The sequence below is a fragment of the Tympanuchus pallidicinctus genome, unplaced genomic scaffold, assembly GCF_026119805.1.
Source record: "Tympanuchus pallidicinctus isolate F22 unplaced genomic scaffold, pur_lepc_1.0 scaffold11, whole genome shotgun sequence".
In the NCBI taxonomy this organism is placed as follows: domain Eukaryota; kingdom Metazoa; phylum Chordata; class Aves; order Galliformes; family Phasianidae; genus Tympanuchus; species Tympanuchus pallidicinctus.
The window spans coordinates 8,195,968-8,268,056 of NW_026294627.1; the positions used below are offsets into that span (position 1 = coordinate 8,195,968).

Sequence of the window (72,089 nt, forward strand, 5' to 3'; positions counted from 1 at the left end):
ATGTGAGTGCTGGGCATCATAACATCCCTGTACAATTAATGACAGAAATAGGGACTTCAAAGGCAAAATTCAACCCCATTTTGGTTATGCACTTTGGGAGGAGAAATAGGTCTAGAAATGGTTGTCTCATCTTATGGACTTTTAAAGGAGAAAAAATTGTAAAATCTTTCGAAAGACAACTCTAACGTAGGCCTGTACTGTCTTGAGACCTTGATCAACTTCATCTGATCCAGAATAATGAAAGCAGTATTATTTTAATCAGACTTGAGGAACGTGATTACTGTTGGGTACGGAGATGACATGTAGGTATTCATGTTAACTGTAGTTTTAAGAGTATAGGAGGTACCCTAAGCACACATACATATCACACACATTTATCTTCATGTGCTATGTGCAAAACATATTTTATGAAGTTGACAAAAATTAAGAGTTGAATATGATTTGATTTTATTCTTCTTCTTTAACTCCAGATTCAAAAAGATAATAGAAAAACAAATCAAGGAATTAACAGCATTTATCTGTTAATAATATCTGTTACATTTATTGTTATCTCTTCTTTTTCCTCCTTTGTCTGTTCTAAATGTTTGATTTTTTATTTGAGATGAGAAATCTCTTATCAAAAGCTTCCTTTAAATGTGGGCTCAATCAGCTTACATGGCTTCAGATTTGCTACATACCTAGAACGCAAAAATTTGAAGTTACTACAGAACAACTGGGATACAATGAACTGGCTGCTAGATGGTAACTTGTTGAAATGTCTCGAATTCAACTTGGCACGCAGAATATAGAAAAGATAGTTAATTAAGTAAAAATAATGCCATGGAACCTGACTTGGCTGAAATTAGAAACATGTTTGGCTCTGAAGAAATGTAAAACAGTTGAAAAGCCTGTGCTTGGCCTTGTGCAAACTAAACAGCTCCTTATGGAATTATTTTTCCCCGGGTTCCTTTGCAAGGGATTATTGGAGTATATTTGGTGATAAGGCCTGGTAAGAATCCTTAGAGCAACAGGTGATCTTTACCGAAGGTCACAGTTCAGGGCTGTATGGCAAAAATGAAAGATAACAAAAATGAAGTTGTAGCAGCAGCCTCCTTAATAAGGATTCATTATCAATTGATTAGTGACTCTTCTACACTTATTTTTTCATTACATTTGATTGAACTCCTGCATTACACTAACTATGCATGCTATACCTTGCAGAAACCATGCACATACCAAATATGCCAACAACTGTAACTGGCTTCTCACACTGTGAGGTGGGTGCAGAATTTAAAGCCTGAGTATACTCTAAAAGTGATAGGATATATCTCCATTTGCACAGGAACACGTGGCAAGATTTACAAACGTGAAGAACAACCCAGGAGACCTTGAGAAGAGGCAGGAGGCAGAAACAGAAATGCTCTCAGATTTGGCTCCATGTGGCAGTAGCAGATGAATAGCCAGGTGGCTTGGGAGTGCTCTTAAAAAATAATGAAATAACAAGTAAAATTCACTTCACAATGCTTAAGGAAAGGAGAGCAAAGTCGTGAATATTTTGGGTAGCATTCTGTACATTTGCAAATATGGTTGTTCTCTGTGCACTGAGATAGAATTCAGCGCCTCAAAAGAACACAGACATATTTTCCAAGGTTTGAAAAAATGCAAAGGAAACACAAAAACATCTTTATCAGCATGTCGGTAGCCTCTTTCAATTTTTCCAGCAGAAATCTCTGTGGGAAAAACCCTTTACACTCTATAACAAGGACCATCAAAACAACTTAATACTAAATAGTCAAAACCGGCTGCTAAACAGCAGTTAAGACCTACCTTAAATGAGCTGCTACTTAAATAAAGAAATGGAAAAGCACGTTCCAATCCTAAAGTCCAAATGTGACGATGCTTAAAGGTCATACAAAAATTTCCAGTATTCCACTGATTCTGATAATGTGAATGCAATCTGTCAGATTCCAATATGCCTCTATCAGTCATTTTGTAAAATGAACAATGAAACACGTTGCAATTCCCTGGAAAATAGGATGATAACGTGAAGTGCCTTTTTATTGCAGCATATTAACAGAAATGTTAGTTTAGCTTAGAACATTTATCTTTTTCTATCAGGCAAGACAAAATTTCATTAAACTACTTTTGCTGAAGTAAGTAAGAAGAACAACTTGTGAATGAAGAATGCATATGAATAAGTAATGCCATGGCCACTGTGTTATTAAATTCTGGACAAAAGCATTCTTGAATATAATAGGAGGGTTTTGTAACTGAGCCAGGATTATGTTTCCTAAATATTTCATGTACAATAAGTAGGAAATGGTCACTGCTGCAGTAGACAAAGATAAAGGCCATATTAAGAAAGAGGAATAAAATTATTATAACCAATTTTCCATATCTGAAAATTAATCCAAAAGATTTGCTGAAAGGCTTATGAAGCCACAACAAAGTTCAGAATTGAATTCAGAACCCATGAGTTCACAGAACCACCTTCCTTTTCTATAGGCTAATGGTTACAGCTGGGTAGAGTCGACCTTTGTAGCTTCTTTCTTTTTTGGCAGTAACCACATGTAAGAAGACCCAGTGTCTGAAAGAATGATGCTTTCACGCTTTCTCTGATACTTTAGGTGATAGGTTACCCTACTGAACTGTTCTGCTCATGTAAGTGAATGGTACTGGTGTACCTTCACTGTAAAAATGCTTCAGAAAAAAATTTCTGCAGTGTATGTTGGCTGTGCTTACCAGTTCCTACCATTGTGTAGGAAGAGGAACTTATGCTTCAGTAGGCTGATGATCTCCAGAGGTCTCTTCCAACCCCTACAATTCTATGACTTTGCGATTCTTTGAATTTGTTGAGAGGGAAAAGTGACACCATGAAAACTTTGGACAAAGAACCAAAAAATAAGTGCAGCAGTGAGTTGTGCTTTGAAGAAAATCTCCAGAAGAGTGCCACTGTTTCAGTCAATAAAGTCTAGTCTGGATCTAAAAATCTTTAGAAATTGCCTCTCAAGATCATCATGGTCTTGAGAGACGTTAAGGAGCACAACAGGTTCTTTATAATACAATGAATTGAAGTAGGAGAGCTATTTTTAGACAGCAATTTTGTATTTGTTTTTTCAATTTAAACTACTGGGAATGTGGAAAGCTGAAAATATTGGTTTAATATCTCCCCAGCTGTGGACTTTCTCTGATAAGATGGAAAATACTAATATCACCTTAATATATATGCAGCTGCTTCTGTCCTAGAGGATCCCTAGGACATCTACAAGCTATTCATAAGAAGTATATTCACTCAATCATAGATTACAGCAATCAGATGTTAGTTAGGAGTATAAAAACAGTGCAAGAGAGTAAACAAGGACATTTTGGGCACTGTTACCCTATGCAAAACCCTGTGCTTACGGTGTGTGATTATACAACATTTAAAGGCAATAGCCTGGTGCTGCGCACCACTGACAAGACCTCGTTCCATTCTCTCTGCACTCTCCCTTCAGGTATTTATAGACATTAATGAGATCCCGTTAAGCCTCTTCTCCAAACCCAACAGTCCCATCTCTATTGGCCTTTCTCATGGAAGAGGTGCTCCAGTCCCTTAATCATCTTGATGGACTCTCTCCAATATGTCCGTGATTAATGTTCCTAAACAACACGTAAAATATCTGTGAAGTATTGATCATCTAGCTACTTAGAAAACAAATGAGTTCTTAATGAAGCAGAATCTTCCCTCCAGACCTATCTTCACAGCAGTGTCTAGTTTTAGTGCAATGCTGTGAGAGTAGCTAAGGAAGTTCAGAAAACAAAAAGAGCATTCAACGTTTAGATCTCCTCCCTACCTGTTGCAAATGTTTGAAAGGAAGACTGACTCACGTTTTTTGTTTATTCAGTCCCATTTCAGCTGATCTGTAACCCCTCCTTGCTCAGCAGCCAATGGCCATGAAAGGCAGTGTACCAGTATGCACTGAGCACTCAACAGTTACCTAACAATTACATTACAAAATTGGACGAAAAGCATAAATATCATATTATGGAAATATTTTGTCTTTTGAATGTTCCTTTTCTTTGTTTGTATAGGTAGCAATTTGCAGCACAAAGAGCCCCAAATAAATAAAGATAATTTTGGCTGTTATTGGCAGAATCTCAACCCTATTTTCTGCACAGTAAGCTACTGTTCTTCTGGTTTGCCAGCTCCCTTCCCACAGACACAGTTATCTACCCTGTCTATACCAGATCTTCTTCATGCAATTGAAAAACTGGCTAGGATTTGAATGACAAGGAAAACATAAAATACGCCAATGTCAAGTTAAAGTCAGCCTTTGATACCAGTGGCATCAGAAATCCGTTCCCTATATACACTGCCTGTGCTGCTTGTGTCTTTGTTTTTTTGTTCTGAGACCTGGCCAAGGTTGAGTTGGAATGCATGAAGGGCAGATCAAGTTAGGTTTGAATGTACCCATCAGGAAAAACACAGCTTCCAGCCCCAAAAGGCTCATCCAAGTTCAGGCAGGGAGGTCAGTGAGAGCAATTGCCTCAAGGAGGGCTCCTACTGACATCCCAGCAGTAAATTGGCTGAGCAGTCTTAAGGCTATCCAAGTGCAGAGGCCAGAGTGAGTGACAGGATTTGTTTTGCTGCACTTGCTTAGTTGGGAGATCGGATCCTTCAGGAGTCATGCCTCTCCAGCAACCTTATGTCACCCAGGTGTAAGATTCAGTCTGCACGTATCTCTGCACACATGCATATGTCTATCTCCATGGATCCTGTACGTGATTCTCCTGGACTTTGATCATCTACTCTAAGTAAAAGCATAAATAGAGCATGGCTTACATCTTACCAGTAACTCTTTTGGATAACAGCATGATGCTTATAGCATAATATTCAGTGACATGTCAGATAAAGTGATAACATGACTTCAATGAGGTGGTGGTGTCAAAGATGGGAGGGAAGCTCAGGGATTAAGGCTCCACCCTTAGAAGACATTTGCTTCTTCTGCTAAGAAGTGTTAGAGTACTCAGGGCCTTATTTTCAGCCTCTAGAAAATGCAGCTTATTTCTGTTTGCTCACATTCTATGGGAAAGTGTTAGTCTTTTTCCAGCCAGCTGAAGCAAAGTTTCCACTGCAGCTGTTGCTCTTATATCTGAATGCAGTCAGCCCTGCATAAGGGCTCTCTTCTTAACTGAAGCTTCATCAGTGTTAACAGTTAACAGTTAAGCATTAAGAATTAACGAAGAATTTGATATATGAGTAGATAGCATCTTGGCTCAGCCCAGACGAACCACTGAGTATGTATACAATCAGCAGCCTGCAGAAGACAAAGAAGGGAAGCAAAAGCTGTTTTTTTTTTAATTTGTGCTCTAAATATAATAATGACTCTCAAGATCAGAAGGCTGAGCTTATATGCTGAATTGTTAAAAAGCAGCTTTCTGTTTCTAGAGACAAGCAAGAGTGTGACACAGCTGTTATCTGTCTGCCTCTGACTCCCTCATCTGCTCGCTGATCAAAGACTCTTTTGCAGTCAAGCCAACTGAGGCCTTAACTTTGACAGACAATTTAAATCACTCAGACCTCATCATGAAATTCTATAGAAAGTAACACAGCGATGTATTTTAATTGCTATACAGCTGTACCTCAGTACTGACTCCAAAAATAGATGAACTGGTATCATTAGAAAACAACAGGCTGAAGCCAAAGGTAAAAGAAATAAAACTGATTAGAGTACATGATCATCCAAGCATAACATGAAAATACCATTTTAATGCAACTAATCTAGTACTGCACTTTATTGGTACATTCTTAGGCAAAGTGAGTAGTGTGAGCTCCTATGTCATCTCCTCAGTTCCTAACCATTAGACTCTGGGATGACATCTTAAATGTCAGCATCGTTAATTATTTCTCTGCAAGTTATTTCAACAGAATATTTGCTTCATGTGCTTGAGAAAAATTCTACACTTGCTCCAAAATCAGTGCAAAATTACAACAGCTCCAATTATCCTCCCTTCAGTTGTCAAACGCAAATGCTACCAAAAGTTACTTCTACAATCTTTATCACATTTTGTGCCACTGAAAATTAAAATCGTAGGGATTTAAAATAATTTGAATTTAAGATGAAACCAAATGTTCAATTTGTTTCCCGTAATCCCTTCAGACAGCACAAAGCCTGTATTTGTGCCTAAGAGAGGTGACATTTTTCTGTAACTTACCTATTTTAACTAAAAAGTTCCTCATAAATTCTCACGTCAGCATAGCACTGAAGCAAGAGTGGCACAATATTATTCAGCAACAGATGAAATGTCCACATGAAGTTTAAGAGACTTCGCTCTTTTTCTGATTGTCAGCGATCACAAAGGACAATTTCATTTCATTTGTATAAGAAAGTTTACCAATACATATTCATGCCTATGGAGTAATGTTCTCATTATAAAATATTCTCATGCTGCTAAAACATCAACATTATTTTGATGCTGCAGTACAATAACTGTAAGATGATGGCATGCTAAAACTTATTACAGTAATGCTAAGCATTACCATGAGTTTCTAGAACACACATGCAGAAAGCTTTAAAAAGATTCTTCTTCTGTACATATATTTGTCTAGCATTATTTTTTATCATTAAAGAATGAGACATAAAAGATTAAATTATAACTGTCACAACAAGAGGCCAAATACCACTATTAACCCCATTTTTCATTTTCTCAGAGCACAACCCCAGCTTTCACTTGTCTTGCCTTTACCGGCTATTGGATAAATGCTGACAGTTCTCCACTTTAAGAAGTCCCAGACTGCAGCCTGAGTTATCAGTCAGTTTACCTGGCAAGCCCAACTAAATCCAAATTCTTTCCCTTCTTCCCTTATGTGATCTTATAAGCTGATCAAGAACAACACTTTTCAGCTTAAACTTGAAGCAAATCATTTAGAAACAGGACTCTGCTCCTATCAATGCATTATGTCAGGTTTTATCACCTCCTGCCAGTAAATTAGGTAGGAACCTTCAGAATCCTTACGTTGATTTTATGCTTCTCTGATTTTTACAAAAAAAAAAAAAAAAAGAAAAAACGCACACAAAAAAAAAACCCTCTCTCTTCCAAAAGTTGTCTCTAAAATATTGTTCTTATCTCAGTGCTTATAACACAGAATCACAGAATGGCAGGGGTCGAAAGGGACCCCAAGAGTCTAACCCCTGCTAAAACAGGTTCCCTACAATCAGTTGCACAAGCAGGCATCCAGATGGGTTTTGAATATCTCTACAGGAGACTCCACAACCTCTCTGGGCAACCTGTTCCAGTGTTTCATCATGCACACCGTAAAAAAGTTCTTCCACTTGTTTGTACAGAACTTCCTGTGTTCAAGTTTTAGGCCTTTACTCCTTGTCTATCACTGCACACCACTGAGAAGAGCCTGGCCTCATCCATTTGCCTCCCACCTCCCTTCAGATATTTATAAACATTTATCAGCTCCCTTCTCAATCTTATTTTCCCCAGGCTGAACAGACCCAGGTTACTCAGCTTTTCTTCATATGGGAGATGCTCTGGGCCCTTTACCACCTTTGTATCTTAGGAATTTTGCCATAGGTCTTATTGTCTGCTGTCCTTTTTTGTTGACAAATGGCTTATGCTGAGCTACTCCTTTTTCTTTCCATCTGTACCTTCTAAAAGAGCTCCCCTAAATTTAGTTGATATGTTCATAAACATTCAAACTAACATACAGAATATAATTATTAAACTGTTTTAGAGCTGCTGTGAATCCATCCCGCAAGTGTTAATAAAACAACGTGATTTCTACACCAAAGAAAGCAATTTCACATGTGTGTTTCTTACAAGAGCTAGACTGTCTTTTGCAGCAAAAGGGTTTTTTTCTAACACAAGTTTGTCATCTGAGATTGCAAGAATCAGTATCAATATACAGAAATAAATAAAACAAAAACTACATCTGGAGTTCAACACACAAAGCATTTGCCTTTTACTAATTGTTACACATTATACTACAAAAGTGTCACGTCTTAAAGAATTCAAGTGCCAGATATCAAGGAAAGGGGACCATCTGGCATTTTATCACTTAAATTCCACTTCTTTTTTTTTATTCTGCCCTGGAAATAGGCTACATCAAGTTGTATGCTATTGATTTAATTTATTGTGAAAAATGTCCCAGTCGGCACTTGTTGGGCTGCACCTGGAGTATTACATCCAGTTCTGGTCCCCACATTTTAGAAACATCATTGACGAACTGAAGGAGTCAAGGTTTTTTTGCCCTGCTGGAGGGTCGGGGAGGACCTCATTCCAGTGTGTACAAGGTGGCTACAAAAGGATGGAGGCTCTCTTTTCACAAGGAGCCACATGGGTAGAGCAAGGGGCAAAAAGTCTTAATTAAGGAAAGAAATTTCTTATAGTGAGAACAATCAACTGCTGAAAAAAAACTCTCCAGGGATGTGACAGAAGTCTTCAAGACATGACTGGACTGGTGCCGTATAATCTTATCCAGAGGCCCTTATCCAGCAATGGTTGGACCAGATGATCTTTTGAGGTCCCTTTCAGCCTCCGTTGCTCTGTGATTCTATGACTGTGTTCTAAATTCTCAGCATAATTATTAGACTAAAAGGCATTTCACTTTACTTAGGACTTCTTCAGAAGCTCTTAATACAATTGGTGGAGAGGAACTGCAACTCTGCAACTGCAACGGAATTTAGTTTGCCTGCCTTTCAGCGCCGTATCTTAGAATAACTACATGCTTCTTAAACATTATGGACAAAAGCTCTACAATTCCATGTAAAACCCACACCAGTGGCAAAGCACATCCCATATGAAGAGACCCACTTTCAATGGTTCCCTCCAAAACAGGAACAGCTGTGGCATATGCTCTGTTAGGTGGACAGACAGGATACCTACCCATCAATAATGTGACGCAATGCCACAAAAAAAGAGAAGAATCTGGCAATTTGGAGTTGCAGGTATTGAAAAATGAACAACTCTCTTCATACAGCTTCTTCCAGTTCTTCTACTAGAGCTGTTAATCTCATTTTGCTTCATGAATCCCAGGACCAGCCTGAGCAAGGTGTATCCTGCTGAAGCTATACATCATTGTACCCATCCATTCTTTGGATTTCCCTGCACTCTCAGAATCACAGAATCACAGAATCATAGAATCACCAAGGTTGGAAAAGACCTACAGGATCATCCAGTCCAACCATCCACCTGTCACCAATAGTTTTCACTAAACCGTGTTCCTCAACACAAAATCCAAATGTCTCTTGTTGCCTGGTTATTCTGACTGTGAGTGTCCGCCTTGCTGATTTTCCCTTTTTGTTTTAATATCAGTGCTGTGCCTTATCTTGTTTGACATTTGGTCATTCACAGTTTTGTCCCTGACCTGAAATGACTCCTCTTTTTTCCTGCAGAATTGTGCTTGTATCTTTCCACTAATTTGTAGGTTTTTAAGTACTTTATTTTTCTTTATTATTTTACTGGCTACCGTAATTTAATGTATGTATAAATACCCTTTACAAAATCTTTAATTATTTTGCACTTATTATGCTTCCTCTCCATCTGCTTTGAATACCACTAATTACCTTTTTAAAGTCAACAAGTGAAAATTTTTGTTCTCATTAACAAGATCTAGTCAAAAGATAATGTTCATGAGCAAAAGCAAATTGAAAATGTCAGAAATATTGTAGGAGATTTTTTTTTAATATAGCAAATGAGATATTCAAAGGAGCATCCAGGAATTAGAAACACAACTCTGATAGTTGTGGGAACTGTCCTTCAGAAAAGCTTTTAAAGCACTGATATGTCATTTTAAAATTATTTTTCTGTGTGCATGTTGGGGCTTTTTTTCACATTTTATTTGGGCATGATAGATGGAAGTTAAATCTCTGAATAACTGATTACCACGGAGAAGGTATGAGACAGGTAGAAAATTAAAATGAGCCCAGTGGGAATAGGGCTGAAAAGTTGACTTCAGTTGCTCAAATTTGCTGGCAGTTACACTGCAAATTTGCTGGCAGTTACACTGCAAATTATTTCTACAACATATTTAAAACCCTACGTTTATATATTTTAAATAAATAATTATAAAATTTGGGGGTGGGGGAGGAAGGGTTTCATTAAAAAAAAACAAAACAAAACAAAACAAAAAAAAACCTTACAATAACATTTCCATGCAAGAAATTACACATAAGATATTTCAGGCAGCAATAACCAAATGTTTCAAGATCATTTCTTCACATTCTTTCTACTGCAGTAATTAGGACAAATGGGTGTCATGTTTTCAGGGCTAGGAGCGCAGCAGATTCTTCAGCCTCCTCCTCCCTTCCCTGTGGCTCTGGCTGCCTGTCCCCAAGGACAGCTCCGGCACAATGCAGCCATAACCTGGGTCACAGCTGCTGCAAGGCAGAGTCATGAGACACTGCAGGAGCACCTGGCAGTATTAGAAATTATACAATCATGGAGGTTGGAAAAGACCAAAGATCACCATGTCCAACCATCAACCCACCCCACCATGCCCACACACATCACATCCCTCATGTGTCACTCCCTCCATGGAGTGACACATCTCCATGGCTCCTGAACACCTGCAGGGATGGTGACTGCCTGGGCAGCCTATGCCAGTGCATCACCACTCTTTCTGAGAAGAAATGTTTCCTAATATCCAACCTCAACCTTCCCTGCTGCGACTTGAACCCATCACCTCTTGTCCTATCACTGTTATGCAGAAGAGGCGGGCCTCCATCTCACCACAACCTCCTTTCAGGTGGTTGTAGAGAGTGATAAGGTCTCCCCTGAGCCTCCTCTTCTTCAGGCTGAACAATCCCAGTTCCCTCAGCCACTCCCCACAAGACTTGTGCTCCAGCCCCTCCACTGCTTCATTGCCCTTCAGTACTCACTCCAGAGCCTCGGTGTCTTTCTTATAGTGTGGGGTCCAAAACTGAGCACAGCACTCCAAATGCAGTCTCACCAGTGCTGAGTGCAGAGGGATAATCACCTCCCTGTTCTTGCTGGCAGCACTGTTTCTGATACAAGCCAGGATGTCAATGGCTTTCTTGGCCAGCTGGGCACACTGCTGGCTCATGCTCAGCTGAGCATCAACCAACACTGCCATATCCATTTCCTCCACACAGGTGCAACTTCTAGCTGCTCTGCCCAAAGCCTGTAGCATTGCCTGTGGTTGTTATGATCGAAGTGCAGGACCTGGCACTCGATCTTGTTGAACCTCATCCTGTTGGCCCAGCTCTCCAGTCTGTCCAGATCCCTCTGCAGGGCCTCGCTCCCCCAGGCAGGTCAACACTTCCAGCCAACTCAGTGTCATCTGCAAACTGACTGAGGGTGCACTCAATGCCCTCATCCATGTCCTCAGTAAAGATACTGAACAGGAGAGGCCCCAGTACGGACCCTTGGGGAACACCACTCGTTATCGATGGCCAGCTGGATTTAACTCTGTTCCTCACCACTCCCTGGGCCCGGCCATCCAGCCAGCCCTTTACCCAGGTAAGAGCACACGGATCCCAGCCACGGGCTGCAGCTTCTCCCAGAGAATTGTGTGGAACACAGAGTGAAAGGCTGCGCTAAAGTCCGAGCAAGCAAACTTCATCACGAACTTCCTTGAAATTCTGCACATACTTTTATTTTAATCTTACATTTTAAACACACTGCTCATAATCCATAGCTCTGCCCCAGCTCCGTCCCGGCGCTCTCCTCACGGGCACCGCTCCATCCCCGCCTCGCTCCCCGCGGCAAGGGCTGCGGCGCAAAGCGGGCGGGGAGGGCGGCAGGCGGGAGCGAGCGGGCCGAGGGGCTGTGCTGCGGCCACGGAGCCTGAGGAGCCCGCGGAGGGGGCGGCGGGAGGAGCGGCAGGTAACGGGCGGGGAGGGCTCCGCTGAGGGTCCGGGGAGCTCCGCCGTGTTCGTTCATGCAGGGGTGTCCCGGATCGGCGCGTCCGCGGTGCTTGGGTCGCCTCAAGTGCCGCTCCCTCTCGGAGCCACAGATCTGCTGTGTCACCCCAGGTGCTGGTGAGGGGTCTGGAGCAAAATTCTTATGGGGAGCGGCTGAGAGAACTGGGATTGTTCGGTCCGGAGAAGAGGAGGCTCAGGGGAGACCTTATCGCTCTCTACAACCACCTGAAAGGAGGTTGTGGTGAGCTGGGGTCAGCTTCTTCTCCCACATAACAGTGATAGGACAAGAGGTGATGGGCTCGAGTCGCACCGGGGGAGGTTGAGGTTGGATATTAGGAAACACTCCTCACAAAGAGTTACGAGGCATTGGCACAGGGAGGTGGTGCAGCCGCCATCCCTGCAGGTGTTCAGGAACCGTGGAGATGTGGCACTGAGGGATGCGGTGTGTGGGCATGGTGGGGTGGGCTGATGGTTGGACATGGTGATCTTAGTGCTCTTTTGCAACCTCTATGATTCTGTGGTACCAAGGTGGATCCAAGGATGGTGATCCTGTACCTGTGTCACCTCAGGTGCCCGTCCTCTGTGGAATCAGAGGTCCTGTGGCTCTGGTGCCATGCAGTGGTGTCCACACACCTGTACACGCTGATATCCATCCTCTTGAGAGTCTGTGACAGGTTCCTGTCCTTGCACGCACCCAGGCTTTCTCCAGGTCTCTGTTCCTTCGGACACACAGACCCAGGTTGTTCCCAGAATCACACTCTGTCCTTGCCACCAAGACACTTGAGTGCTGTGTGTCCCCATGCTGCATTTGCAGCACATGGCAACAAATAGTCAATGTGAGTCCAAAAATGCGTTTGAGAGCAATTATGGCCCAGTATAACTTAATTATGAAGAGATGGAATTTGACCTCTGCACTATGACACTGGAGAAATGGCTGCTGACTGCACCCATGAAACTGTGGCAAATTTACTTTCGTGTGTTTTGGAGCAGATCACTGATATCACTAGCAGAGAATGATCCAAACCAAATTCTTCCTCATGGAAATCCAGCGGTATCTTCAAGCCAGCAGCACCTCAACTATCTCACTGCTGCATCAAGTGTAGCAGCTGCTGAGAGACCTGAACTTACTCCTGAAGCTTTCATGTTGCCCATTGCAGTCTGTAATCATTTCTCTTCTGCTGTTGTTTGCATGGAAGAATCACAGAAATTTAAGGGAAAGCACTGAACTATCCCATATGTACTGCTTTGCTATGTACAAGCACACTTGAGAGAATCTGAATTATATGATTTTTGCTGTTCCAACAGGTTAACAAGGCTATAATATGGAGCAGGGCTCAAAAGTATTTCAAGAACAGACTCTCACTAAGTAAGTAAAGACTGTCTGGAGGTTAAATGCATAATGCAATTGAATTGTATGGGTTTATTAAGGATGTAAAACAAAACACTGATGATCTCAGAAGCAAATATTCTTTTATCCTTTTTGGGCAAGATGTAAGGAGGCTACTGATGCCTAAGACAACACAGTTCAGAGCTTTAATTTTCTACTTTTATTTATTTAAATCCTTAAAATCTGCATACCTAAACAAAAGAAAACAATGAAAACTGGGTTTTATTAAGATGTTAAGAATTTTGAATGGTCTTCAAAAATTCTTGAAGTTGCTAGGCTACAGCAGTATAAACTTAAATATCACAGCACTTAAAACATTCAAAACTATTAGAAACAGGGTTGTTGGTTGTTCAAGTTGTAGTTTTATTTTTCACATACAATAACCAAAATTGTTCTGCCAAACATTAAGCACATTTCCCTTCCCAACACACTCATCTTTTTTTTCCACATCATCCAAATCGAGTTGCTTTAATCTGAAAAAAAATACAGCACAGCACAAACCATGGGTGAGATTTGATGTAGGGTCTCATATCATCCTGCCTGCTCAAGGAACAGAGCAAGGTAAAGAACACTTCTCCATATGTCATATCACATGGTTCTTCATATCGTTCTTATCAAGAAGCGGTCTAGCTAATGAGGCACATGTTGAGTGTAAAAGTACTTCTTAAAGTAGTAGAAACACATATATTCACCCACACCTTCTTCTGGCTGAAGAAAGCTTTAATAAAAGCTGGTTGTACAGGATTTGGTTTTTTCTAAATTTGGAAATACACACGTTTGACATGCAGATAAATAGTCATTAATGACAGCAGAATATGAATCATCTCTGTTTTCACTATTATGGAAATAGAGTAAAAGGACTAAGAGTTTGCCTACATCTCTTTAAAAATGCATTACTTTACAGTGTTTTGAGCCATTTCATAGTAAATGCAACAGAGTAGTTCCCACTTGCTTAAATACAAGTCATTGGTTCCATGTGGGAGGAATGCATTTGTTGTACGCAGTCAGCAGTGTAGGAGTGCTGAATGCTTATGAGTAAAATCCCCATCCTTCTTCCCTTCATGGGAAAACTTTTTCCCTGTGTTTTCACCTGATCCTATATTAAACAAAACATGCCAGAGTTTCCCACCTTCCACCTCCAGTGATGAAATTAAAATTTGCATAATTCTCGCACCATATGATTGGTCATATCCTGAGGGAGTGTAAAAACCACTGCCTTCAAAACACCAAAGGGATTAAAACAATAGGCACAGCAGCTCTTAGTCCTTCTGCGCTAGTAGGTGGGGATAACTGCTAAGTGCATCTTTATGCAGTGATGTGCATAATGCTACAGTGATGATACAGAGCAGCTCTGGAAGTAAGAACAGAAGCAGTAATCTACAGCTTCCGGTACAGCTTTCCTTTTTTAGTTGTGAATGTACCTAAAGGATCTAAGTAAGGAAGCAGACAAAGATGAAAAGGAGAAAATTGAGAGACTGAGAAGCTGCTTCAGATGGGATTTTTTCCTTCAACGTGTCCATTTTCTATACTGGCAGTTCTAGGTTCATGAAACTTGCAATAATTGCTGCAAGAAAAATTTCTAGCAACAGCTGCAGAACTTGTCTTGTTGGAATTGATCTCAAAAGAATAGGTGAAACAACCCGAGAGGAAAGGATGTCAGCCATGGTGGATCTGGAATGGTAATCAGGTGGTCCAGGCTAGAGATCACATTTGGAGTTGCACAGCAATGTTTAGATAATCTATATGATGCACAACAGAGAAAGTACCAATTTATGAAGGCTAAAATCAGATAGCAGAGTCCTTGCTCATTGTTCCCTGACATGTTGCCACCAATCATGGAGTGGTTTGAGTTGGAAAGGACCTTTAAAATCATGCAGTTCCAACCCCTGCTAAAGGCAGGGACACCTCCCTCTAGACCGGGTTGCTCACAGCCCCACCCAGCCTGGCCTTGAATGTCTCTGGGGAGGAAACATCCACAGCGTTCTCTGGGCAACTTGTTCCAGTGTCTCACCACCTCATAGTAAACAATTTCCCCCTGACATCCAACCATTTCTCCTTGTCCTGCTGTTATCTACTCTTTCAAAGAGTTGATTCCTCTCCTGTTTTAGGCTCCCTTGAGGTACTGGCAGGCTGCAATGAGGTCACACCGCAGCCTGCTTTTCTTGAGGCTGAACAAGCCCAGCTCCCTCATCCTGTCTTTGCAGGGGAGGTGCTCCAGCCCCCTGATCATCTTTGTGGCTCTCCTCCAGACCCTCTCCAACAGCTCTCTGTCTTTCTTGTACTGTATCATGCTGTTGCTTGCTACTTGCTTGCTTTTTTGTTCCGGTCATTCTATGAATGATATTAAATTTTATTAAAGATTTTTTAAAGTATTTATAAAATCTTTCCTAGCTTAATACTGATAATGGCAACGTTCCCAAGATTTGAATTTCTTTAGCAATTGTCACGATTATTATGTATGCACCTTTAAGCACCAAAAACCCTCACTAAACATATTTCCATGTAAAGGAATTCTTCTTAGTGCACTACACTCAGAAGTTGAGCATGCGAGATATGGAGTACAGAATGTGTGAGGCCAGTGCTTGATTCTGAGCAGAACCTACAGACAGAAGATTTTGGTGTGTCTGCACAGGTATCAGGAGGGCTGACAGTCAGGAAGCTGGTTGAACAGTGAGGAAGTGAAAGATTACCAGAAACATTTACAGCAGGGACATTTTTATCCACTGCCTTTGTTATTTCAAACAGATAGTTAACTTGAAAGAAATCCCAATGTTTCCTCTAGGTATTGACATCAACTACAAGGAGTAAAATGTATGCTTATATTAGGGCCTGTTTTCCATAGCCATTTAGAGCAGAGGCACATGTGAGTACCTGTACTGCTCTTCAGTGGTGCACTGGCTGCAAACTCAGCAGCTGAAGGCTCACAGGCATTAGGGATGTGCTGGTTTAACCTGGCAGATGCCTAAACACAGCACAGTCATTCACTCAACTCCCCCAGAGAACAGGGGAAAAAAAAGAAGTAAATTCATAGGTTGAGATACAATTATTTGCTAAGATAGAGAAAAGGCAAAGGATAACAGGACAAATATATCCATATTTTTATGTGTATATAGCAAGTGATGCACAAGCAATTGCTCACCAGCCACCAACCAATGCCCAGCTAGCACCCTCAGCAATGGAAGAGAGCATGATGAACTCCCACTCCTTTCAAAACTCCTTCCACATGATGTCATGTGGTATGGAATGTCCCTTTGCCCAGTTTAGGTCAGCTGTCCTGTTTCTGTCCCCTCCCAGCTTCTTGTACCCACCCCCAGCCATTTGTAGGAGAGGACAAACTGGAACAGTCTTGGCACTTTACGACACTGCTTAGCAACAACTAGAAATGTTGTGTTATCAAACGTTATTTTTCTCCTACAACCAAAACACAGCACCATAGCAGACACTGTGAAACAAACCAACTCTGTGCCAGCTGAAACAAAGACAGTATAACCTCTGAGTCCATGGTTCAGTTTGTGTTTGATTAGTTGGGTTCTGCTAAAAGAGTTCCTAATTGCTTGGCACGTTCTTAGTTGCAATGTCCACTCCAAAAAAATCTGCTAGATTGCAAAGTACATGACACGAAATGGTATCCTGTGCTAATTTTGGATATTGAAATCCTCACCAGCACCCCTTAGGACAGAGTGGTTACATGCCTGCTGCTCTGTGCTTTGTCATTAACCCTTCTGCGTGTTGCTGCTACATTATGCAGATGCTGCACTGGCTTTTTTTTGTCTCTGTGACCAAATCTATGGCAATTATTTCATAAATTACTGACTGATGGGTACACTTGGAAGGAGGGGAAAGAGAGCTAGGAAATGGTAGAGAATTCGTAAAGGAAGTGGCTACGCTCACTTTTTCAGACTGTCGCCCCACAGATATTAATGACTGCAAACCTGATAGGCAGTCACAGAGGCATTTGCCACACAACTGCGTGTACCATATCAAGAGATAGGGTACCAGTCAAGAGAGCTGGTAACTTTTAAGCGTGTGTGAATTAAATAGTCACTAGTTACTGTTCTTTTACTTATTTTTAGAAAGATTAGTTGAGATAATATTTTTAAGAGGAAAACTCAAAGCAGTGACACCACGCTTAGATTTGTTTAGGAGAAGAGATTCTTATCAGACTGCTAAATATATTATAGTGAAAAGTAATAGATTACAATACATTTTTCATCATCTTAGATGATCAAATTTATGAAAGAATACAATTGCTCGTTTTATGAACCAAAAGAATAAAAGTAATAAGAGGCTTGAAAATCATCCAGCAGTATGAGGAAACTGAAATTAAATTTAGATTAAACTTCAATTTTATGAAGTTTACATGAACAAGAGTACAATGAATAGGCACTGTGACAGAAAAAAGGGAAGAGCAAACAGGTGTTTACTAACAGTACAAGCTATTGACTTAAGAGGGAGACAGATGACACTGCAGAAAAAAACACCACGATTTATTTGTACTTTCATGTAGATACAGCAGTAATTGAGTACACTAATCTCTGAATCGTTGCAGAGGGAAAATGGAGACATTTTTGTAATGATTTTCATAATGGTGAGATAATAGCACTAAAAGGAGTAATTTGAGGATTTTAAATGAGGTTTTTTTCATGGCCAAGGTAAGACAAGAGTGGCTACTGATGGCACATTTCAACACTTCCCTATACGTGCCAAAGATAAGATAAAGGTAGGCCAAAAGAAAGTCATAAACTGTATAAGCGGGCAGTTTATAAATGTTATCTATTTAAAACAAACAAGCATATAGAAAACTTTAATTAAAACCATAATAGGAAAAAGAAAGATACAAAAGGAAGTTAAAAAAAAAAATTGTTAACTAATATGAGAAAAGGGCCTATAGATAACAGATGCCACTGATAAAATGTGTGGAAAGTAGAGCTTTACCAAAAAGGAAATGAATGAGATGCTGCATCTCGAAAGGTTAAAAACTCAATGCATTGCTCACTGGTTAAAAACAATCAGTAAAAGATTTTCCTTCACTTCAGTGAGATAAATGCCACTTCAGCTCAGTCTTTGTAGTGGTCCAAAAATAGCTCTAAATGTTAATGGAATGAAATTCCCCTTCTTTATTTAACGTAAAGGAATTAGGCAAGAGTGTGCATTGTCTCCTCTTCCTTTTCACAAAACACCAGAATCCTATCTTAAATGGATACAAAGCAGTACGTTGGAAAAATAAAACTGTTAGAAATGTTTCAGTAAAAAGTTTTATTTAATTATATTGTCATTTTCTTTTTCCTAACTGGAATGTTTCATCGAAATTTGAATAGATCCACAAGTTTTAGTTCCAACTTAAATAGAGGCTGCCATTCTGAAATGCCAGCTGTAAATTCACAGATGGAGAGAAACACAGTTCATAAAACGATTGAGTTTATTGGGCAATAAAGCCCCCAAAACACTTAGGGAAAAAATCTCATATACCCAGAAGAACTGTAGAATGTAGATGTAAAATAGGCATTTCTACAAATGGAAATTTTTGGAGTGCTGAAAAAATTGTGCTATTTCTTGCAAAGAAAGTATCCCTGACCAAATTTGTTATCATTCTTATTTCATTTTTTACTAATACTCATTATCAAATACAAAGTTTGAATTTATATGGAATAAAGAAATCTCCATGTTAAAGTTCAGGTGCTTTTTATGTGTCTGCTAAATGGTATATACCATCTGATTTATTGCTCCCATGTAAGTACAAGAAGATGACTAAGAGTATCTTTGACTGCTTTAAGTTGCTGATATCTCATGTATTAGCCATATACCATCATTTTATTCCTTATGATACATCATATTCCTAAAGCAGCAATGCAAAAAATGTTCCATCCCTGACAGTGAAGTTGTACTGCAGAGGACATGATCAAAACTTAGCCTCTTAAGTTTGGAAAATTTCCAATGTTTATGGTCTCCCCAAAACAAGGTCATTTTCAAAACGCCCTCATTTCTGTGCTTCCTGGTGGTATTAAATATGGGTAGTGTTATAGAAGCCTCTTTATTTAAGTTCATTTTCCACAACAGGAAAATAGAGTGTAAATGTTGAACCAGCAATCAAGCATAGTGACTAGCTTTCAAGCTAGCTGTTTAGTAACTTCCTCCAGTAAACTCTTTTTCCACCATTGCTCAACACTTAGTAGGAAGTCCTGTGTCCATAAGCAACTTGATATTGTCCTGCTCTTTTTCTTGGAGCTTCAGCCTGGATACTTTCTACTTACTTATGCTCATACAACACTTTGTCTCTGAGGGAGCAAGAGGATATCAAGCACTATTTATGCTAGACAAAAAGCCAGGAATATGCTGAATATTCAGATTTGGACTTCAGGCAAACTTATGATTTAAGTTTTGAAAGTATCACTTTTCCATTGCTTTCCTTTCTGATGTTGAAAAATGGCTACTTCCATCAGAAGTAAAATGGAGTCTTAGCAATGTTACTACAAATTTGTTTTCTCCCTCACCCTGTATTTAAAAAAAAATGGTTTTTCTCATTATTATTGTTACAGAGCCTCTTCACGTGAAGCTGCTCTTCAGGATGTATTGCATCAAACTGTCATCATAGTAAACAGCAAGAAAGTAGAATGGGAAAGGAAGATGAAAGCTTTCAAAGCACAGATGGATATCCAGCATCAAGAATCAGCAAGTGCCCAAAGCAAACTGGATCAAAAAGGTCAAGAGGTATTTGAGAATATCAGATCTGTAAAAAAGTTTATATCCTGTGAAGAAGTGAGTAGTGTGATCACAATGCTCTGTTTGTAGGCTTATTTGATCTACCATGCAAAAATACCAAACTCTTTGGAGGCCACAAATTATCCTTACTATTTTAATTTAAAGTGGGCTTCTGTTCTGAAAAGTGATTGTAAAAATGTCATTCAAAGTCCCATATTTCTTTTATTTCCTTAAAGTTTAAATCAAATATTCTCAGATTAGCTTTGAAAAGATAATTTGATTTTTTTTCCTAGATGACAATACTTCTACTTTAATCAGAAATTTTAAATGGAAAAATGCAGTTCCAAAAGTTTGACAAAATTATGTCACTGTAATTCGTATTTATACACCATTTTTATCATTTCACATGCTGTACTGGCTTTGAATGTTAATTTCAAACTGAAGGCACCAGCAGATCTGACATCAACTGCAGTTCAAGTCGTGTGTGCTGAGTACTGTCTCAGAAGTATCGGTGAATCCTGGCACAACATTCAGCTCCATTGCAAGACATCTGAAGTTAGGTGTTAGGTGTTTACATGTGGGTGTCCTCATGTGTGCTAGGGGCCAGTGGGAGTCTTGAAATGGATCTCTCTCTCCCTAACAAACAACTGTAGGAACTTGGCCTTTGTCATTGCAGTCAAAGGAGCCAAGAGAATAATTCAGCTAGCCAGTCCTTAAAGCATCAATCCATTTGCCCACACACAGATGTTATCTGAAATATTTTAGCACATTGCAACTGGCTTTCAGCTGCCTCTCCAAAAAAAACTAGGTATCTTGTAGGCTCTTTGTCATATTCCCATGTCTCTGTGAAAATCTCGGATAATTCAAGATGTAAACAATTCAAGCAAAATTCTTATGTTGGGGCACAGCAGCTCATTTCTATAGTTGGGTCAGAAATGCTTCGTTAAGGGATCTTTCATGACAGACTCACATAGTTTTATCATTAATTCATCATATAATATGCAGTTTGATTGCTGCAATCTGGCTTTGTGGTGTGTTTTAACTACTTTGTCAGCAACTGGAGAACTTACAGAAAACTAACTGCAAAATGGCTCAGAATTACGAAACTCAGCTTTGTGCGCTTAAATCTCAACTAAGAAAAATATCAGTTTTGTTATTTTCTGATTGCATTATAAAAAACTTATACGTGTCTTATGGTATAGACACACCTTTATGGATTTTGGGCCCGTCACTGCAAGAAAGATATTGAGGCCCTGAAACGTGTTCAAAGAAGGGCGACAAAGCTGGTGAGAGGTCTGGAACACAGGGCTTATGAGGAGAGGCTGAAGGAGCTGGGATTGTTCAGCCTGGAGAAGAGGAGGCTCAGGGGAGACCTCATTGCTCTCTATAACTTCCTGAAGGCAGGTTGCAGTGAGCTGGGGGTCGGCCTCTTCTCTCGTGTCATTAGTGATAGGACCAGGGGGAATGGCTTCAGGCTGCGCCAGGGGAGATTTAGGCTGGATGTTAGGAAATGCTGCTTTTCTGAAAGAGTGGTCAGGCAGTGGAATGGGCTGCCCAGGGAGGTGGTGGAATCACCGACCCTGGAGGTGTTTAAGGAACGTTTGGATTTTGTGTTGAGGGACATGGTGTAGTGAGAACTATTGGTGATGGGTGAACGGTTGGACTCGGTGATCTTGTAGGTCTTTTCCAACCTTGGTGTTTCTGTGTGTGATTCTGTGTGAATTGTGTAATACAAATGATGCTGACTGTGGCTTCTAACCTGCCTCCATTGTCCTGTACTGAGACATACAAACTCTTTGGATGCATTTTGATGTGAAGACAAGTATTTAATTTTCTGACTATGGACTACTAACCTATAACCTCAATAAAACACATAATTAGATTCACGCTAATATGATTTGGATGCACATTAAGAATTTTGAGATTTAAACTGCTCTTGCCACTACTTTGCTATAGACTTTTTTCTAGTTTTTTCTAGTTTGATTGGTTTACAGGGGTTATTAAAGAAGTCTGATAACTTTCCACAAGGGAACACAGCAGTAAAACCAGAGTAGCCTGGCTTTGTGGAGTTGTTTTGGCTTTGTATGTGTTGCTCTGTGTCCGTGCTTTTGTTCACCATTAGTTTTTCATTTCAGTTATGAATTCAAATCCATAACAAATTCCAAACTATTCTGATTCTGTTTTTAACAAGTTCATGTCCACATCTCTACATTGTTTTTCCTGCTATTCTACTGTTTCCTGCATTGAATTATTCTACCAGAGAGTAAGTGTAATTAAAACTTTCCAGTCATCACACTTACCACAGAATTCTTAAATTGCCTAAATTGGGAATCATTATTTTCACTTAAAGGTGATAGCACTTATCACCTACAGTCCATCAAGCCAATAAATATAGAATTTATTTATAAGATGTCTCGTTTGGATTTTGTGTTGAGGGACATGGTGCAGTGAGAACTACTGGTGGTAGGTGGATGGTTGGACTGGGTGATCTTGTAGGTCTTTTCCAACCTTGGTGATTCTGTGATTCTGTGATCCTTTCTCTCCCTTCTTTTGGTTCTTATCTTCACTTGAACATTATACCTCCTTTAACAATGTACATCCTTAAGAGCTGCCATTTAATTTTGCACAAATAGCATGTTAATATTGACATCGTATCTTTCTGTGCAGATGTTGTCTTAAAATCCCTTGCAATTTTTGTTCCTTCCTAATCTTGACAGAAATAGAAAGGGTTGCTTTTTCTAGCTCTCCCTAACAGTATTTAGACTATTCAGAACAAATTTCTCTATGATAACAATTCTTCTGTAGTCCTCGGTGCTTTTTACCCTTGATACTAATATGAGCAACTGTTTAACGAGCAACCTTCCCACAGAAGGTTTATATTCCTGTTGACTGCAATAAAGTATTATTTTGTGTTAGAGAAATAGTTCCTGATAGGTAATCTGAAGCTCTTAAACCACACTTTTGCACTCATTCAGATGTATAGCATTTTGTTATATTTCAGTAGCAAAAACTTCAGGGATTCATCTTAATTATTTTCTGGTTTTCTTTTTGTTTTTTTAATTTGATTTTGTTTTGTTTTTCCTATAGTGATACTTAGTTACTCTCATTTTGAAAATGGCAGAAAACCGTTGGCACAAGAAGGAGAATCCATTCTTGTTCTAAGCACTTTAGCAATTAAGTGCCTTTAGAATTTAATGTCCAAGTCTGAGCTGCGTCGTGCTCCCTTTAGGAATGCAAGGAATCCTTTAGGATGGAAGGAATTAAACACTCCTGGAATACGATTCCTCTCAGTGTATGCTGAGATGAGAGAGGTGAAATGTATAAGCATTTGAGGGCAGCTCTTTCTAACTCTGAATAGCGGAGCCCTCCTCAGGCTGATGTAGAGTAGCAAACTGTTCAGTGACCACACTTCTGAAGAATCTTGTACTTCTGCTGATACCTTCCTGACTTTGCCATTGACACCTAAGCCATGCTTTCATAGCAAGATCAATAGGCAGAACAGTATTTGGGGTCTAATTCTCAAAGATGCTCTTTGGAACTCCACAATTCCAGAAGAAAAGGAATCACCCCATGCATAACCTTTCATCAAATTCCATTATAGAAAGGAAATGTGCAAGCCTAAAATATTTTAGTGATAATCCTTCATTTTGGTTGATGAAGCACCCTTTAAAATTGTTAACACAAGATGGCAGTAAACAAGTGTAAAAATTTCACATAAGCACAGCGGCAGTGACACTATGGGTAATGGTGCCATAGCAATCTTCAGCATAATTAAGTAGTTGTTAAATGAACCTACTTGAAATGTTAGTTTACATTTGAGGGAGAGCTTAGTTCATCTCCAAGAGATTCATTTTATTAAATGCTTCTTCATTGTATTGATTAAATATTAGAATGTTGAACTTGCACTAGGCAACTCTAGTTTAATGAGAACTTTGGTCACACAGTCATCCTTGACAGATTCTGTCTGTTCCCCTCTGCTTTTATTTTTAGTTTTTGAAGCTGACACGTAGTTATAACAAGCTATTAAAACAAAAAAATCATCAAAGTAGAGAAATAAGTAAAGAAAGCCTAGAGACATCAGTTCGTCTGAACAACTTAAAGAAGAAACTGGAGGTAAGAATATTTTGTTACCACCCTATATTTTCCAGTATGCCTCTAGAATTAATTTCTTGGTTACAGCCGTAAACTCCAAGTATCTGATTTTTCTACAAAAGACACATAAGAAAAGGTGCATAGTTTGATACTCAAGTTTTGTTCTTTCGCTGAAGTTTTATGAGTGTTGTTGATAGTTTTATGAGTTAACATACATCATTTGCTTCATAAACGTATTGATAAATAAATTTTACTTCCTGTAAGCGTACTGGAGAGTATCATATGTTTAGGCATGAGAGTTTTTGCATGTGCAGGATTTTGTCACATGATATCTACCATTTACATAAGTCTTACAGACTTCAGGACAACTTCTATTGTGTAGAGCTAGATAGAATAAGGATTTAAGACTGAAAAACTGTTTGTTATAGATGCATCCTGTTAGCACTTACACATCTGAGGCCATCCACAGCTTTGACTTCAGTGCTTAGTCTCCCTAGGTCACACATCAGCAAGGATAAGGCACTTAAAAATACAGTCTGCAGAACCCAACATTTTGAGTGGGGAATCAGGTAATCTGTGATGTTGAGGATAGGATTCAGTCATATTCTCTATTCAACCAGACACAGAAAGTATTTTAGCTGACTTATTCTTGGATACAGTAAGATGCTGATCTCTAATCAGAATTCCCAGCCTTGACTTCTCAAGAGTTTGAAGTTCCATTATTATCTGCTGAGTAGTGAAATATTTACTGAGCCAATGGGAGACTTACCCAGCACAGAAAATTGGCACTTATAGAGTGAGATTCTACATGGCAGCTTCTCCTCAAATACTCTTATGGTACATTCACTGGCACAGAAAAATAGGATTGAGCAATGTAATCTCTAGCTCTATTAATTTTTCCTTCTGCTTTCTTACTTAGCCAGTACATTTTCTTTGCAAAATGAAACAACTTCCAGAAGAGAAATTCTAGAAACTGTCGAAAAACAGCGTGTAGTTGATTATGTAGAAAATCAACATGAGGAGATCCTGGTTCAAATTCTGTTTGGAGAGAAGATTATTAAACTGAGTGTTTCCTGTACTTGGAGAACAGTCTATCCTCTAGACTGATGTAGCATAGAAGGATCAGAAAAAAAAAAAATCAATATTTTCTCCAGCCATCCTTTACAGATATCATGAAAAAATTAATGTGTGCTTCAAGCATTCCCTGACCTGGTTCTGTAGGGCAAGTAAGCAAAAGAATACCAGTAGAAACTAAGTGTGAGCTACTTGCATAGCTTTTAAGCATGGTGAGGACTTAGATGCTCGTGATTTAGATTTATATATATTTATCATGGTAGACAATTTAAACACTTGGAGAACTTCACAAATGAAATCTTAAGAGCTGACCAATTATAAATACTTTCATACTTAAATTACAATTTAAAAGTATTTCAGGATTTATGTTTTGATCTTGCCTATCCTTCCTGTTATGATGTAACACATAGGGGCAACTTCTGCCACCTTCAGGTCACTTTACATAATACATAAATGATGCCTCTTCCACGTGGGAGAGTCCTTATCATCAGAAAATTTGCTAAGCTTTGGATTTTGGCAGAGCTACCAGCATCTACCACTGCAAGAACAATAAATGGGTTATACATTGATAATTGACTAAACATACCAGTAGTCTGAAACTGCCTGATCCAGCTCATTTGAGAATGACCTCATTCAAGATTAAAATGAGAAAATAATGTAAGACAATTGTATCGTTTGATTAATTAAGCAGTATGAGAAATGATTGCTTGAAATATATACAGAAAATTCTAGTACTTAGGAAATAATCAGTGTTGAAAATCTACTAAACTCAGCAGTCCTTTAGTAAGGCCTTAAGCCTGCAGTCCTCATTTAGCAGACTGAAACTGCATCTGTATGATATTTGGTGAAACTGAAGGTTTTTGTTCATTTAAAATACCAAAGCACACATTATAAAAGCTAAAACTTGTATTAATCTATGTTGAAAAGCAATTGATCTCATTGCAGTAGCTGTGTATGTATGTGTGTATTAGAGGAATATGTCAGTTTAAGATAATTATAAAAACTCATCTCCCTTTTTGGGACCAACGTTTCCATTGTGAAAAAGGCAGATCCTATAAAGGCTCATAAGAGCATTTTGCTTTTCGCTATGTAAACCAATATCACAGAACCACAGAATCACAGTATGGCCAGGGTTGGAAGGGACCTCAAGGATCTTGAATCTCCACCCCCCCGCCACGTGCATATACACTGTAATTTTGCTAATTGTTCATCCAAACAAGAAGAGCTAGAACTTTATTAGCCGTGGAGCTCTCCCATTTATTTGTAGACTACTGCCTTTAAAGTCAGTTGTGACAAGAATACAAGATCTGATATAAGAAAAAATTCGAGCAGTGTAAATGGGAATATAAATACAAATATATATCAATACAAGTATATGTATATAAATACGAAACAATTCTATTTATATATAAGTCTAAACCCAAACACAAAACTACTACTAGCAAAACCTGATTGTAATAACATTTCTTGAAAAGTTTGTGCAAACTAGGTGAAGTTAGGAAAAAAGTCCAGAAACAGCAATTGAACAATTCCACAAGAAGTAACATTTATTCACTGTAGCTGCTGTTCCTTTGCTCAAGAAAAGGAAAACCAAAAAAAGCACTCAAAATATTTGTCTGATTATTAAGGGTTTGATCCCATGCTGATTACTCTCACTTTTCTTTAAAGTCACAGGAGCCGCCTGCCTTCCAATATAATTGGTGTTTTATAGTCATAACTGTAAGATTTACAGCAATTGAAGTGATTTTAAATACTTTGTCATTTCTATTCAGCGATTGAGACCTTGGTGTACTGATGGACAGCTGGCTGAATATGAGCCAGCAGTGTGCCCAGGTGGTCAAGAAGACCAATGGCATCCTGGCTTGTATCAGGAATGGTGTGGTGAGCAGGACTAGGGAAGTCATCCTGCCCCTGTACTCAGCACTGGTGAGGCCCCACCTCGAGTACTGTGTTCAGCTTTGGGCACCTCAGTACAGAAAAGACACTGAGGTGCTGGAGCAGGCCCAAAGAAGGGCAAGAAGGCTGGTGAAGGGCTTAGAGAATGTGCCTTATGGAGAGAGACTGAAGGAACTGGGACTGTTCAGTCTGGGGAAAAGAAGGCTGAGGGGAGACCTTATTGCTCACTTCAAACACCTGAAAGCTGATGGCAACAAGAATGGAGCTCATCTCTTCTCACTGGTGACAGGTGACAGGATGAGAGGAAATGGCCTCAAGCTGCGCCAGGGTAAATTTAATTTGGATCTCAGGAAACACTTGTTTACAAAAATAATTTTTAAGCACGGGAATAGGCTCCCCAGGGAGGTGGTTGAGTCACCATCCCTGGATGTGTTTAAGAACCGTTTGGATGTGGTGCTCAGGGACAGGATGTAGCGGAGGGCTGTTAGTCAGGGTAGTATGGTTGGGTTGTGGTTGGAGCCGATGATCTTTAAGGTCTTTCCAACCTGAGCAATTCTGTGATTCTGCGATTCTATGCTTATTTCACCACGCAACTTTTTCAGATTACCAGCCTCTAAGATTACTTTTTTCCAGAGAGGCTGTCTTGTGGCTGGATGGCTGTTTTATATCATTGGGGTTTTTTTCCTCTTTCCAAAATTATGGAAATATTACATATCAGCTACAGAACTGTGCTTTTCTTATAATGATAAAATTAATAAATTATTTAGATTAAGGAAAAAGAGGAATTTTCCTTCTGCTTAGTAACTTTGTTTTGCTGTATTTCAGGAATTTGAAGCAAAATTGAGAGAATGGGATGAGGAAAAGACAATCTTCCAAAATCATCTCATGTGTTTAGAAGCTCAGCAAAAATTATTGTCTGAGAAATGTAATTCGTTTCAGGTAAAATTCCTACCTTCCTTCTTCAGAAGGAAGTCAAGAATTAAATGAGCTGTTTGCTCAGTTTGAGTTATTTTAATCTATGTTTTGAAATCTAAACACTCCTAAGCTTATAGCAAACGTAAAAATAATATGGACACATTATTTTAAGTAAGAAAGATCCATACTGAAAGATACTGATACATGCAGTTATTTTAATTTTGTTTTTCTTATGTAATACAAATAAATCTCGCAATGAAAACTATGATATTTCCTCTGAAGATAACTGTAAAAAGCAATGCACGTTCCTTTTTAATTTTTCAGGTATACTGTGGACTTAGATTTATTGTCCATGCTATTTACTAACATATGTAGGTTGCTCTGAAAGTAATGTCTTATTCATTTCCATGGAAGTTGCAACAGATACAAAGAGAACAATAACACTGTTGATAGTTCTCAGCTGCAGAACACTATTTTTCAACATATTCATCACCATTAGCTCTGCATTTTTGCCAGGCACAAAGATGAGCCTGCACACCAGACTTGTGAATGTCTGCACCAGCAGAGGTGAGCTGCTGTCACTGTTGCCACTGCAGTGACGTACCACCCACTGCTTCACTGTGCTCACATCCACTGTTTGGTCTCCAGAAACATTCAGTAAGCATTAATGAATGTCAATGTGGAATTTTTTCCACACTGAGAAATTAAATTTCACACCTCCAAACTTCCATGTCAGTCTCCATTTTGTCAGACTGCCATTCTGCTGCTCATCTGTCACATGGCAACAAAATCTGACAGAATATTGGCAGGAAATTTCAACCTCCACTGCCATCCTACCAATATTCAACTCTGACGCTGTGGGTCAACAGAACAAAAACGGGAGGCGTTACTTGCAGAGCAGTCCTTGTACAATAATTGTGATGACAAGTTATGAAATTTAACTTCCACTGTAGATAGAACATCTCACTCCTGTTTGGTCAAAATATGAAGCTCCCTCCAATCTAAGATATCGCCTCACTATTTGAGGATCATAAATGAACATTAACTTCATTTATACAAAAAACTGGATCCCTCTGTGCTGTTCCAAAAGCTCACTTAGATGTGTTTGTTGGATTACTGATACGTTTTTGATCATAGTTTTCATCTTTCAGTTACCACTCAGTCCATTCTTGGTTCTGTGATCCATTTTTTACTTGCCAGTTCACATAGTTCTTTATTGTATTTATTATATAGCCTAGTTGTATAGAATATTTTTTATTGTGTTAAATATTTCCATTCTAGAACAAAGAATACATTTAATGATTTCTTGATGACCTATTGTGCTCTTAAAAAAATTTAAAGAAATAACTTAAATATTATTTGAGCTACAAAATAGCTCAAAATGAAGCATTGGGAAGCCAATTACATTGCTCACTGGTAATGCTCTTTTCCAGTGGGACTAAGCTGATTGAATCTTAATCTGGTGAAACATGTTCTTAATGATTCCTACGAGACTCTTTACCCATATCCACTATTTCCAAGGATGACAGTTACATTTCATTTACAGATGTGGAAAGCATTCTTTTGCTATTACTGAACTTTCATACAAATGGCTGAAAAAAATATGTCTTTGACTTGACAAATCCATTGGCTGGTCTATGTTAAGTTGATTGTAAAGTAGACAAGCTGAAGTAGAGTACTTAAGATGATCATCCACGTTTTTCTGTCAAAGGTCAGATGGCTATCATCAGTGAACTCTCTTTGAAGACAGCTTTCATCACAACTGTAACATCATACGAGTAACATCAGGCTACTTTATTAATGATAAGTTGGATGGATTGTTTCTAAAGCATCAATAGGTTCTGCATCTTTGGTCCAAATTCTCATCTGTAAGATTTTTGATTTCCAGAAGCAAAACTTTTATTTCACCGGATGCTTTGACATCTTTGCTTGTCAAACTCCATAACTTAGATGTTGGGGACCTTAATCTGTTACCACATACATTAGATTTACTTGCCAACTTATATAGGCTTTTTATTTAATATGCAGCCTGTGGTCCATTTCATCCAGCACAAGTTAAGAGAACACAATCAATGAAATCAGAAGGGGTACAAAGAAAGAATTTCTTTTCGCAGTCATTATCAAGGAAATAAAATATATGCAGCACTACTTTTTTTATTTAAATTTTCTTGCTCAACTTGATCTCTTCACATGATATATGCTTTGCAGGTTATTGGTGTCATTTTTCAGCTAATTCTGAATTTCAGTCTTCTGAAAGATTAGTGCTGCTGTGTCCAAGTGGAAGGATCTGTATGGATAATTTTTTAAACAGTTACCATAGTGATTGTGGTTCTTCACACTGCCTATGAATTCACAAATACCACAGTACCTATTTTCTGAAGTTTTCTTTTTGGAATTATTTAATGAGTACAAGAAATTGAAGAAATTGAGTGAACTACTGTTTCCAGAGATGCTGAATGTGCAAATGATTTTTCCACAAGATTAACAATAATGATTAAAAAAAATACAGTTACTGCAGTAACTGAGCTACAAACTGCATGCTGCTCACCTTTTAGTCAAAGGTTAATGCCAATCCTGAGGCATACACACACATCTCCTACTGAGTTCATTATACCGAAGAGAAACATTTCTCTCAAATCATTTTTTATAGGTAACTGCTTTGAGTAGGTCATCATAATCACCTTTTCACTTGTGAGGCTAATTAATATCAAAGTGCTAGGGAAATACACAACAGAGAAAAATTGTTGAAAAAATTCTGTACTCTTGTAAGTTTTAGAAATGTTATTCTCACTGAACATAATGAACTTGAGGCTAAGGAAAGGAAGTGTCTTTTAGAATAGTGATACAAACCTTTTCAAAGGTGCCATCTTTTCTAAGCAAGTCCTGATGAAGAAAATAGAAATTAGCTTAATCACTTCAGTAGAACTGTTTTGACCTGAAAATTTAGATGTAATTATTGAATTTCATTAAAAATATTTTATTGTTTTATAGAAGCGAACTCAGAGTTATCAATTCCAGATAAGCAATAAGGAACAAAACCAGAAAGAGATTGTTAAATATGGCCAACCTGAAAGAGAAAAGGATGGGTTAATTGTTGAAAAGCTAACAGCAGCAGTTAATGAAATGACAATAAGCAGGAACAGATTAGAAGAGGAAAATCTGAAACTCTATGAGGATCTAAAAATGTTCCAAAGCCAGTGCCAGGTAATAATACATCTTGTTTTCCATAAATGTTGTGGAGCATTATTTTGGAGCGTTATTTTAATATGACTATGCTTTAAAAAGTAGTTCTAGGATGCCTATATACAAGATCTGTACAGTTGTTTTTTGTATATTCTTTGCAGAAACACGGAATGAGCTGTGAGCCGTCAATTTTTTGAGTAAGATGTGAAAAACATTTGATATGCAGTAGTGTATCTTATTCTTGTCTGTTTATCTCGATTTTTATAATTTTCCTCTCCCTGTAGCACCATAGAGTGAATTATCTTAATTCACTTGGCTCCTCGTATAAAAATTATTTGTACTGAATGCCTTTATCTGGTTTACATCTTGTTGCACAAATTGCCTTTTACATACTAAATAAGTAGATATAAAAGTCTACGGTATAGTTTATTGTTCTAAGAATATTCTTCAGTGCAATGAATGTCTAGGCTGGCAGCATTGACGCATGAGATTTTATCCTATCTCTAGCTTAACATTTTTCTGTTCCTTTATGGAGACAGCTGCTTGTGCCTCTTCCTTTGATCATAATCTATGGATTCTTACAAGACCGAGATAAGATACCACAGAATCATAGAATGTCTTTAGTTGGAAGGGACTCCAGAGATCATCAAGTTCCAACCCCCTGCCACTTGCAGGGTTGCCAACTGCTAGATCTAATACTGGATCAGGCTGCCCAGGGCCCCATCCAACCTGGCCTTAAACAACTCCAGGGATGGAGCACTCATAATCTTTCTGGGAAACCTGTTCCAGCACCTCACCTGTCTCTCAGTAAAAATCTTCCTCCTGATATCTAATCTAAATCGCCACTCCTTTAGTTTAAAACCATTCTCCCTTGTCCTGTCACAGTCTACTCTTATAAAAAGCTGTTTTCCCTCATGTTTATAAACTCCCTTCAAATATTGCAACGCCACAATGAGGTCTCCCCTCAGCCTTCTCTTTTCCAGGCTGAACAAGGCCAGGTCGTTCAACCTGTCCTTGTAGGGGAGGTGCTCCAGTCCTTGAAATATCTTTGTGGCCCTCCTCCAAAAGCTCTGCATCTTAACTGTTTTGGGGGCCCCAGATTTGGATGCAGTACTCCAGCTGAGGCCTCACAAAGGCAGAGTAGAGGGGGACAATCACCTCCCTTGCCCTGCTGGCCACTCATCTTCTGCTGGAACCCAGGATATCATTGGCTTTCCAGGCTGCAGGCACTGCTGTCTCAGGTTGTTTTTCATCAACCGGGGCCCCTAAGTCCTTCTCAGCAGGCCTAGTCTCAAGGAGCTTTTCTCACAGTTTGTATACATATCTGGGATTACTTCAGCCCAAGTACAGAGCCTTGCACTTTGTTTTGTTGAACCTCACTATATTCACAAAGGCCCAACTTCTAGAGTTTATCAAAGCCTTCTCAATGGCATCCCTTCCTTCTGCTGTATCAACTGCACCAGTCAGCTTGGTGTGACCAATAAACTTGCTGAGGGTGCACTCAATCCCATCATCTATGTCACTGATAAATATGTTAAAGAATACCAGACCCAAGACAGTCCCCTGGGGAACAGTGCTCATTACTGGCCTCCACCTGGACATAGAGCCATTGGCTACCACCTTCTGGCTGCAACTTTCCAACCAGTTCCCTATCCACCGAATTGTCCACCCTTCAAGCCTGTGTGTCTCCAATTTGGAGAGAAGGTTGTGGTGGGTGACCTTGTCAAAGACCTTGCAGAAGGCCAGGTAGGTGACACTGGTCACCTTCTCTTTGTCCATCAGTGCTATCACTCCATCATAGAAAGCCTACAGATTGATCTGGAACGACCTTCCTTTGGTGCAGCCCTGTTGGCTGTCTCAGATCACCTGCTTGTCTCTGATGTGCCATAACTGTCTTGAGAATATATGAAATACTAATCAACAAGAGATTTCAGGATCCTTTCTGCACACTCTTCCATTGTCCTTAATTGCTAGAAATTTCTCAAGATCCAACTTGTTCTGGGCTAATTCTTGGTGTAAGCTAATTCTTTTGATACTATAATGTAGATATTGCACATTCAGCTTATTTCATATTTTGTTTTTAATTTAAAGGCATCGATCATCCTTTGTACAACTTACTGAGCAATCAGAAAATAAAAATGCTGATTTATTACTACACGCACAGAGTCAACAAAGCCAACAAGAAGTGCTAAGCAAGGTACTTCATACTGTTAAGTGTTTCTAGATCTTACGCTGCAATCTTGGATTTTGAAAACTGAAAGCAAAGTATTGTCTGTAATAATTCTTGTTATTTTTGGTAGAGTCATTACTGAAGGTAATAATCAAGTCTGTAACTATAGTCGTGGTTGTTTTCATGTCATACATTCTACAGTGCTGTTGATGACAAATTTACAACAGTAAATCATCATAGAAAGCCTATAGATTGATCTGGAACGACCTTCCTTTGGTGCAGCCCTGTTGGCTGTCTCAGATCACCTGCTTGTCTCTGATGTGCCATAACATATCTTCCAGGAGTATCTGTTCGTGATCTTCCAGGGCACAGAGGTGAGGCTCACCAGCCTGTAGTTCCCCAGGTCTTCCTTTTCTTGTAAATGGGAGTGATATTTCTCTTTTTCCAGTTCCCAGGGACTTCATCTGACAGCTACAGCTTTTCAAATATAATGGAGAGCAACACAGCAACCACATCAGCCAGCTCTCTCAGGACGCTGGGCTGCATGTTGTCTGGCCCTATGAACTTGTACGCATTCAGACTCATGAGTTGGTCTTGGACTTGCTCCACCAATGCAGTGTGGGGGAGTTTGCTCCCTCAGTGGGGAGTTTTCTACCTCGTATCTTCAGCCTTTTTATTAGCAAAGATTGAAACAGATCAATAATAAGATTTTAATTTCTATTTTTTTTTTCCAGTAACATGATTTTGCTTATTAATCTAAGCACTTCAATATTCAGAAATATATTGAGTGGCCTATAGAGAATTTATCTGGAGAAAGATAAATCTGTGATTCTGTTGGACTGGATGATCTTGAAGGTCTTTTCCAACCCTGGAGATTCTGTGAAGATAATCTATTTTTCTTAACTTCATTTAACTTTAGTTACAATATACTTCACAGTAATTAAGATATATGATGAAGGTTTATTTCAAGTATTGTCAAAACAACCAGATCCTGCATATGTGATGTTTATACATTTGATTTGCACATTAGTTCCCCAAGTCACTGGACTGTATGCAAGTTGTCGGTACGCAAGCAAAAAGACCTGCTTTGGGGAATGTGAAAAGGTTGCCACAAACAGTAGTTGGATTAGAATATATTTGGAGCAGGGGGAGCAAGTTAATAAGGGGCACAGGAAAAGTCAATGGCAGCATGCTGCATCCTTCTTTAAGAAAATCTTCAAGGAAATGTTTTTTAGGGACATCCATACAAGGGAGCAGGAAGTGCAGGATCTGTCATGAGCCTGAAGGAGCAGGCAAGTGAGCATATGAATTCTGGATGGAGGACGAGGACAGTTGGATGTGGGCTGGGTGAAGGAAGGAGGAGGAGATGGGAGTCTTGGTGGAGACAAGACTGATTTCCGTGGCAGCTAGCCTGGTAGTATGCCTCACACATCTTCCATGCCTGTGAGTACTTTATGTACGCTTCCACCTGTTTGTTTCATACTATTGGTTAGAAAGAATAGCAACCTGAATGGAAGGTGGATTTGTCGGCTGTGAAGAAAACATGAATTTAAGAAGATCCAAACTGAGACTAAAGAGTATTTCTCAATCTCATGAACTGTTTGACAAACTTTGTTGCTACTGTACATGAGAGGCAGCTTGAGAACATCACACAAGAGATTTGGTTCTTGGAAAGTCGGCATTAAGTCAGACAGTGGACACCAATTTATATAGAAACACAGCATATAACTGAAACAGTTTTGAGCAGAGTTGGAAAACAAAAGCTGATCACAAAAGTTTTGAGTCTTCCTTTTGATATCAAACATGGCAATCTTTTTCCCAAAATAAAAGAGAACATTTTGTGAATTTTTCAACTTCAAACAGTCTCTGAAAAAAGTAATATTGAATTGGATATTTTCTAAACAAAAGCTTATGCTTTCGTTTTCATTTTGGTATTTTTTACTAAGTGCAGTAAATGGTACATATCTAATTTTATTTTTTTTTAAATGATGCGTGAAACTCCTGACCTGAAGTTTCGTACTGCTGTGGCTGCTGTTATTGCTGGTATTACTACGTTTCACAGGAGGAAATACAACTTCTGGAAATGTGCATGGAGACTGCAGTGTGCCACACGTTATTTGACTTCCACTACAACTGTGAAGCATTCCCCTTATACGCTGCATAAACAAATCAGAGGTGTACCCACTCACACCTTAAATTAATGTACTGTGTACCCGTTGTGGCTGTCTCTTGGATGTTAAAGTCTTTAAGATGATCATAAGCAAGTTCCTGCTGACAATTTTAAAAATTCATTAAGCTTTAGTTCGCTAGAAGATGCCCAGACTTGCATTTCCAAGTTTAAAAAGCTATCTCAGGCTTAATTTAACACAGGATTTGATGAATGAATCTGTCTATACAATCCCCATAAAAAAAACCAAAAATGCTTCATATCTGTCTTTGGCAGCTCTTTCAGCCAGAGGAAAACCCTGGGCTTCTTGGAAGGAAGGTCATTCTAATATGAAACCACCTTAATTTATTACTGTTCTCATAGATGACTGTTGGCTTTAATTGACATTGAAATAAGCTTTCTCTATCCCCAAAGTTTTTATCTTTTCTTTATACCTTCTCCACATACTCTCATATTTAAATGTTTTCATGATTGAAGATGATTTTCACTGATGAAGCCAATGTGCTTAGCCTGCTTCTTCAGAAAGTAAAGCATGTGAGCTCCCATAAGAGGTTACTATAAACACAAGCACAAATGAGGTGATTGCTCAAGGCAAAGTGCACTTTCATCATGTGGCAAAAGTGAAGGAACGAATCTCTGTTAGGACTGGAAACCTACTGACACAGCTGGATCTTAGAGGATCTTAAAGGATCTATCCGTTGTAAGGAAGTTTTCACTACCCTGTGGAGATCTCACATCTTTCACCATCTCACCACTTTATCAGCTATTGCAATGGATTAACCGGAAGCAGAAAAACTAATATTTTCAGAAAAATACTTTCTATCAGTTTTTAAAAACCAAGTTAATTAAGTTTGATTTTCAATGTCAAAGTAATACGACTGATTGTGCAGATATTTGGTCGTTAAAATCCATTGCTCTCTTACTCAGGGAGAAGTATGTCAGCCAGCACACACTGTGTAAGGCATGTGTTTAGCATCACTGAAGTCATTGATCTCATAGGAACCAGGCTGATTTTATATCTATATGTGTCTGGAAAAACCTATTCTGTCTAAAATTCTCTTCGTGAGGGCATTCGTTCTTCACTTCTCGTCCCATGCGTCTCCACGCCAACAGTAATATTGTTTTTGTCAAGTACCTGTATGTGTTAAATACTCTATAAACCCACTGAAAGCACTTATTCAACTGCAGTTGGAGTGATCTTGCATTCCCAGCTTTAACAAATGGCCTCTTTTCTTTCACAAACATGTAGAGATTTGCCTACCTCTACATCTGTATTCAGACTAGAACTCTGGTTTCAGATGTCATTTTGCACTGAGCTGACGGAAATTTAAGCCTCAACTGTGAAATTTGTCTCAAGTGAAGGCATGGGATCCATATCAAAGCACCTAAATGTAGGTGGCATGTTTCTCCAAGATAGCAAACAGCCCCAGCAATCTTATGGATTACAGCAGAAAGTGGAGTTTCTGTAAATAATCGGTGGTTTTGGGGGGTGGGTGGGGAGGAGATGTCATTTCACTGTGTGAAAGATACCATAACTGTAGGCACCCAAGTCTGACAGTTCTGCTCTCACTAAAGTAAGCTGCAACATAACTGTAATAACTGTTATTGAACACGTAAGAAACCAGTTCTGGAGAGGAAAAAAAAAAAAAAAAAGAAAGATCACAGACTTTACTGTGGGTTTACAGAAGAAATTAGTTCCAAAAAGGTCAGAACGCAAAATGGAAAACAAAAATAAAACAAAGCCTGTGGTTTTATTACTCACAGCGTCCGTCTTCAGTTGGGGCGGTGCTTTTTCACTGCGCCCTTCAGAAAAATAAGAACAGAATGGACTTTAAAACAGGCCAAAAAATACATAAATCATTCTCCCATGCCCTGAAAAGCAGAAGAATATTTATTTAAATGAAAAGCAGGAAAGAAAGGAGAACAATTTTAGGTGATCTGGAAAACTGGAGGACTTGGTAAATGTTCCCAGGCAGTTTTATCTTCAAATACAAAAACAAAAATTATAGTAGCCTACTTGAAATGTGCTATCCTGCAGCATTCGGAGTATCTTAGCCACTGCAAATTTAGAATCAAAGAAAAGTGCATTCTTGCTTAGTTCTCCTCACTGTCCATTTATGGAGTCCTCAGTCTCACGTTGAAGGCCCAGTGTGCTTATGGATTAGCAGAGTTCATTAAGACTGCACAGCCATCCTCTCCCAGAACCGAATGTTTGAACTGATGTCAGAAAATGATGGTGTGAACATTCTGCAGACAGCACTGCCCTTTCACTGTGCTTGGCAAATTCTTCCTTTTCTATTAGAAATAAAAGCAGGATCTAGCAGCAGTGCGCATCCTTAGATATTCATAATAATTGTAATGTAGTGGTAGAGAACTGGATCTTTAAAAACTTTTGTACATGCATTTCAGGTTTGTGAAATGTTTTAGAATCTTTTCAATGATAGGATCATTTCAAACAGCTCTCATGTTTAAGTATAGTGGTTGCCTCCCAAGAGTGAAATTTCATAAGGATGGAACTCAGTACAGTGGCATTTTCTACTATTTCCAGGAAAATTGTAGCAGAAATACAGTAAAATCTGAAAGAATTTATTTTTTTTTCATTTTCTGGTATATCGTACAAGTAAAGATGCAATTGAAAATGAGTCTGATTCAGCAGACATCTGGGCAAGATAGTATCAAAATTTTCTGCTCTTTAATCAATGTGGTTTCAGAATCATTCAGTTATCTGTCAGGAGAAGATATTTCAAAGGGAAAGCAAAGAGCTTGCTTCGCGTTGAGTTGCAGTTAACCATAAAAGTGTTTGCTTGACAGAACTACAAATGAATACAGATGCATGCTTTTACATCCATGTTACATCCCCTGTAAGAAGGATAAAAGAGTTACAGAATACTACAATAAAGGGCTTAAAATTTCCAAGTTTCCCTTGTTGTTACAAAAGCATGTTCTTGTGCACCTAAAAAAATGCATACAGATGGATATAAATTAAGGTTGCAGTAAAGAGACAGCTACTTTCCTATACTAGCTTTTTCTTTTTAATTGATTTAAAAATTTATTCTAACTACTCAAACACAGTTGTTTATATTAGATCAAAATTGACTAATTATCCAAATAACAAATAATAGGCTTTGTTTCCCATCTCATTTATACTTTAATATTTTATTTTTAGTATTTGTGTGGCTAATTTCAGTCTCTTTCCCATCGTACTGAAGCAAGTTTGTGGTTTAGATCTTATCCTGAAAAATTATATGGCAAGGTTACTCAGCTTAAGTTGCAATTAAAAGGTTTAAATCAGAGTGGTTTAAGTGGGAGCTGAAGCAAAGTGTGCACCCTCAGACATTCACATGAACTTCACTGGAAAGCTGCTGAACTTGTGCAGGTATGCCTTGATGCCTTGATGTGTGAAACAGTTTGAACAGTTTGAGTAACCAGAATTTCACAAACCAAAAGGCCTGCTTTTGCTGTGATAGCTTTCACTTTTAACTGCTCTTCATATTTTGATTTTGAATTTTTACTGCTATTTTAGAACTTTCCAAAATGAAGATGAAAGGCATGTGAAACTTCAACAGACTGCCATATTCGCAGCCAGCGGATACCATAGAAACTGTAGTCCTACTTCACAAGGCCAAGGTTATATCAGTGGTTCCAAAAGCACTTTATCTTATCACTTGACAGAGGTCATGAAATGGAACTAGATGATAAGTCTCCATCACTAGCAACAGAGCATCCTTTGTGTTTTGGTGGACTGCTTCCTGAAAAAGGCAGAACGGGCATTTTATTAAGCCGTGCTTACGATGCAGAAGAAATCAAATTATCACCAAGTAACTGTTTCTCTGTATTCTCAGAGATCCTTCTGTGGACCAGATGCAATCTTGGAGGAGCCAAAGTTTAGATTACCTCAGTTGTCGTTATTATTTATTCAATGGCAGCCCAGCAAAAATGAAAATACCTTATCCTAACATAAGTGCAGTTTTTCTGAATATTAGACATCCCCTATTGGGCCTTATTCTGTCCATTAACAGTGATGATAATTACTTGCCATTATGTGACTGTGGGACAGACTTCTACGTTAGCTCATTGCCATTTGTATGGAAGTACTGTGCTTCATATTCCCTTCTGCAGGGGTACTGTGCTTTAAGTCTGTTTCTGTAATACCTGCAAACTTACACCTCACATGCTGTTAGACTAATTGGGTTTCTACAGCATGTGATTGGTGGGTGAAATTAGAAGAACTGTAACAGCTATTTTCCATGCGTGAGCTGTTGTATTCAGAAAGGAACAGAAATAACTGCTGTAATCCTTATTTTTCTTGAAATGAAATGATGCAAAATTCTTTCTTTCAGTCTTCATGGGATGCAGATCTTCATAGGGTGCAGATTAGCAAAATCCATGAAAAGTGGGATACATCCCAGTTTGCCTATGGAAATTCTTAAGAAAAGCTTTCCAGAATTCTTTGAATTTTATACTCTTCCTTAGTATCTTTTGTTCTTCCTTACCCACTATAAGCCACTTTTTTTTCCACTTGAAAATTCAGCATTCATTTTCCAGATCTCAAATTGTGTGATCACACCGAATTTTTATAGAACTAACGGGTTAATGAGGAGTGGACTGTAGCCATCTCTCTGTCCAACTGTGATATATGCTTCTTTGTACCCAGGAGATCCTGAACTGTGTGTGGCGGAGTCATCTCAAGAGAAGAAAATGAAAGACTGTAATTCAGCATTTACTGGGAAGAAGTAGGCAATATTCTTGCCATTCCACGCAGTAATTAGGGTGGAAGAGGCATCATGACCCCAAGTCATCTTAAAGCAGGTTGCAGTGACCGTACTGCTGTTCACTTCAGAGAAGTGCACGCACCCTTTCCTGTCAGCTGCCTGGCTGCTGGAGCCTCATTGCAGGTGGGCAGCAGCTCAGTGACGGCCTGCCTGAGGAACAGCTACAGCAGTGCAGCCCTTCAGTGTCTGTGCTCCCAGCTGCTGTGTCCCAGTAGTCAGAGAACAGGGAGGGAACCGCACAGTCCTGAATGTCTGACCTCACTTCCGTTTTTATTTTCTTATGTTTTGTGTAAATGTTAAGTACATGACTTTCAGTTTCTCGTGGATTGGAAGTTTTCCTCTTTAAACTGCTAGGAGCAAAAGGAATTGTTTGAACTTTTTCAGGAAAGTCTGATAAACACCAGTCCTCATCCTCTGTTCTGTCAGAAGAGTCAGGCAGAGACAGCAGGGCTCAAAGCTTCTGTTTCCAGCCAGGCCACGGATAACGGCCATTCTGACACAGTTTTACAATCTACAGGGAAACTGTTACCCAGCTGGCACTCAGGACAGGGTTGATGCCAAGACAATTCACTAGGTAATGAGGAAAGTACTTGCCAGAAGATGTGTGGGCAAATACAAATTAAACTTTTAAGTAAGGGGTGTTTCTCATACAGAGTTTTATGTCCAAATCAGAGGGATCCAAGCAGGTGAAAGTTCAGAAGATCAACAAAATTAATTGATCATTCAGACCGACTGATACTACAGCTTTAGAGGCAAGACAAGTCAACTGTCTGTTACTCTAGAGTTCTTTGTTTGAATGGAAAGCCATTGCATGATGAAACAAGGAGGAAAAAGTACAGCGTATTGTAAATCAGAGTTCTTTGGCAGATTTTTCAGAATTGATGTTTCATGTAAGTCAGATCTCCGGTATATTCAAAATTTCTTCTTAAGAATATTGTAGCACTAATTGAAGACATCAGAACAAGGGTGATGTTCTGAAACCTACAAAAATTACTCTTTTAGTATTTAGAGAAGTGAGAAAATAGTCACTCAGGCTTTTGACAAAGACCTGTATCTTCTCTCCCACTAGAGAATCTGTGAACAACCTTAATGAACAGTGCACTGAAGTCACTGTCCTTTCACATTCCTACTTAGAGGTTACAGAAAACCACTCCTGCCTTTAAACTAGAATGCTCTGCTAGGATTCACTGAAAATTTCCAGAAACTCAGAATGTATTGTTTCCAGGCTTTCTAAATTGAAATAGATGTTCTTTGCCTGAACAGTACGTTATGGTGTGTTCTTCTATGGAAATGAACAACTGCACAAAATGGCCACTCAAACCATTCCCAGTCTCTGGGAAGACAATTCAATGGAACAGTCCAATCTCCAGCATAAGGTTTAATCTTTTGCATTGAAAAAAAAAAAAAAAGAAAAGAAAAATAGCCAATAAGTTTCTGTGCAGTTTCAGAATAGTCCATTTTTCATGATTTCTCTCTATTAGCCAGAGCAAGCTGTTCTGTACATTGTGCTCTCCAATCTGGATCTTTGACTTTTAGTCAAAAATACTTTGTCATGTTTCTCTTGGTGGACATACATTGTGTGCTCTTGCTTTCAAGACTTGGTATAAGACAAGAAAGGCTGTAGCATTAGGAAACTTTTTAAGGATGGGAAATTACGTTTGAGTAAATTGAATGGTAAGATATGGAAATTCTAGCATTGGACATTATTAGGAATGATTTTGACTGTCTTGGTCCTACCATGGTTCATGCTGCTCACTTTTTAGGTGTGTAGATGCTTGAATGTTCAGGTCCTCCAAATGCCTTCCTCAGTGGCTTGATGATATCCCAGGCATCTTGATTTTTACTTTCATATACAAGCAGAAGCACATTTTTCTTAGAAGACCGCATCTCTACCTGCTGTCTAAGGTGTACCACAGTGTAGGGTTGGAGGAAACTAGCCCAAGGGGCCTCCAGACACAGCCACAACGAGGCTAAAATTAGCCAATTCCTAGGCTTGTTGTTGTAAGAACTTTCCTGGGAAGCTGAAGGGACTAAACACGTGAAGAGTCTGGAAGCATGACTTGACTTCTAAATGTAAGACTATCCCAAACATTAGTGCTTTCATTTACCCTGCTTAATGAGCAGCCAAGAAAGTAGGCACAACTCACAGGGCAAGAAAGAGATTGACTCTAGACAAATTAATTAGGCGCTCTGTGAGTGAGAATAGGCCTGGCTTTCTGGAGTGCTTCTGCCCAGCAATCCAGTTAACTTTGAGTTGTTCTTGTCTAAGGAAAAGATATATTTATTTAACACATCCCATGTGGAGATTCACATCTTTATCAAATTTTGCTTCACTGCCAGCAAACAATGAGGCAAAAAGGTGATTCTCATTACTGGTCTACACCAAGGAAATATGGGGTCAGCTGACACATGAGTAATGAAAAAGCAGAGTCCTTGTTGCCTATCTACCCAAAACGTTAGGTCGAAATCTTAGCAATGGTCCCATTTCTGTACAGTATACAGTTAGGAAACTGAAAGACAAAAAAAAGAAGTGTTATCTGAGGAAAACAAATTCAAAAATAAAAACAGAGTCTCTCCTGACACGTGGGTTAAAGCAATTTCTTTATGGTTTTCCTTCCTCAGGCACAGAAAGCAAAGATAATACAGAACAGAGTGAAAAAACAGATCAGAACCTTGGAAAACAAAGCTTACTTGCTAACAAGAAATTTTGCCTTTTAGACCTGTTTATACACAACCTTCTCACAAAGTGCATAAAAACAGTGCATTAGGGATCTATCTAAAATGATAGCAATGTCTTACCCCCAGGATACTAAGGTGTAAGGAACCATCATCTGCTTGTTCTGAGTGATAAACGTTCTTCCCTCAACGCTGAGTAAATTCATAAATGTCTCATTTGGGGCTTACATTGTGTTTCAAGAAAGCGCATCAGAGTAAGTACCAGTTGAAGCCAAGGACACCAGTATTTATCAATGGCTTGAGCATGAGATCCGTGTGTTTCTCATGACAAGTCAGCAACTGTAAACATTGTTAGAAGGAATTTCTCATAACTTGAGATAACATTTCTGAAGACTAATACTCCTATCAGTTTGCTGTTGGAAGGGGTTTATTTGCTCAGTATTGATTTCAGAGGTGTTTCTTTAAGAAAAGCCTCCATCCAGAGGGTCTTCTTCGTAATGCAAAAGCTTTCTTGAAATACTTCAAAATAGCACTGCGAACTCTATCACTGAGCCCAAACTTCACAAGGAAATAGCCCATGAGAGTAGCAGAAAGAATGTGCTTGTGTCCATGGTATTCAAATTCTCAGGGAAAACTCCTTGTACAAAATCATGTTGATTTGTGAGTGGGAAATCCTGTACATGTTTATAAGGAAAAAGGTGACATAAGGTGATTTTCCTCCAGAGTTTCTCAAGCACTGGAAGATCAGTGCTTGTGCAGGGATTCATAGAAGAATGTTGTGCAACAAGGGGATTCAATACCTCTAGGTTGTTCCTTCCTATGCAGCAAATCATGTCACTTTCTTCCCCACCCTGCTAAACACATACCTTTGGAGGCACTAGGAATAGGAAAATTCTGCTTTATCTGTGAATTTCCTTTGAGGAGCTGTGCATGTCCAGAAAGCCTGGCTACAAGGGTGGTATTACATGCAGTATTTATTTCTGACCATCATTTACTCGCTATAGTTTGAAAAGTAAAGGAGTTTCCTTTAGGAAATCCCTAAACTTCATATCAAGGTCTGCTGCAAACAGTTTGAATGAACAGAATAGTGCTATAAAGTCCTTCTATTATGTAGTTTGCATCTTTCGGCCTGGAAAAGAGCAGATTTAAACCAAGCCAAAAGCAAAGACTGAATCTGCCTGTAATTGCTGCAGAAATAGGGAATATGTCATTCTGATACAATGGATCTTAGAATAAAAAGGTGCAGGTATGACAGAGCTGACATTTTGCACAAAATATTTGGATATTGAAATCATTTGGAGCCATTCCCATCTGATGTATCGACAGATAACTCTCCATTTCACATTCTAGGAAAAACAAAACCAGACATTCTAGACTAATAATTCTATCAGTTACTAAAATATTTTGTACATACAGTTTAATTAGGATAATAAATTTTAATAATCTTTCTCAATACATAGCCAAAGACAGAAAATTACCTTCCTCTTAGTCAGTATTACAGTAAAACTACAAAGCTGCTTTGAGTTAACTGTTAAAAATGCATGTCATAAAGTTGTAATTATCTACACAAATAAACACTGAAGTTATTTAAAGCATGGTGATTTCATTTGATAGAGGTTTCTTTTATGAAGACATTCCAATGAACAGATCTTAAATATTAGCAAAAAGAATTAACAGAAATTGCTTCTTACATGTTTAGAACTGATTCCAGCTTCAACAAAGACTTATTCATGTCTTTTCCTAAGTTCCATGACAACCACTTTAAAACTGATTTTCCTATGTTTTATGCTTCAGTCTGCTAAACCCATATTAAATGGAAAAAAGATTTTTCGGTGACCTACTCACAGTTTGGTACATTCTCCAAAATATCAGGCCTTGATGTTAATGGCACTGAAATGAGAACAGATTTTCTTCCTTTCCTCAGAAAGTATCTCATGAGGTGGAAGAGAATCAAGAGAGAAAATTACAGGAGGCTATCAGCAGTACCCAACACAGGTTACATTCTGTAGTTCCAAAGGACAAGTTATTGTCCTCTGTCCTGGTCTAAATTACACAAGTGACTGATGTGACCTTTAGCTGATCCAAACTTTGGAGGTTCTGAAGCAGCATAATTCTGCCTAACAGGATATTTACATTTTCAGTGGAAAATCTACAGCCTAATGTTGTGAATGAATGTCAGAGGTGTTGAAATGTATTCAGATGATGTTACTTAGGCACCTGAACACATTTTAAAACATATGTTCAGAGTTATGTCTTTTTTGAGAGATATGAAGAATTACAGGGTTATTAGCTGCTCTGTGCACAGATGTTTTACGTTTAACAATTGATAATGCAGGCATGTTGTTGTACTTGCTGCTGTTTGCTAACCATGGCTTTCTATGCACGTCTTAGTCTTCTCCTGAGACATCCTTCCCTGCAACAACACAGAAGTTCCTTCAAGAGGAAGAGAAACCTACCAAAGAGTTTGAAGAATGTTTAAATTCACACCTTGAAGAACTGCAAGGACTTTCTGAAAACATGCTTAAAAAATACACTGGGCTTCAGCAAAGTAAGCATGCTTAAGCTAATCACACAACTAAGAAAATAAACCCGTGTTTAATCACTGAAGAGTTTCTTAATGTTGGAGATATCCACATAATTTTGTGAGGACAGCATCTCTGATAAAAGCAGAATTTATTCGCGATTGCAGTGCCGGGCGTCCCGCAAGCAGGAGCGCACCTATGGACACAGCATGACAGCCCTTACACCCTGCTTTCTCCCCTTGCCCCCCCCCTCCCCTGTTTCCCCACTGGCTGGGTACGCCAGGATCACAATCTTATCAGAAGGTTTACATCTGTTATTGACAGGGGGGTGGGGGGGTGATGCCAGGCCTTCTGATGGCTCTTCAGGCGCTTCCCCACACTTCCTCAGGCATGCCATGACTGTTCTCTGGTTTGATCTCATGCAGGACATTCTTGCAGTGTGTGTGACAAAATATGCATGCGTACACCTATGTACAGAGTGTGCATTCCTGGGGAAGGTTCATCTAAAGGATAAGTGATGTAAACTATCAGAGGTCTTCCCCAAGTTACGTAAGGACTCCCAAAAAGAAATATGATAGTGGAGATCATGCAATATCATTACCTGACTATATTATAAAACACTTCCCTAGACATATTGCAAAATATGCCGTTTTCTTTTGCATAGTTAAATCAAGAGCCTGTTGCAGCGCTGTACATTAAGTAAGACGTTTTCAATTCTGTGGTGTATGAGGGCTAGTAAGTGGAATTATTTCCTTGCAAATACAGTCAGCCAAGAGAAATTCTCTAAATTGCACAGAGCAGGAATTATAAGGGCTTTTAGCTGTGTCATAGCTCCTAGCATTAAGAGCTTATCTGTGCTCTGGTTATTCTTGGCTATACAAGTAACCCTTGGGACTCCTGAAATGAGAAGTTTGAGCTTTTGATTTTTTACACTGTAAAGCCATGCACACTGTTGAGGAGCACAAGCAGACAAAGCACAAAGCTACTTTGAAGCCACCTCTATTACCTCTTTTTGCAGACCTACAGATTTTACCTGGACAGGGTCTGATCACAGGTGCTTTCCGTGCTTTACATTAATACTTAAGATTTTTAAATCCCATCTTCAAAAGCACCTTCAAAAGCTTTTGATACTGTATTGGCTTGTCGTTTAACCACACTGGAATATAGAAGAGCCTTCTACTTCTGATGACTTGTGATGAATCTTAAGAAATGGCCTAAATTCCTTATATTTTTTCTGCAACATGGGAAAACATTATAAAACTGAATAGAGCTAATTCGACTCCATATGCTAGAAGACTGCACAATGTTGAGATTCCATGTATTTGCAATTCAAACTGGATTCTATTGCTGCGTAAGCGAAACAAATTACAGACAGTGTTGATGAACCACCAATTTCAGTGAAAGAGATACTGAAGAAGTGCTTTCCAGCATGTACTGCTGCCAACTGCCTGGAAAAATCTGGATAAAAATAATACCAGACTGTCAAACAGCTCCAGTGTGAGTAAAACAGTGCTATTGATATTCAAGACCACAGCAAAAATGTAAATTGTCTTTGCAAGAGATATTTCCTTTATGACAAAATTCACTACATCACACACAAAATACCAAGATTTTAAATACCAGTTTGCCATAAAATGAGTAATGAAGATGAGGGAATCAAAGATTCTTTACAGGAAAACTCAGAAAAATTGCTAGACTCAGCTGGAGGAATGAAGAGTGAATAAAAAGATAATGAAAGGACATTTGAACAGACTAAATATATATCTGTCCTCAATTAAAGGAGAGCTGCATCTGGATTTGTTAAAAGAACTGATGAGAAAATGTAGGAACCTCTATAAATGGAGTGAAATTTTAAGATGGGAAAGATTTGCAGAAGCAGAAAGTAAAATGTCTTTCAGAAGGGCAGAAGAAGACAAGGACTGTTAGCTGGTGAGCCAGATTGTTTTGCTGCTGCAAGGTTTAAACATGCACAGAGTCAGCATGCTCTGGATCTCCAGAGGAATGTGCCTGAGTCCAGTTAACTACCCAAGGATCCTGCTCACGATGCAAGTTTGTGTGATCATGTAGAATGAATGAAAGAAATTATCAAAAAATGAGTAAGATTTTCTTTGTGAAGCCTTTCACGATCTGGCCAAGCTCTTAAATTTGGCTAATGAAACATCAGAGTCAGTTTCAGCTTGGCTTTAGTGTAGTACCATACAATTAACCTCTACATGAAAAGCATTGAAAACTGCAAAGCACTCGTGCCTGAACAGCCGGCTTGTTTTCACCTGCACTTCCTGCACAGAGCATATTGCACTGAAAATGTGCTGCGTCGGTACAGATTAAAGTCCTGGCTCTTAACACCTCCTTAACTGAAAGATCACCTTTCTCTTCCGTGGCCAAAATCAACAGAAGCTGCTAATCTCTCAGCGCGCATTTGAACAAGGGCCCAATGCTGCTGCAATCAACTCAGAGCCACACCGCAGCTCTCCGAGTATGGCTGCAACAAGGCCTTTGAATCATTAACTGATGAGCAGTATTTCTGAACGAGGGAAGATGGTGTTGGTATTCATGCAGTCTTAGGAGTAAAATTCAATGCAGATGCACATTTTAAAATTTTAAATTGATGAAATACTTTGATTGTATTAAAATGTAGAAACTTGCTTGAGCTGGTGAGAGGTCTGTTCAGGATATCCCTGAGTCCATCATGACTGAGGCAGTTTATGCACTAGATGACATTTCACATTACTGGGAAAAAAATTTAAAGAATGATGGACAGCAGAAATAATAAAGTCTGAGAATTACATCCCTGCAAACAGGGATTGGAGATGCACACATACTGCTAAAGGAATAACTGGATGGTCCAAGGCTATAAATGTCTGAAAGTACCAATAAAAATGAAAAAGAAATGAATTATTAATTGTAAGTTCTGTTGCGAGAACAAGGTGAAACGCTATGGAGCTAAGGATTAGCCAGAACATACAGAAGATTGCTCCTCTACTTTATGAAGAGCTGGCAATGCAAAATTCTTATGAGCTGCTGGACTTCTTTTATGATTTTTCAAAGCTTCACCGAAAAACATTTTTGGCTCTCAGTTGAAAGACTAGTTTTAAATAAAAGAACAATAGTTCAGAATGCCACCAGCCTTTTTTGCTGAAGGAAGAGCAGAGGTCACATACACACAGTTGCCAACGTGTTTCATCAAGGTGCAATTTTGAAGTAGTTGGTGTTGGATGAGCTGCCAAGCCATTGCTGTCCAATTCACTTCCCAAAGTGTTCTCTGATGAAACAGTGGACTAGAAACATTTAATAGTAGCTCACATGAGAAGTGGTTATTCAACACATTTTCTTCTTACTTCATTTCTTACTCTCTTAAGTGTGGGAGATTTAGGAACAGAAGAATGGAATAGCAACACTGGGACTGTGGGTGCTGTGGGACTTGCATACTCACAGGACCACTACAGCCCTGCATGCAAACAGCAGCAAAGCACCACCTCACCAACACAAAAATGGACAAGCATGAGAAACCACAAGCACAGTTGTCTTGCTTTTCCAATGGGAAGACTTAAATGATAGCTTTAGCTTATCCCCTCCAGACTACAGAGTGCCTACATCTCCGTTCTCGTCATAGCATGACTGCCTGTCATTCCTGCTTTACCAGTGGTGTAACAGCACAGAATCAAGCCCAACAGCACTCAGTCATTCACAGCCAGGCTAAACAAAACCAGGGGCAAGGAGAAAGAAGTCATAACCATAGGCTGCCTAATGCAGGGAGCCCCAGGTGGTATTGCTTCCATGGTCTGTCATGGCAGCCGTCAGGTTTGTTCTGCAGTCCACCCAGCTGTGTGCCAGGCTCCACCCAGGAGCCGGTCCTGCTGCTTTCTGCCTCTGGATCTAACAAAGGTCAGGCAGCAGGGTGAGTGCTGTGTGAAGGACCTCAGCTGTACCATACAGATCAAGGGATTTACATTCCCACACAGCTTTGCAACAATCAGTTACATCATTGACATCACTTTCTTTTCACTTAAGTCTATGCAAAATAGCTACTCACTACATTTCCCATCAGCTGTCTTGTTCAAGCAAAATTCCTTCTTCCCCAGCAGAGCAGTCTGCTTGGAAAAACCTAAGGTAAAGATGGCTCACAGCAGAGCTCGTTTGAATTGCTCAATGCGGGAGTGTTCTTCTTTCCTTGCTGCGGGGTTCAGATCTCAGAGTTTCTTATTCATCATGTCTGAGAGACTTTCTAATCACACAGACACCTTCTATAAGTCTATAAGCACGCTGCAACTTAATGTAGCACACTGAAATTCCATCAGTTTTTGATGACTGAGCAACACCCCTGGATGCTGACAGACTGCACTCAACTCGCACCCCAAACCAACAATCCCATTGCTGTGCTCTGCTCAGCCACAGTGCTAGGAGCCTTCAATCAGATTTATCAGGAATGTGTTTGCCCATTTATCCTGTGAGAACCAGTCTGTGTGCAAAGAAAGTCCAATCTGCCACTGAATTGCCTGCTACAGATGTAGAACTTACAGGCTTGGCTTGAATCCATCTACGATCCCAGACAGAACAACAACTCCAACAGAAGTCCTGGGTTCTCAGTTTCCCACCTAAGTACCACAGCAAGAATTTTGTAGCTGAAGCTTTTCCACTATGTACAAATAACAGTGGCTCACAGAAGACAGGATCAGCCAAAGACCTGCACCTATGGGTATGATGAGGACACGGTGTGGGAACAGGGGGGTTTCCCTCTGCTGGTGCAGGGTGTTGGACTGAGACCACGTGCCCAATATTCTCCTGGTAAGAAATGTTCTGTGATGCAAGTCCAAACTCAGAATGGAAGAGCAGGCTCCAGTTGACAGCTGCTGGAGCTAAGGGTGCATTCAGAACCTGTGCACATGCTGTCTGGATACCCAATGAAAACATTCTGAAAGAAGCAGTCCACGTATTTCCCGTATGTATTTCAAAGTGCCATTTTCTGACCATTACTATTTGAAAAACATTCTCTTGAAGTTTGATGGAAACAGAAGACTGCTCAGATTGATCCCTTCTTCTTCTTTCAGAGCATGGACCTCTGGCACTCGCTTTGGGGACCTCGGGGCCATTTATAACACAGATGGCTGTCTGCCTGTTGTGAGGATACTTGACACAAGTCTTTTGCTTAGCACTTTGAAGACATAAATCTCCATTCAAACCCTGACCTCCACGTGGTTGACTGGTTGATTCAGACTTGATTTATGCTTCGAAAAATTGGTCTTAATAGATTGCTTCTATAACTTGATTTATCAGAAGGCAGTGGCAAGTTTATAATGACTTCACCTGATAATGAGCACTCTTGGAAACCATATCATAAGACACTGCTGAAGAAACGCCTCAGTGTGAGTTTCTGGTAAAATGCTAGTAATAAATCATTCAATTTTGCCCATAAGCTCCTGTATGCTGGGAAACAGTCTGAAAGCCTATTTCTGAAATACTTTTGAAGACAACTGACACTTGAAGTAATGCATACAGTTACAAAACAGAGGCATGCTTACACCTTAAGCAGACTTCAGAAGAGTTGGCATTTGGGCAACCACCATTAATTTCTTTCCTGATTACTTCCCAGTGATTTTTGACAGTTTCAGTCTACAGAGGCTTCGTACTGCTGTTTCAAATCTGCATTCCCCTGTACCAGCAAAAGGAAACTTGGTAGAAAATGTCAGAATCCATTCATTGTTTACTAGAGAAAAACATTTTTTTTTTAAGAGTCAAACTGTGAAATCAATTCTAACTTCTGCATAATGATCAGTTCAGAACGTGTAACACTGCTTTCCTCTCAATTAGAGCTCAGTAAAATTGCACATTTCAGGGAACTGAAATACGAAGTCTCTTATTAGCATTATTCTATAGGTTCATACTAATAAACATTTGGCTCCAAAAAGATGATTATCATGACCTGAAAAATTTGCAGATGACAGGAGACAAAGGAAGGGCATAAGAAAAAGCAGAAATGAAAGATCTAATTAGAGATTAATATTATCTGGCCCTGCTGACCCTTTACCTATTTTGCTGTTATCAGCCAGTTAATTGCTCTTATCTGTCACAAACTGAACTCTTGCAGAAAATGAAGGGGAAAAAAAAACACCTAATAGCAGTTTCAAGAAAGGCTCTTGAAAAAAAAAAAAGCAAATCTATGAAGTCATTTCTGGGGCTGATAAAAAACCCTACAGGTGGAACTGTCTGCATTAAAGAAGCTACTTAGAGCTCAGGACTGTGGTAAATCCTACAGTGAGTATCATAGAACAAGGAGGAGAGGAAGATCTCTGCTAGGAAGAAAAAGATGAGGAAGAGGAATCTGTAGAAGAGGTCAGACAGAGGAAAGTGCTTCCATTCAAGATGCCCAAGAAACCAAGCACCCTGCAGAACATGCATGTTTGCAGTACACACCCTTCTGTTCACTTCCTCAGGCACAGATTTTGTTCCAGCTGAACACTTGCTTTCAAAAACAGGCAAACTCTCACATCCCCACTGCAGCCAAGTAAGAATAGGGCAAAATGCACTTGGTGTGTGCGAGAACAGAAGCAGCTGGGTGACGATGCAGACCAAGCATTGTCTCCCAGGCATCATTTTGGAGCTCTCCAATTAAAGGAAGCAGCTCACAGAACAGAAGCACAGACAGTCTGAGTGCCAACGTATGGCTTAGTGAGCAGAGGGATTCCCCTGCAGATTTTCAACTCATCCCTCAGTGGTGAAAACTCTTCTGAATATATGATGACAGCCATTTTGTCCACATCCTTTGCTGTGCATATATCCCAACTATGCTGCAAACTGGAGGGAAACAAAAAAACCCTAACAGTTTTTCCAAACTCTTTCCTTTAAGCAAATTTTGTATTTCAAAAGCATCCTGGTCTGCAGGGCTGCTTAACTCTGGGTACGGTCAGTAGCAGTGACCATCCCAGCACAACTGGGTGGGCATCTCCCTTTGAATTGGGTTCTGCTGTAGCTAGTCATCATCTCATCCTGCCTGGGGAATGTTTGCCTTAAGACAAAGCCTAACGCAGGGAATTTTGCAGCTAAGTTTGCTGGGTCTTTTTTGCAAAACAAATTTGGTCATCCATAGCACTCTGTACAAGAACAGTACACTGAGTTAATGCAAGAAGCAAGAGCCCAGCCTTCTGCAGGCATGCATACAGACAATCCCACTGGCTGCACTGGGGCTGCTGGAAGGTGGCACCTGATGTAAAGATCAGAGCGGTCTTTGTCTTTCTGCCTGAGAGTGAGTGCACAGAGTATTGCCTGCCACACTTCATACATCGCAGCGTCACATTATTGCTTGCTTGGTCTGTATTTTAGCTGCAGTCAAGTATTCTCAAGTTTCCTCCCCCGACTTTAGGGCCTATTCAGTGCCTTAAAATACTTAGATAGGAAAGGGCTTTAGAATGATACAGAATTACTGAATCACTTAAGTCAGGATGTGACCAGTTTGAGCAATGCTTACAGCTCCCTGTAAGTGAAGCAGGTAGCAGATATCAGAGAAGTGCATCTCACTTAAGTAATGAGATCAGAGACCTGTGACATACTGTCATTTTTCCTTCCTTTGTGAACATTAAATTGAAAAAAAAAAAAACAAGGGCTGTATCCAAAAGCACCTTTTATTGCCACGTGATGGATTTAAATACTTAACACTCATACTGCGTTTATGTAGTCTGCAGTTACCACCTCACCAAAACCAGCAGAAATGGTAGAACCTGCTCTCCCAACTTCAGTGGATCCTGAGTATTCACTCTGCACGCACCTCGCTGCAACAAGAAGTTCTTTCTGAGTGAACTAAATAGTGTTTAATGAAAAAATTATTACACCATGTAGTCTTTCACAATAAGTCACATTTTTTTGCAAAATAAGATTCCAGGTAAGACTTCTCTCTTTTATTCAAAAAATAAATATATCCTTTCTGAATCAAAGCGTTTCATATGACATTAAGTACAAAGAAGAAATGTACTTCTTTGGAAGTTCTGAAATAGACATACAAGAGCTCATGGGAGCAACATTATCCATAGCAGTGATAAAAGCTGAAAGCTGATTTTTTACAAATTTATAGCGGAACAGAATTTCCTTTTACAATATAGAACTTCAAACAGATTTAGGAAAAACACCATTGTCAAAGTCTGAAAGGCACATGAAGTGGACCATAAAACGTACTGGCACACTCACCAATACGTTTTATGTTACATTCCTAAAGAGAAACTGTGGAATCCTAACCAAGGGAAAGACTGGAGGTGCCAGCAAGTTCCTTTGTGAAGTACTGAGAGTGGCAGAGAGTTTCTTTTGGCTCTTGATAAAAGTATTAATACCCCAAAGTCAGAAGGTCTGAAAAGCCGCATCATTCAGTCGTATTCGGACGAGTCGCCACGTAAACAAACACAACGATCAGCAGCACGACGACGGCCAGCGTGGGAAGCACGACCGTGGTGATCTGCTGGCGGGCCTCCTGCATTGCCTGTTTCCTCTCCTTTTTATCTTTGGAGGTCTCCTTTTTGGGCTTTCCTCTCAGCTGCCTCATCCTCCAAATAGGGTCTTTTGTTCACCAAAATGGGGGAGCAGAGGGAGCTCAGCTGCAGAGAACAGGCTTGAAACAAGGGGCTGAAAAACTCCGTCTCCCACCAATGGTTGGCAGCACAAGAAACTGCAAGAGAAGAGAGAAAAAGTATTTGAAACAAAATCTACATATATGACAGTTATTAAAACCACTTGCAGCTTCACTGGGTAAAACTTTTACCTAACTGGCACCAACATCTGTGCACCTGAATCACAGTGCGTTCGTTCACCTCATCAGTAACGCTTTCCCCACAATAAACTGCAGAAGCTCAAGGTGTGTTATTTATTTGTCCAAGAGCACTGAATTTTTCCTGTGTCAAGCCAGAAACAAAGTCCAGCACCGTACACTTTATCCTCCAAGTCAAACAAGATAACACAGCTAAAGACTTAATGACCATACTGTCGATGAGCCTTGCATCAACACAGAGCACAGCTGCTGCCTGGCAGCCGGCTCCCAACTACGGGCCCACGGCTCCCCACCAATCTGCAGCAGCAGGAAGCACACACACACATCCTGTCATCAGGAAAAAACATTCAGCATTTGTCACCCACACCTGGTATTTACGGGAATCAGCAGTACTCTAACAGGAAGAAACACGGAGAAAGTGCTGCTTAACTTCTACTTCTGGTTGTGCTGCCATAGAACAAAGTCTAAGCCATAGCATGACTCAGTGCTGTCTCTTATTACAGCTGTCATTTTTATATGAAAAAAAATACCTCAAGTGATAATCAGCCTGCTGACAAATCACTGGCTTAGACAAGCAGTCATTAATAAGCTAGCCGCTCTGAAGCATCAGCTACACTAGTTATAAAAGCAGAAGTATCAATCAACGTTAACAAAAACACTGCTCGACACGAAAGCCTTCCTGAGCTAAGGACACTCACTGCATGCCAGCACTCCCAGACCCAAGCGTGCGGGGAAGGCTTTGCTCCCCTCACTGCCTGCAGCTGTGCATGCCACTGACTGGGAAGAAGGAAGAGGCCGCCCGAGTGGTTGTGATCCTCTGCCACATCCACTGCTGTGACTGCCCAGCAGCTCCGTGCAGGCCGTGTGAATGCACATCCAGGGCGGGGTTAAAGCTGCTGGGGTTGCCTTTGTAGCTGAGCTCGAAGTTAACTGTGAACTGATGGTTCTCCATCACACCAACATACCAAGAACACAACGTATGAAGAAACTGGTGTGTTAATGCAACTGCCTTTCTTCTTGATGCACCATCTTGATAGGTTGCATCAAGAGAAGCATGACCAGCAGGTTGAGGGAGGTGACTCTGCTCCTCTAATCTGCTCTTGTGAGACCCCACCTGGAGTACTGCGTCCAGTTCTGGAGCCATCAACACAAAAAGGACAGGGAGCTGTTGGAGCAGGTCCAGAGGGAGGCCATGAAGATCAGAGGGCTGGAGCACCTCTCCTATAGAGACAGGCTGAGGGAGCACAGAGAAGAGACAGCTCTAGGAGACATTATAGTGGCCTTCCAGTACATCAATGGGGCCTACAGGAAAGCTGGGGAGGGACTTTTTACAAGGGCAGGTAGCGATAGGATGGGGGAAATGGCTTTGAACTGGAAGACTATATATGTAGGCTAGCTATTAGGAAGAAATCCTTTGCTGTGAGGGTGGTGAGACACTGGAACAGGCTGCCCAGTGAGGTTGTGGATGCCCCTGGAAGCATTCAAGGCCAGGCTGGATGGGGCTGTGAGCAGCATGGTGTAGAGCGAGGTGTCCCTGCCTGTAGCAGGGGGTTGGAGCTACATGATCTGAAAGGTCCCTTCCAACCCAAAGCATTCCACGTTTCTATGATCACAGAACGTTACAATGTTACAAGTCAGCATTACAAGCTGTCTTACAGTTGCCTTAAAAAAGAAATGGTTTTCCCTGAAAGTGAGATTGGTTCTGTTACCACTCAATCTTGTCAGTCAGACAACAAAACCAGACTAAATGCTCACATACAAAACAAGAGTCCCCACCTACCAGCTGCATGCAACTACAGAAATGTTTGCATCCTTTCTCATAACAACAGCAATCTGCCTGTTGTGAATCTCACCCAGCAGTTGGTTGCACTTACAGAAGTTACCAGCCTGTCAGAACCATCTGATGGTAGTGGGTCAGTACTTGTGTTCTCCCACAGACCTGCCTGGATGCCATCTAAGCAAACAAACAAACCAGCCACCAAGCAGACAGGACCTCTGCATGCAGCTGCTTCTTCTGGTCTTATTCTATGCAAATTCAGCCCAGTCTCCAAGGCAAAGAGTTCACTTCAGTTTTCACAAAGTGTAAAAGGAAGATTTCGGTGACTGGGATGGCTCTCAGATGAGAAGACAAGACAATAAAGTTCAAGTCTTAGAAGCAATGGAGCTGTAGCATTAGAACTGTAATACCAGACGTATGTAGAGAGACCAGAAGTGGCCAGTGAGCTTCGTAACGGAGAGGCATGGGAACTGGATGGAGCAAATACACACAACATCCTGTTCCAGTCTGTTTAAACAAACAGCACTACTTGGTTACTGGATGTTAACTCTCTTTCAGCAAATCCTCAGCTGTCTTACGGATCCAGGGAGAGTCTTCGGCATTTCACCTTCTATCATCTGTGCCGCTGTGGTTTCTTTTCGGTCTTCGATTTCTTCTGGCAAAATCCAAGTGTTTTGCCTACCCCTTCTGTTTCCATTTTCCTCCTGCTCTGGTCACAAGCTTTGTTACCTAACTCTAAATCACTAAGCAGAATAAAGCTTTACATTTGTCCCCCAGGACAACTAGATTTGCAGATCATCAGTATTTTCTTATTGCTTTTTGTCTCCACTGTTAGCATACATCCATGGGTTTTATATCTAGATTACTCACGTGACCTAAGAAGTGATGGGCAGTAAAATCCCTCAGGACTCACTGTGTACCATAGTAACAAACAGGAGTTGCCATGAAACCAGTCTCTGAAACACGAGATGTATGCCTTAATCTACACAGCATCGCTTGCTACCCAGACATTAGAAGCATTAAGTCTCTTCTGACTGAATATTTCATTCTGAAGCAAAATTATACCAAGTTGATTACACACACCAGCCAACATCTGATGGCTTAGAACATAAAGCCTTCCCGCAAATGTCAACACCACTTGAGTTGCAATCTGATGCTCTCCAGTTTGGGAATCTGGCATCAATCCCAAACATGCTTCCAGTGGGTTGGTTTACTTGGCTTTGGTACAGGCAGAGATGGACTTGCACACAAACAGATCCAGTTTTGTAGGTAAATAAGCCTTAGGGTTCATCTTAACTGAACCATAAAGTGGAAGCAGGGAATCTCTGCACTTTGCTGCCAGGCTCCTGCTGCCATTTGGAGCCCAGATGCGAGGCCACAATCACAGAGTTTCTGCAGCAGACAGCACTCACTCACAGGAAAGGTCCAGGATGAAGCACCTGCTGGACAGGAATACAATTCCTGTTGACATGAAGCGGTGCTTTTAAAAGTGCTCCACTGCAATAAGGCAAAATCCTGCTACCTACATCGTGCAAGCAGAGTAAGAGCCATCCCCATCTGCTCCCATGTCTCTCACCAACCACCCAAGGACTTCAGTGGGAGGCACATGACTGCTTGGTTATGGACATGAAGGAGCAGATACAGAAAGAGCAGACAGCTTCAGCCAAGCAAGTCAGTGCCAGAGGCGGGATGGCAGCATCAGGATCTCACTAGCAGAAAGAAGTGTGCGCAGTCCAACAGAGCAAATCTCATGTTTCTGAGCTCTGTCCTCCTTTGGCCAGCAATCACCTTGTTTGCTCACTGGAAAGGCCAAATTCAGACAAGGAGAGGAAGGAAATAATATTGCACTGGCTGTAATTATCAAGCTAGTTACCACTGTCTCTTTAAATTATCTCGAGTCAAGTCACTATTGGAAGGGCAATCAGAAGGTGATGGCTTATGGGTACTGCAATCTTGTATAAGCTCATTGCCAAGCTCAGAGAGCAACTCGTTGTACAGAAGAGTTGGAAACTCCTTCTTTCTTCGCAAACACAAGCTGAAAGAAAGTATTCTTTCAATTCCCTGTCATCCCTGAACAGGAGAGGGCTTGCTGCCACACCTTGTATGCATCCCTAAAGCTGCTTCTGCTCAGCTCAGCCCAAGCACCTGCCAAGGCTGGCAGTGAACACCAAACTCGTTCAACTACTGCTTTTACTGGTCAGTGACTCCCTCATCTGGGCCATTTGTCTGAACACCAACAGAAGAGATTAATGCAGTCCAGCAGAAGTGGAATATCAATAACCCACAACAGCCTGACAGTTCTGACAGTAATCTGTAACATCATCTTCCTTTAATGGAATTGCATGGGGTGATGCAACTTTTTTTTTTTTTTTTTTTTTTAAGTCCACTGTAGCAAAGTTACTCAAAAGCAGGAAGCTGCTGGCTTGATTGCAAGTCAGAGAGCACAGGCTGGATACAGTTGTTTGGAGCATCCATTTCACTGCCCGTCCAACCCTGCAGTGTCCAGCTTGGCACTGAGCAGCTGAAGTTTTGAACAGAACAAAAGCTTAAAAGTTCAAGCTGCTGAAAACAAAGCTAAGAAAGTCATTCTTCAACATAACAAAAAGTCACAAAGTTAGCGCCCCACTCCAAGTCTAACTAGTGCAATTACACTCCTCTCTGCCCATCATCCAAACTGCTTTTGTATACAGAAACGCTCCTCATTATAACCTCTGGATTAAGTCATTCTGAACTGTTTTGCAGAGCTGACCTCAAAACCTAACAGCACAAATAATCAGACTTAGCAAAGTTACTTCTATCAGTGCTGATGCATTTGGCAGCATCTTCAAGCAGCTAAATATGGGTAAGCAGAGGTAATAGTGAAACAAGGGAACTTACAGCCTTCAAAACGCACTGACAACCCTCCAACCAGGCTCTACAGCAATCTGTCCTCCCCTTTTGTTGTAAAATTAACAATATCCACAGTGATCAGCTGGTCATAGCTCCTCACATTGCCCGGGGCTCCTTCTGGGAGCCAGGGAAGGCGCAGCTGACTGCCTCCAGCCACACTGATGCTGCTGGGCATCGCTGTGTGGGAGGGGATCTCCCACAAGGAACACACGCACAGAAGGTTTCGTTTAGCTGCACTCAGTGTAATCACATGTCTAGATGTCTGAAGAACTTATTATCATCAACATTACAGCATGAACTTATTAACCACCTTAAGCTGAATAATTTCTCACCAAATCCTGAATTACAAGCATTTGCAAACCACTTTGGATTACCCTGGCCCCTGGAGCATGCTACTGACACCATCACGTTTCTGGAACTGCAAAATATCTTGAAATTCAAGCAAACGATCCAACAAGAATTTATTTTTATCATTTAAATTTTCCCCTGGGGCAATGTGTGTCAATGAGACATGAAAAACAAACAAACAACAGAACAGCAGACGAAGATGTGCTGTATTCACATTGCTTGCCAGCAGTAGGGAAAAAGGACACAGGATCCATATGCAGACAACGCTCTTCAGATTACTGTAGTGCTGAAAAGCCTTTAAAACCTGTAGTTCTAAGAGACATGGGATCATTTAGGTTGGAAACAACCTTCATGAACACCAAGTCCAATCATCACCTAACACAAGTCCACCACTAAACCATGTCACCTGGTGTCCCAACCATATGTCTTAAATACCACCTGAGATGGGGACTCCACTGAGCAGCACTTTCCAACCCCTAACCACCTTTTTGTGAAGAAGTTCTTCCCGATATCCAATCTAAGCCTCCCTCAGCACAGATTGAGGCAGCTTACTCACACCCTATCGCTTGTCACCTCAGAAAACAGACTAACATTAGGACACACCAGCATGGCAAATAAGTTGAAGGAGAGTTCAAACCATCAAACCTACCAGTTTGCTCCTCATTTGAGTTACCAAGCTTGTTACTTGAGGGCCCAGCAGCAGCCAGAGCCACTGTGAGAAGGCTGGATCAGAAGTTGAGTGCCAGAGATGGAGAGGCCACCAGCACAAGGAGGTAGCAGCTTCTGGCAGAGCTGGAGGAAGTGTGACATGGACCCAGCCAGCAAGTTGGCTGAAATGACAGTGCTCAGTTCTACCTTAATTAATGTCTAGCTGTTGCCCAGACCCTGCTTTATTTCCTGTCTTTGAAACCACACCAGTGATTTTTAAATTTTTTTTTTTAATGGTTAAACCACGTGTAACGCTGTTATAGAAGCTCTGAGTAAAATTTAATAAAAGCCTTGCTTTAGATTTTCTGTGGAGCACAGATTTACTCCATAGCTGATTTTACCTCAAGGTGAAGTACCACATTTTGGATAGAAATTCACTTTCCTGCAGCTCTAATGTCTGGCCATTGCCAGAGCAGCATCAGCGAGGTCACCGATTTCTGATGAGATTTGGCCAGCTTACAGATGCATCTAAGATGGGAATTTTAAAAAGCCAGACATCTTCCAGAAGGAGCTCGGGGCAGATTTACAAAGGGAATTCTGTGCTCAGAGCTGTAGATGGGGTCTGCAGAGACCTCAGATCCGCACACAGCCTTTCCTACCAGCCAGGCAAAGCTCCAGCTCTGCCATTGGTTTCTCTTGTGCTTTTTGCGGGTGTCAGAGGAAGAGCACAACCCTCACATTTCCTCTGCAGAATGCAGTCAGTCCCTCAGACAGCCATGACCTGGGTGCAGGACTTGGGCAAGCACAGGACCAGCACTAAGCTCCCACAGGGTCTGCTATCCAAAGCGCCTGGCACCTCGTGCCCTGAGGCCTGGCTCCAAGGAGAGGGCTTCCAAAAAAAAGCCTGATTGTAACAGCTTCTATCCAACTGCAGCAGTTACAGCCCAGCAGCATTTCAATCCGCTTTCAGGGACGATTATTATCCTCCTTTTTAAACGCTAAATGTACAGAGATAGTTAAAAAAAATCTTCATTTTGTGACAGGCCCCAAAGGAGCAAAATGTTCTGTGCAGTCACTTGTGTGGGTGACAAAGATGGACAGAGCAGAGATTTGCCAACACGACTGAAACAGCTGAACCCTAAAGAGCAAGTCTGCCCGGAAGATTGCCGTAACACTTTAATCCCAACCACATCCTCCCTCCCTCCCCCACAGCCACTTCCAGCAGCACAAAAGCAGCCTCCCAGTTGCAGGACAGTTCCTTCAGTCACTGAAGCTCTGTGGGACGCAGAGAAACAACTCTTATCTGCTTAAAAAATGAACTTCTAATCTGTACAAGGTGTCTCCTTAAAGCAACGAGAGCAACTGAAGGCAGAGAGGAGTCTCTGGGTAGAGCTCAGTGACACAAGTAACTCCTGCTGCTGCGCTCTCAGGTGCTCTGGGTCACCCAGCCCAGTGCTTTTCAACAGAAGTTACAGAGCAGAGTGGAAGCACAGCTGAAGGTAATGCTGGGAATGTTACATCTGAAAGCTTCGTGTTACTGTGACACTGTCATCATTTCAGACAGCGCCAAGAATGGAGAAAAGCATTAAGAGAGAAATTGTTGCTCCGTGAAAAATGGATTTTCACATTACAGCATGAAGCCATTCTTAACACCGTAAGAATTTACCTCAGTCTATTTCACCGTAGCAAAGAATGATGATTAACAAATCCAAGCAACTCCGTTTTCATGGGTAAAGGCTTTTAATTGCACACATAATGACACGGAACTATTAAGTTGCTGTCTAAAGTCACTTTAACATTATTTTTTATTGAAGGTGTTTGGCTTTTTTTTCCCTCCACATTACAGACTGAATCTGAATTGACCCATCATTACTGCAGCATCACATTTACTGTAAATGTAGCTTTGAGAGTCTCCAAACTACTCACAGCATTTGGAAAATGAAAGTCATCACTGAACACTGCCAGAAAGTCAGAGATTGCAAAGCTGTCAAAGCAAAAAGCCACTTCAGTATGGTTTCACCACTCTGAGGACTCGGATACAAGAAGTAATCTGTATGAGAAGCAAAAAGCCATGGATTTCTGCATCTGCAACGGTAAACAGAAATGAGGTGATGGTATTTCAGCACATCCAGTGTTGCAGAGAAATCCAATCTGCCCTGCATGCAGCACAGAAGCATGAAGCAAATGGAGTAAAAAATAAGTAGACAAGTCCTCTTGCACTGTGAACAGGTGGGCAACAAGTAATATTTTCCTTTGTAGATAAACAATCAGTATCAAGACAACTTTTGCAACAGGTAATCTGATGAAGAACTAGAACTAACACTTCCTGAAAACAAACAGGTCATTCCGGTCACTGCATGAATTCAGTTCCCATGGGAGCTCTAAAGAAAACTTCACCATTCTCTATCCATGCAGCCACAGATGATCTTGCACATAAATGCAGTAAACCACAACAGCCAGCATATGACTTCACATCGTGTGTTTGCTCAGCTGTTTTCCTAAAAACGAATTTTCTCAGCTGTTCCTGACAATAATCCTTTGGATACAAAACTCGTATCTTCCCGTTGTGCTAACAGGAATTCACACAGTTTCTAAACACCACATTAAATAAATAAAGCAGTCACCAGTGTCAAACTCGCTAAAATCCGCCGACTCACATCCAGCATTTGGCCTCTGACAGCGTGCAGCACAAGGAGCAGACCATGCACACATCATCGATGTTCTCCAACGGTGCTGCACTGAGGCCACGAGCACACCGAGACCTGGGCTGTCACTGATAACTCAATGCCACAAACTGCCACCACAGCCCTCCTCCTCTGGGCTGCTGATGACCTAGATGGGAAATTCTCATTTCTGACGTGCCGGCATGTGTTCAGCTCCAATTCAAGTACCGTGAGACAGCATCACTACAAACAAGTTTGAAACAGAGCCCTAAGACACAGCGGGCAGAGCGCCCACGAGTCTGAAGGCTGATGTTACAGTTTGGTAATGCAAACATGGGAGTTGAGCAACTGTCACTGCTTTTCATTTTAATTCTACTGTCATTAAAACTTCAGCACTGAAAATTCAGTCCAAGCTAAAAGTCGGCAGGCGAAAAAATCCATGGCCCCAGCAAGAACGGATTGTTAAGCCCAAAAACATAAAAACCCACGGGCAGGGGAGCACGGTGTGGCAGTGGGGCTGTGTGTGTGGAGGGGAGCAATGGATTCTGACTGACAGGTGAGGAAAACTGGACAACATCTCCCAAGATACCAGGACAATATCTTGAAACAGCATCTGCACTTCCTGACCAGGAGACAACCCAAGTATGTTGGACTCCAGCTACTCACACAGCAATCCCTTCAAAGGGAGATGTCCCCCTTCTAGTTCAACTTAAAGAACTATCTGCAATAGCAGAGAGTAAGATAGATGTGTGCTGGGCTACTGAGACCCTCCCAAGGCAGTCCTGCAGGAGAGAACAGGCAGCACTGCACTGACAGTGGAGCTCAGGCATTATAAAGTCTTTTGGAGGTATTTGCAGATTTAAATCAAAGTGGACATAACACCAGAGCCTGTTGAACAAGGGGTTGTGATCTCAAACTCACTCCCTTCACAGCTCGTTTGAAGTTCTGGTTTTTCAAGCTTTTCTTGGCATAGATGGGTTTTCAGTAGCAGGCTGAGGAAAGCCTGCTGGCACTGCGCCTGTCTTTCCCTGCTTGTCCACGTGCCAGAGGAGGACTGTGCGACAGCAGAGACGACAAAACCACACAGAAGTTCAGCCAAACACAACTGCTGAAGCGGGTGCCTGTGTTGGGGGAACCGCTTTCAAAGGGCTTCCCAGGAAACTGACACCCTCAGCCACTGGTTCTCCAAGCAGGGCTTGTTTGCAACCTTGTGCAGAAACGGCACAGCCAATTTCATTTCCACTTCTGTGGCCTTCTGCACGCCCTTGTGTTTGATCTGGGTAATCAAGTCATCAGTGAACGAAATAAAAACCACCTTACATTAGAACAGCACCACTGGGAGGGCCGGGACTTTCCCTGGCAGCCAGAAATTGACGCTTTGCCCAAATTCCTTTCAAATTACAGAAATGTTCTCAAACACCAGTGTGACTACAGTGCAATCAGGACACCTTTTTTGAGGGGAAGGGAAGATAAGAAGCGTAGCTTGCAGCAGGGGATGGATGTGGAGTTTACTCTTCCTATCACTAATCTCATTAAAATCTCATTCTGTTTACTTCCCATCTGAAACCTGAAGCCTTATTACATTTCACTAAACAATCCCACATTACTATAAAGCAGCAGGCTCCCCTGCCATGATTGATAGACTCTGTTTGCAATTATTTAAGGAGAAGGCACATAATTACATACAGCTGAATTAGGCTGATCAAATCCCTGTTAGCGTCTGTCAATTTACACATAATAGGACAGTGTGACATTAATGTAAACTAATTCAAATGCAGAAAGTTTAATTAAGACCTAAAAAAAAATAAGTAAATAAAAAATACAAGAAAGAAGTTTTGCACAGTGTAACCAAAGGGAGTTTCCCAGCAAAGCCATTCCCTAAGCACAGCTGCCTTCTGCCTCTGCAGCACTGGTTCTGGCACCACCTATGCACGTAATCCTATTTGCAACCCTACTTGCAGGAGTTTCCATCAGCTAAAAACTCAGAAGCAAAAGCAAACAGTGTGGAGCAGAATGTGTAATGGAAACAAGCAGAGGCGGCCAAAGGATATCTTACAAGTTCCTCTACAGCATTCACCAAACAGCCATGGGTTCAACGCTGTCATCCAGCCAGCAGTAAGTGCAAGCGACCTTCCAGAACACTCAGCAACACCACAACTTTACATCCCCTACGTAACGATGTATGAGCACAGGGATGCAGCAGAATTGCTAACCGCAGCTAAAATATATCCATGCATCTTATATCATGGCACACAAACCACTTCAGAGCAGGTCAGATCATATGTGCAGTCCCAAGGACATCTTGGGTGGAAGCCAGGAGTCTTTTCATCATCAGCACAACTTCACTTTTCTCCCTTCACGCAGCAATGACTTCACCTGTCCTGTATGTGTATGTGCACTGCTCCATTTCTAATGCAGGTCCTTCTGTCTGTACACCAGCCGTGCCTTTCCCAAAGAGAAGGAGATGAGAAGGGTGCAGAAGCGACGCCGTGATCCAGCAGAACTCATCTCCACCAATCCTGCCACTGCTGCAGCACAGCAGCAGGTAGGAACCAGCATCTCACACAGGCCAGTTCACTGATCCCAGCAGCAACACCTGATTTCCCCACACTGCAATTTCCTAGTATGCTCCCTGCCAAATTCAATCAATTTGAGTATCCCATTAAGAACAGAAAAAAAAAATCATTCATTTTGATTCATTTTTAATGGTGTCTCTGCTCGTTGAGCCTGCTGCTCCAATCTGGTATACAAGCCCATTTGTGAGCCACTCTGCTCAGCCACCTCTCCATGGAGATGCTGCAGTGTTTCCAAAGTTGTACAAAATGCTGAAGGACACACAGGATCCTCACTAAAGCCTTATCCAAAAAGACAGCACGAATTCTGAACCAATCCGTTTCCCAACCATGAACATCTCCTACAGAATCTGTTTTTGTCAACAGGGAGAAGGGCCAAAAGGAAACAAGGAAAAACCTTTCAAACCCAGGCAATCCCAGAAAGGATTAGAGTGCAATCTGTTGGAAAATATATTAAAATGCCACACTTTATTAAAACTGTCCAAAAAATTAAGCCCTCCAAATCACATCCCTGCACAGCTCTCAGTCAATCTCTCCGTGTGAGGGACGAATCACTGTGAGATAACCTTTCTCAACAAGTCTATCAGTTATTCTAGCTTACATTCTGGTTTCTTTGGCAGCACAGCTATTTTAAGTCACCCTCCCAAGCCAGCGCCACTGGTAATTTTTCTTTTTTGTTCCTCTGCAATTCTTCAAAGCATCATAAAGGCAAATTTAATAAGCACCTCAGTTTGTATTGCTTTCTATTTATAATGCTGCAAGCACCTGCTGCTGCTGCTGCTGCTGCTGAGATCTAAGTAGGTATCTTTCTTACTCTGTAAAAATTAATTCACATTAATCTCAATAGCTCCATCTTTCAGAGCAATTTCAAGAAACATTCCTCCAAGCTGCTGGGTTTGTGGGCTGTTTTTCTGGTGATGGTGGTGGTTTGGTTTTTAAATATTTTTGTCGAGATCCAACTGACTTGAGAACACAATTCATTTCTTTTCATTGCTCACATTTGGTAGAGCATCTTCTGGAGCACTCAGCCCAGTAGATCCTTTCTTCAACACAACAGCAGGCACACAACGATTGAAAACACTCTGGGTTGTACCCTGAGCCTGTAACAGTGTAAATCACAGCACCAGGACACACGGATGGTTTGGGAACTGCTCATGTGCTGGGTGTGGGTGCCCAAAGTCCAGGACATGACAGGTTTGGATCACATATGATTTGACCTTCTCTCCAATGGGGGATACTTTAGCTTTTTACCTTACCAAGGTGCCTGTGGGGACCGAGTGGCAGCTAAGGCTTTGCAGCACAGAAACCCCCTTTTATTGTTCAGAAACCTCCTTTCAGAGATGAGAAACCACTGACCCATCCTCCACTGCTTACAGTGTTAGTGGCTGCAGCCCAGCACACCGGGCTGTGGGCATCCTCTCATCTACAGCATCAATGCTGATCCCTCTTGCTGTTATTTTATTTAGCAAGAGCATGGAGAGGAAGTTTAACACCACTGGGGAGGGAAAACAATGATGTAGACAAGGAGGTGAGTAGGATACTGAGGTCTGGACAGAAAGAGCAAGAAAGCCCCCATAGTGCAAATAGAGAAAGGAAAGAAAAAGAACACACGTGGAAGAAAAAGTTGTATGGAAGTGAAAGAAAGGCTAAAAGAAGTGGATGGGAGAGCCAATTTGTTAGAGAAGTCAGACACCAGGTACCATTCTCATCTCTGCACCACGTCGTTGCACCCTCAGCAGCTGGCGCGTGAGGTCTAATTCTCACCCATCTCCTGCCTCTGTGTTTAGGTGCGATATTGCACGCTTCTCTGCAGCCTGCCAAGAGATCTCTCAGAAGACTTCACAGGGCGTTCTGAGCAGAATTTCATCTTACCAACGACTTGCAATGCTTCAAACTCTGCTCCACAGGGATGCTGTGCTATTTGCCTCTCTGCGGCCTTTAATATGGGCCAGGCCTTAGAGCTGAAAGATTTTAAGTGCTCCTATTAAAAATCACACATCTTGCTCCTTGGAAGAATGCTTTGACGATGTCTGTAACCATCCCAGTTTTACAAAGGTTGCTGTCACCTTCGTGAGACTGTAAATCTTACACATTTACACTTGCATGAAGTTTTAAAAACTACCTTTAAGTGCACTTGTTGAAAAATTAAAGCTTCTGTAACCTTCATGCATTCTCATCCTCTGCCACAATTATTCATACCATAAGAGGAGGTTCTGAACTTGTGCAACAACTGCATTCAGCAAATCAGCCATAAGCAGACACAACAGAGATACTCCACAATTCCAAGCTGATAGCTAATCATGATTTTTAGCCTTCCAAGCAAATAGGACAACTTAAAATGGCAAACACTGCTCTATCTACCCATCCATAAATTAAGAGTGACAATAGCAGATTATTACTCATTCACTCAGAGTGTTTGTTTGGCCCTGAGAGAACTGGCTTTATTCCAAGAGCTGGCAAACACTGGTTAATGTACATATAAATGTGTTATTTCTCTTGGAGCAGGCAATTTCACAGAATGAAATACTGAATTACAGATGACCTCAGTTTTGCTGCCGATGCCTGTTTGGGACGTGGGGCTGCTGAAAGCCTTTGTGAGCTTTTTCACACCGAGTCACCAGGGAAAAGCCAGCGTTTCTTTGCAGAGTGAGACAATTTCTCTCTGGAAACATGAAAGCTCTAACTTCCCCATGAGGTAAGTGGATAGAGACTCATTCACATAAGGTTCCAGTACCGACTTGATAATATTGACACATTCCAAACTGTTTTTGCAAACTGCTCCCAACAGGCTGCTCCTCAGTGCCAGAGCTGCAGTGCCAGAAGAAGATTCAGACCCAATGTTAGATATGAGGACATTTAGCACTAGTACTTCTCAGCTCCTGAGAGTGAAGAAGGGACTTTTTGCCCTTGAATTTCCAGTGCAAGTATTACGGAAAAGAAAATGTGGTTTTCCTCAAACTAATCTGGACTGGAGAAAGAAGAGAGACTAAGAAAAGCAACGGACACAGATAAACAAACCACATACACAGAGAGAGAATCAGGCAGCCAGCTCCTGGACACACCAAATAAAGCCAGGGCAGAAACCCCTGGTCTTGAACGTGGGCTGCCCAAAACCCCACATTAAAAGACTCAAAAGCTCATTTTGTGCCTTTGGAGGCAAACAACATGGACAACACACATCACCTCCTGCACAGTTCAGAACTTCTTTCCTACAAAGGGAAGTAGATATCTAGATGTATTCCTCCTATGACGTGGATCCCTCAGCCATTGCTTATCCCTCTGTGTGACAGAGAATTGAGATTTTCTGCAGCAATTAACCAAGCCTTGAAGCCAGAGCTACAACAGCAATGCCCACTTTTGAGAAAGGAAAAGGAATAGCACTGCCCTTTCCTACTGTACCCATATACGTGCAGTCTCACCTCCCTTGAGGGCATGCTAATGATTCAAACTGGAGAGGGCAGCAACAGGTCAAAATTGTTCATAAACACCTGAACAGAAATAACACAGTATTTCTACGTCTCAGAATAGCCACCTTAGAATGAAATACAAAATAATTTTGCGTAGGCAAAGATTGCAGTAACTTGGTGGAGCTCAAGAGCAAAAAGCGTACAGCACTTAAAAACAGGGAAGGTAGCTGCAGTCCAAATTCCACTCCTTCAAATAAAATGAAAGACAGAAGACAGTCAAAAGCCGATGGGAAGCAACAACTACCAACAGAAATCACTTTGAAAAGATACAGAACTACTTAGATGTGGGAAAAATTGAAGAGGAAGGAAGCAAAAGAAGCTCACGTCCAGCGTGGCAGTCTGCCTCAGATGCTACTGCAGTACTTGCCAAGTTTCAGGCCACTCCATGGACATGAGCATCTACATACACAGAGCAGACTGCAGATTTGTGTTTCATGAGAGACGTGCAGCTGGTGTTAGAATTACTCCTCCTGATACTCTCTGTTTTAAGAGAAAAACAATTTAGACTTTACATGCTATTACACTAACTAAAGCTACTTTTGAAATAGAATTTTGGGAAGTAAACACAAGAACAACGGGTTTGCTTTAAGCCACAGAAAATTACATAGATGAATACTGCTACAGCAAACACACTGTGTACCACCTGACAGCACTCCTGGACCAAACCCCGTGCCGTTCAGAGCTGCTTTCACACAACACACACTCCCTCCCTCTTGTCGTGCGTTACTGCTTGTGTGACACTGAGACCTCACAAGGAGATCAGCTGAATGGGAGGCCGACAGAACAGAACAAGACAGTGTCAGGTTCAACACTGAAGAGGATTTTGGCTTTTATTACAGGGTATCACTTTATCTCTCAATGTTATACGTGGCTGAGATGAACCTAGCCTGGCACAGCTGCACAAAAAGACACCTCTCCAGAAGGGGCGACAGCACTGTTACCAGATAAGCCACCAGTTAGACACTGGGCAGAGGTTTTAACTCACCTGGAGAGCAGACAGCTAATAGGATTTCTTAATGGGCTTCTGTTTCACTGGGGCTGATACATTCTGTTTGTAGGGATCTTCTCCCCAAATAGTGCACAGCATTCCATAGAGAGCTCCATTACCATCTTGCCTCATGCTTACATAACGTACCAGATGGAAAGCCTGAAGTTACACGAACAGTCACAAAGAGGTTAATCATTAAATTCAAGCTTTTCCAGGGCAGCAACAGAGCTGACCTCTTGAATAAATTGAGTTTGGATAAGGCAGCATCGATTTTCTTAAAGAGGTTTCATTACTTAACTCTAGATTGCTATTTCTTTTGACAGTCTAAAGTTAAAGTTAAGAGTAAATCCAAATGCTTTTCCTACTCAACCAGCAACCAACTCATTTGAAATGCAGAGAATATGACAGACCTCCCTCCCTTCACTGCTCTCTCCCCTCCAAGAGAAATTGAACTTCACAGACCTTCAAAACTCATGGAAAAAAAACCAACAACAACAACAAAAAACCTTTTAAAAACGCTCATCTTTATTCCAGAAGCCTTTCTTGCAGCACTGAAAGCCCAGTGCTTATTTTCTCCCAACTACTTTTATCTCTGCATTGTTCTTAACACTTCCTTAGAAAAGAGTTTCTCTAGCACTCAGGTGAATCATTTCGATTTGGCGCAAGGAGCCCCAGCCAGCTACAAGAAACCACGCAGGCATTCAGATTTGTCACACAACCTCCCAATCTTTCTGACTTATCTTCTGCTTTACAACACTGAGCTTCCTACTTTCATTTTTAAGAAGATACCTCAGAACCCAAGAGCTGCCCATTACAAGCTTTTCCATTAAACAGAAGGGTTGCTTCTCTACCTTGTTCAAGTACGATAGGAAGCATCCATAAAAGCAAAGTGATTTGTTTCTGAGTTGCACCAACTCAGAAACTCCAAAATGTTTACTGAGCCACAGCCAAGTGCATCCACAACAAACAGGGTATCCAGGGCTGTGCCTAACTTTCTAAACTCACCATTCTGATTCACATCCCTGGGAAGGTGCAGCTTACTTAGGTAATGTCTAAGAAAAACACAAACACTTGCAAATCTTTTGGAGAAAAGGGATGTCATTTCTAACTCTCCTATTTTGCTTCTTTCACAGTTAAACCTCCCCCGAAGCAGCCATCACTGATTGCATCCACTTGGAATTTTTATGTAAACAAGTGCTGGAATATGAAATGCAGTCAGGAGAAGGATCTCAACTCACAGGATATAAACATCCCACAGCCTGTGTGCATCTCTGCAGAGAGCAAGAACAAAAAAATAACAACATGAAAAAGAAAGAAAAGCAGACAAGAACATGGAACCTTTTTGCTTAAGGTCCCTCATGTCTTAAGAATGTATTAGATGATGTTAGAACACCTGAATTTCAGAGCATTACTTCAGAGATGGCTCCTGCTGCAGCTTTTTCTGCTGGAATATTTCACTCTGGCTGTCAGCCAAATCTTCACTAGGCTGATGCCAAATAAATGATACCCAATTTCAATGACAGATGCTGTTGTGTTGACACATAATTGATACATTTATATTCAGGGCTCCCTGGAATTCCCTAACAGCAACATTTTATTCACAGGAAATATTACCTGCAGCAGAACTCCAAGGGACTGGCACAGAGCTGATGCTGCTACGCTGCTGTACCGTGAAGACATCAGCAACTATTTGGAACTGGCGGAGACCAGCAAGTTTCTAGGGCCATGGAAAATAAGGAGATGGCCCAGCAGTGAAAGTTAAGATGCCCCACCAGAAACCAGTGTGCTCACAGAAACAGGAAGCCTGAGAGTTTGCAACACAAGGTGCACATCCCCTTCCTGCAGAGCTCGTAACTGTGCAGGAGATGGAGGTTACAGGAACTCCACAGCACTGCACTAACAGCTATGTCTGTAATCTCCTTCTCGCTTTGACTTCCTCGGCTTCCTAGGCAGGAAATGCATTAGCAACCCTTACAAATGTCTTTGGAAAAGGTCTGCTCCAAAGAAAACACCACATATCCCCACCTCGTGCGTGCAGTCTCCCGTAAATAACTTGAAATAAACTTTCCTAAATTATATTTATATTGGAAAGCAAATATGTCTCCCCAGGATTAACAAACACTTCAGCACTTACTGAAATTACAACAGGAAAAAAAAAGCAGATGACAATACAGCCCATGCCTACAATCTATTTTCAGTAACACAGCATCATATTATTTTCACACAACAAATGAAAGTGTTCACAGGAGGAAGATATTCAGCAAAAAACACATGCCCATTCAGCTTGAAAGAAAACAATCCTGCATCTACTGAAATCTGGCACAAAAGGCGGCAGCAAATAAGCACCATAGAGCAGAATTTCCTGCCACTTATCCAGCCTGCAGATGTGGCTCAGCAAACGTGCAACGTCAAAAACCCTGCCACGATACTTCTTTTTAATTAAAATAAGGCTAAGCTTTAAAAATATTTTTGAATTATGTTATATGGGGATCAAAGGTGTTTGAAGCTGACAGATGATCAGGAATCGCTACCTGGAAACCTTTTCAGCCCCTGGAAAACACATTTTGTTGGCTGTTCCTTAAACT

General features: G+C 40.7%; 1 protein-coding gene across 1 annotated transcript; it reads left to right on the top strand.

The window, feature by feature from the left end:
• The first annotated feature begins 11,719 nt into the window (after positions 1 to 11,719).
• On the top strand, positions 11,720 to 45,574 carry DEUP1 (deuterosome assembly protein 1). The gene is made up of 6 exons (XM_052670408.1): positions 11,720 to 11,814; positions 13,158 to 13,218; positions 19,776 to 19,947; positions 23,929 to 24,051; positions 27,826 to 27,939; positions 45,275 to 45,574. The coding sequence occupies exons 2-6, from the start codon at positions 13,175 to 13,177 to the stop codon at positions 45,443 to 45,445; spliced, it is 624 nt and encodes a 207-aa protein (XP_052526368.1). The 5' UTR covers positions 11,720 to 11,814; positions 13,158 to 13,174; the 3' UTR covers positions 45,446 to 45,574.
• The last annotated feature ends 26,515 nt before the right edge of the window (positions 45,575 to 72,089 follow it).

Bases quoted from the DNA above. Each gene is read 5' to 3' on its own strand.
- DEUP1 (XM_052670408.1), top strand. From the start codon at position 13,175: ATGGAGCAGGGCTCAAAAGTATTTCAAGAACAGACTCTCACTAA. The intron at 13,219-19,775 runs GTAAGTAAAGAC...TTATTGTTACAG, and splicing joins CAAGAACAGACTCTCACTAA to AGCCTCTTCACGTGAAGCTG. The intron at 27,940-45,274 runs GTAAAATTCCTA...TGCACGTCTTAG, and splicing joins AGAAATGTAATTCGTTTCAG to TCTTCTCCTGAGACATCCTT.